Here is a 72,089-nt window from a genome sequence, read left to right as displayed (position 1 = left end):
TGATATTACTCAATCCTTGAGATTGACTTTAAAGATTGAGAATTACAAACTCATGGAATTCGATGATATCTAAACTCGAGCTTGAACGAGAAAATATTTTGATCAAACTAAAACCGATTTGTTTTCTGAAAACCTATTTTCAATGCGTTCATTACCATTGAACGTAAAATCCTAAGAATTCATCAAAATTCATTAGGTCACCTGAACCAAATCAAGTGTCAACCATAAGAACGGTGGTTGCATAGCATGGTCGAAGACAGGACCTTGTGCCAGAACGAAAAATTATAGGGTGATCTTTACTATTGCTCATACAAAGGATAGTAATTGCATCTAACATGTTTTTGGACCATGAACATCTGCATGTCATGAGACATTGCCTTAACAGTTGCTTGTTCATCGCTTTCCTTTACAACCGGACGGTAGTTTACCGAAAGGTAATATACGGGACAAGTAAACTGGACGTGTGCTTTTCTAATACAAGGTTAGCAAGTGGGTGACACAAAACCGCAAGTTTTGAGCTAAAATTTAAAACTCTGAAACCCACAAAACCCACAAAAACATTTTGCAAACACCAGTGAAAGGTTATTTCGGAAAACTTATCTAGGGTAAAAGCTAGAATGAATTTTCAAAAGATCAAATGTTTTTATAAAGATCAAATTTCCTTAAGGATCTAAATTTTCATAGTCACGTGGGACTTTAAACCGCCTTTCAAATGTGCACTTTGCTTTAAAAACCGAAAGTAAATCGGCTATTTGATTGCAAGTGTCGTTGACCTAAACCCGAGGCAACTGTGGATGGCACACCAACCTTTAACCATGGTTCTATCGTTACTATCGTTGTTTATACCGCCGTATCATAATCACTTATGTATAAAGTGTGAAGAATAAAGAAGTAATTCTAGTGTGATTTTATTTCAAGTTCTATATTGCTTGAGGACAAGCAACGCTCAAGTGTGGGGATATTTGATAGAGCTCCAAATGAACATATATTTAGGCTTAATATCCTTCCAATATGTAAAGCTTTTAGTTTCAATTGTTCTATTTTCAAGTAATAATCGTTTAAATAAATAAGTGCGAAGACAAAAGAAGAAAACGATGATTTGAAGACGCAAATGACTAAAAAGCTCAAATGTACAAGATATAATTCAAGTGGTTTAATTTATTGATGAGAAACGTCTAAAAATGACAAGAGTACAAGTCGCGAAATGCAAACTACAAGATATTAAATCGTACGAAAGGACGTTCGAAAATCCGGAACCGGGACATAAACCGAGCATCAACGCGCAAGTCAACGGAGCTAAAATTACAAGTCAACTATGCACAAGAATATAATATATATATATATATATATATATATATATATATATATATATATATATATATATATATATATATATATATATATATATATATATATATATATATATATATATATTTAATTAAAGTGTCGGGCAAACTAGAAAATAAAGCATTGTGAGCTGGATCAGGTAGCCATGCGATCACATGGCATACAGGCACAAAGCCCATGCGATCGCATGGGCATCAGAAGTTGGTCAAGTCTATAAAAGCCACAAGTTTCTGCCGAATTCAGTGCACCTCTTTACACTCTTTTCATTCCTTCTTCTGTAAACATAAATAAATTTATATTATAATTTTAATATAAGTTAATTTTAATAATAAAGTTATGGTTTAGTTGGGTTATTGTAAGAAATGTTTTACGGGTTTTAAGTCGAAACTCTGTCCTGGTAAGGCTACGCGATAAATAATCTCTGTAAGCTATGTTCTTCCTTTTTAAATTAATGTCTCGTAACTAAGTTATTATTATGCTTATTTGAGCCGAAGTAATTGTGATGTTGGGCTAAATATTAAGATGGGGTTATTGGATTTTGTACCATAATTAATGTTTGAACAAAAGACCGACACTTGTGGGCATTTGACTATGGACTATTAATAGATGGAGGGTATTGTCTAATTGAGTGAAAACTCATTGGAGTCTGTCGAACCTATCTTCAAATTAATTAACTTAATAATTAATAATGATAATTTTTGTACTATTTAGTGACATTCATACGGAATCTATTATAATCATTTAATTAATTATTCGGGTTGGGTAATTGATTATTCAAACTGATCAAGTGGGTAAATTAATATTCATATCTAATCAAAACAGGGGTGGATTACATACAGTGATAACTGGTGTAATTGTTGATAGAAGTGATAACTGCGTCACAGTTTAAATCCTTAATTAGTTGGAAAATTTGACTTCGGGTATAAGGGTAATTTGACGAGGACACTCGCACTTTATATTTATGACCGATGGACTATTATGGACAAAAATCAGATAAACGTATCAAATAAACCAGGACAAAGGACAATTAACCCAGAGTAATAAATTAAAATCAAAACGTCAAACATCATGATTACGGAAGTTTAAATAAGCATAATTGTTTTATTATATTTCTCATCGTAATTTTATTTACTGTCATTTTATTTATTGTCATTTTAATATTGTTATTTATTTTACGCACTTTAATTATTGTCATTTACCTTTACGCTTAAAATATAAAATCGACAAACCGGTCATTAAACGGTAAAACCCCCTTTTATAATAATAACACTTATATGTATGTATGTGTGTGTGTGTGTGTATATATATATATATATATATATATATATATATATATATATATATATATATATATATATATATATATATAGTTGTTAAAAATATAGTACGTAATCACGAGCTCCCTGTGGAACGAACCGGACTTACTAAAAACTACACTACTCTACGATTAGGTACACTGCCTATAGTGTTGTAGCAAGGTTTAGGTATATCTCATTCTATATAAATAAATAAAACTTGTGTAAATCGTATAATATTTCGTCGTATTTCGTAGTAAAATAATAACTATTTCGTACACCTCCGCTCACACATCAAGTTTTTGGCGCCACTGCCGGGGACCCGGCGAAACGCTATATTTTTATGCTATATTTCTTATCTCTAATTTTGTAAAAATATTTTGTATAAAAACATATAGAAAAAAAATTTTACTATATATATATATATATATATATATATATATATATATATATATATATATATATATATATATATATATATATAAGTGTTTAAATATATATATTTTTTTAAGATATATAAAATTAAAAAATATTTTTATTTTTAGAATTTTAACTATAAGTTTTCTTTATATTTTATATAAATATAAATCAAAAAATATAAAAATCAAATAAAAATAAAAAAATTAAATTTGGGCCGAAGCCTGTTAAAAACCCGGATGGACTCGGGAATCTTGGGCCATGCGATCGCATGACACCGAAGCCTAATATTCATGCGATCGTATGAGGGACACTGACAGGCCACAAACCTCGGACTCATTTATTACGCGTAGGGTTTAATTTTAATATTATTATTAATATCAATTAGGGTTTTAATTAATTATTATTATTATTTAACCTAGCTAAGTTTTTATTAATTAATATATTTAAATCTAGTTTTAATATATAATTTGTAATATTAGGTTTTAATATTATTATTAATTATATAGTTTAATATTTTTATATAATATAAATAAAAAAAAATTATAATATTTTTATATAATTTGTATTTTTATCGTTTATTCATAATTTGTATATTTATTATTCGTAATTAGTTTTAAACTTAGTTTTTGAGGTAGTTATTTTATATCTTTAGATTTTTAGGCTTTGCCGTAAAATCCCTTAAGTGCTTTTTCTTTAGAATTAAGATTTAGGCGCTTTAGAATTTTGCGACGCCGTTTATATATTTTAGTGCCTTTTAAGTTATTACCGTTTTGAATTTAGAATTCCTTTTAAGATTTAATACCATTAGGCGCAACTTTTTAGATTTAATCTTAAGACGTTTAAGTTTCGACGTTTTTTCTTTCTTATTTTTATTTTTTGACTATTTGTTTTTCGACGTTTGTTTTTCGACCTCTTATTTTTCGACGCTCTTTTTCTTTCTCATTTCTACGCTCTATGTTTTAAGACATAGATTCTTATTTTCTTTAAATTTCGACGAAAAATTATTTTAAGCGGTTAAATTGATAGACATCCAAAATTTTCTGGTTCGTAGTAATAGTTGGATTTGTTAGTGGCGAGTTGTGGGCTTCCGGTTTAAAGGGTCCTGACTACCTGCTGCATCTATTGGCTATTCAAAACGTGGGCAAAATCAGAAAAGTCTATTAATTTGATAACTTATATAATTTTTATCTTTATAACTAATAGGATATTCTGTGAATGCACCGAGCAAAACGTTCACCACCTTTCATACGTTCACCACCTGTAACTCGATCAAGACATCTAGCCAATATTGTCGTCGTTGATTTTTCTTTAGAATCATCATCTAGTCGAACAAGAACTCCAATTCAAATTTCCGATAATCCATCTTTTGAACCCGATTTCCAAATTTAGAACCTCGAGGATATTTAAAGACAATTCCAAGATCCAGAACCACTAATCATTCCTCCTGAACCACAAACTGTTAAATCAGAATCTTCTAGGGATTCGGATTCAACAATTTCAAATATAGAAATAACGGAACCTCTAAGTATGGAAGATCGAATGAGAGCTACACGCACTAGCCAAGGTCAAGCCATTACGCGACCAGACATTAATGCGCCAGATTATGAAATCAGAGGAGAAATCCTACACATGGTAACTAATCAATGCCAATATAGTGGTACGCTAAAAGAAGATCCAAACGAACATCTTCGAACCTTTAATAGGATCTCTACTCTATTTAAAATCAGAGAAATTGAGGATGAACAGATCTATCTCATGTTATTTCCCTGGACTTTAAAGGGAGAAGCCAAAGATTGGTTAGAATCGTTACCTGAAGGAGCGATTGACACATGGGATGTCTTAGTTGAAAATTTTCTTAAAAGATTTTTTCCGGCATCTAAAGCTGTGAGACTTCAAGGAGAAATTGTTACGTTCGCGTAAAAGCCAAATGAAACATTATATGAGGAATGGACAAGATTCGGAAAGTTGTTGAGAGGATGTCCTCAACTCGGTTTAGACACTTATCAAATAGTACAAATATTCTACCTAGGTGTTGACGTTGCTACACGAAAAGACATCGACACAGCAGCTGGTGGTTCCATTATGAAGAAAAGCGCAACTGAAGCTCACAAAATTATTGATAACACAGCCTCCCACTCGCATGAGTGGCACCAGGAAAAAGATATTTTTCATTTATCTAAAGCAGCTAGAGCTGATTCTAGCCATGACTTTGATTCCATTTCCGTAAAAATAGATGCTTTCGAGAGACGAATGGAAAAGATGACTAAAGATATTCACGCAATACGAATCAGTTGTGAGCAATGCGGTGGACCACACTTAACGAAAGATTGTCACATTGAGCAAACGATGGAACAATGTGAGAATGTTTCCTACATGAACCAAAGGCCGGGAAATAATTATCAAAATAATTATCAACCGCCAAGGCCAAACTTCAATCGAAATCAAAACATTCTTTACAATCCAACTGGACCCAACAATAACTCGTACAACCAACAAAGTCCGAATAACCAACCAACTCAAAACAACACTTTCAATCAACAAAGACCTAGCTTGTATAAACCACCACAACAAACCGAAGAGAAAAAGTCAAATCTGGAAGAAATGGTGCAAAAGCTAGTTGAATCTCAAACATAATTTATTGCAACTCAAACCCAAACGAACGAGAGGTTTGATCAGTCATTTAGAACTCAACAAGCTTCCATTTTGAATCTAGAAAAACACGTAGGTACTCTTGCTAGTATGATGAGTGAGAGGGAACATGGAAAGCTACCGAGTGATAATGAAGTAAATCCTCGGAATGAGAATGTTAATATGGTGTCAACAAATTCTGAAAAACCAACACCAGAAGATGGGAAGGTTTTAGATGTGAGTAACAATGAAGAAGTTACAACACCGCCACCACCCGAGTATGTAAAACCAGTGGTGACACCATACAGACTACCCATCCCGTTCCCAAGAAAAGGAGTTAAGTATGAGCAAGTGATAGGTAATAAAGTTTGTGATACCTTTGGAAAGAAGAAGAAGAATAAGAAAGTGCAAGAAACAAAAACCGTAGAAGTAAACCCGGTGAAGACAGTTCCACCAAAACCTCCACCCAGGTTGGGTGATCCGGGTGAATTTATTGTTCCTTGTCTACTTAGTGATTGTGTCATGTATGATGCACTAGCAGATTTAGGTGCGAGTATAAGTGTTATGTCTCTTTCATTATATAAGAGATTAGGTGTAGGTGAGTTAAATCCAACGGAAATGAGTGTTCGACTCTTTGATCAAACCATTAGGCATCCAGTTGGAATTGATGACAACCTACCCGTTCAAGTGGGTAATTTAACCTTTTTAGTCAAATTTATTGTCATTGACATAGAAGAGGACTCAAATATTCCTCTAATTTTAGGTCGACCATTCTTAGCGTCCACCGGGGCGTTATTTGATGTAAGAAATGGTAGAATGACACTTAGTGATGGTAACAAATCGGTCACCTTTGTGATTCGAAAGTCTAAATCTCCACCAACCAAAACCGTTGAACCAATAAAAATGATCGGTGAGAAGCTTATTGTTTTACCAACCCCAACGGTAGTGCTTAACAATAATAAAACACCTAAGTGTGGGGAAAATGAAGTAACACCTAATGATAACCTGATAACAAAGAACCTCGTTGTTGATATGAAATTAAATGACCCCGTTATTAACAGTTCAATGAAGAAACTTATTAAACGGATTCGCGATGCCAGAACCAAGGGGAACTTTAAGTTATGTAACCGGTTAGTATCCAATCAATCGCCTAAAGAAAAGGTGAAACTAGTTGAATTTGTGGAAATTACACAGGAATCCGACCAATGGCTTAAAGCAAAAGTCACAGATATGCAAGTTGATTATGGTCTAAAAGAAATTGACGATGAAGTTAATCACAATTTTGACACCACAGCTACCTAATTGTGGGGAGATTCAAATGTTCTAAAAAGAAAATGTTGTCTAGAGTTAGTTGTTCTATTCTCGTGTAGTTCTGAGAATGGAATCCGATTGATCTTTTCCACTAGCAGACACTAAAGAACTAGTTTTCTCCCCCCATTCTGAATTTTTATTTTGTAGGTTTTGTATAAAATTAATATGCATTTTTAAATTTAAGTTTTGTGTGAATTTAAAAAACAAAATTTACTTTATTTCACTAAGTTTAAAAAAATGATTTCTAAAATTCGTCGTGAGTTAAAGACTAGATCATAGAATCGAAATTGATTTACCCAAAGACGGGGCGAAAAATTTTGTTATCATTATTTTTAATATTACTGATCTAAATTATGCCAAAAAAATTAAAAAAAAAAACCCAAAAATCTTTGTTTTTAAAACAATCGCTTTAAAAAGACAATTTTTAAATTTTGTCGAGGGACGGACTAGGTAAACATACCGAAACTACCTAAAGTAAAGGAAACAAAATTTTAAAAAATTATTTACATAAATTGTTTTAATAAATAAAGGTTTTATAAAAAAAATATATTATATATATGTTTGTAGTTTATCTTATGTACAAAACAGGGTAAAACAGCGCACTTTCAAAGACTGACATTAAGTTCAACAAAAGCTATTAATTTTGATGACAAGACGTAAAATATCAAATGTGATATAAAACAATATGTTTGTAAACTCGGTAATCACCCTCATGAATTTAAATTTTTACTGATTTCTTGCAAATGAGGGCATTGCAAGATCTCAAGTGTGGGGAAGGGTTATAAATTCTCTCGGGTTTACATTTAGTTTAATTGCCAAATTTTGTGAAAATTTGAAAATTTTTCAACTAAATGAATTCAAAATCATGTTTATACATATTTATGAACGATAAAACTAGGTGTTAATGCCGGAATTATTGTTACCTCGGAGAGAACATAAATGGAGAAACAACCCAAAACGCTTGAATTCATTTAAAATGGAATAAAGGAGAATAAAAAGGCAAAGAAAAATAAAAGCTAAGTATAGAAAGAATTTACCAAGTTCTTTAAAACAGATATCACATATTTTTGTACAAGATTATTGCAGGTACTTTTGCTTTGGACTAAACTAATCAGTTTTACCCAATTTACTGTAATATATTTGAAAGAAAGATGGATCTACACGATGAATCAATTCCATCATTAAAAGGAAGTAAAGTCTTCCAAAAAAGACACGCGCTTCTTGATTTAGGTCAGGAAGTTGTCGTCCAGACCAGCTGTAGGTTGACGAAAAATCTAGAAAAGTCATCTCTAAAATCAGCAGGAAATCCACGGACCTCAGCATCAAACAGGGTCGCCATGTGGTCAGACTTATCCTATCCATGAGAGGATCTGTCTCGTAAAATGGGGAGGGCGTCGTGCAAATTAGTTTGATAAGACTAATGAATCAGACCCCCAGAAAGGATAATCTCCTTAAAAGATTAAAAATCAGTCTTTATGACTGATATTACTCAATCCTTGAGATTGACTTTAAAGATTGAGAATTATAAACTCATGGAATTCGATGATATCTAAACTCGAGCTTGAACGAGAAAATATTTTGATCAAACTAAAACTGATTTGTTTTCTAAAAACCTATTTTCAATGCGTTCATTACCATTGAACGTAAAATCCTAAGAATTCATCAAAATTCATTAGGTCACCTGAACCAAATCGGGTGTCACCGTAAGAACGGTGGTTGCATAGCATGGTCGAAGACAGGACCTTGTGCCAGACCAAAAAATTATAGGGTGATCTTTACTATTGCTCCTACAAAGGATAGTAATTGCATCCGACACGTTTTTGGACCATGAACATCTGCATGTCATGAGACATTGCCTTAACAGTTGCTTGTTCATCGCTTTCCTTTACAACCGGACGGTAGTTTACCGAAAGGTAATATACGGGACAAGTAAACTGGACGTGTGCTGTGAAGACCCGTCCTAATCCATCCGGACGAATTCCATATTGATTATAAATGATTCACAACAGTTGATTACATTGCGAGGTACTGGACCTCTATATGATACATTTTACAAACATTGCATTCGTTTTTGAAAAGACAATCTTTCATTACATCAAAAGTTGACAGGCATGCATACCATTTCATAATATATCCAACTAAAATTGACTTAATAATAATCTTGATGAATTCGACGACTCGAATGCAACGTCTTTTGAAATATGCCATGAATGACTCCAAGTAATATATATAAAATGAGCAAATGCACAGCGGAAGATTTCTTTCGTACCTAAGAATAAACATGCTTTCAAGTGTCAACCAAAAGGTTGGTGAGTTCATTAGTTTAACATAAATAATCATTTCCATCATTTTAATAGACCACAAGATTTTCATTTCTCATAAACATACGTCCCATACATAGAGACAAAAATATCATTCATATGGATTGAACACCTGGTAACCGACATTCACAATATATATATATATAAGAATATCCCCATCATTCCAGGATCCTCCATCGGACATGATATACATTTCGAAGTACTAAAGCATCCGGTACTTTGGATGGGGCTTGTTGGGCCCGATAGATCTATCTTTAGGATTCGCGTCAATTAGGGTGTCTGTTCCCTAATTCTTAGATTACCAGACTATAAAGGGGCATATTCAGTTTAATAATCCAACCATAGAATGTAGTTTCATTTACTCGTGTCTATTTTGTAAAACAGTTATAAAAGCAGCGCATGTATTCTCAGTCCCAAAAATGTAAAGAGTAAAAGGGAATCAAATAAACTAACCATACTGTATTTTGTAGTAAAAATACATATGACGATATTGAATAACTGAACAATGCAGGGTTGACCTTGGATTCACGAACCTAAATCATTCATATATGTATTAAAACATATTCTTGTAATCGAATAAATATTTATATTATTATTAGTGAAAATCTCTACATTAATAACTTATATATATTATTATATTTTCTTTTGTATATTTTAGATAGATAATATTATTCGTATATTTAGATTATGGGTGTTAACTATATTTTTATATGATAACTCTTTTTGTTTACAAATTACTGGTTATAATAACACTAAAATATTTATAATGATAGTAATGATAATTCTCATACTATTAATAATAATGATAGTGTATAAAAAATATATTTATATATATATAGATTTATGGTAATGATACCTTTAATAGTAATTATATTAATTTTAATAATAACAGTGTTCGTTAATGATAATCATATTAATGAAAATGATAGCATTAATATTAATACTTGTGTCCATATTAATACTACTAAATATTATAAAATGATACAAGTACTAATATTAATGAAAATAATAATAATTTTTATCATTCTCATGATAATAATAATATTCATAATCATATTGGTACTACTAATATTAATATTAAGGATGTTGCTAATAATAATTCAAATAATAATAATAATAATAATAATAATAATAAATAAATAAATAAATAAATAAAGAGAAAGCTACCTCCTAAGCCCTTCATAAAAAGAAATGCCCAAGCAAGGCTCGAACCCATGACTTCTCGTTTAACTGACAACAGCCTTAACCAACCATCTATCTTTGCTTTTATATTTTCAAATCGCTCCTTAATTAATTTAACCCATACAATTTGCGTCCACCATGTAACATTTTTGATATATTCAGTTCAAAATACACAAACACGGCTCAAATGAAAGGCACGGCCCAACAATCAAAGTCCAACAAAAAAAAGAAGCTCTCGGCCCAACATGCAAAACAAAACTCTCGGCCCAATAATCATTTAAAGTTTACGGCCCACATCAGTTTTTTTTAATTTTGAGCTATGGATTAAGGTGTGGGTTCGTCCGGATTGAAACAACAATAACACGTCATCATCTTCTTCCTTTCATTATCATATCATCATCGTTATCATCGTGACACCATTCTTCCATCATACACGTATCATCATCATAAAATTACTTCGATATCGTAATCCTTTTCATGGATCATCATATCACGTATCATTATCATTCTTTACGTTTGAAAACAAAACCCGACGGCAGAAGCGTAAAAGAAAAAAAAAATGATCGACAGCAATTTAAAATTAAGCTAATCATGTGGCTAGTATGCGAACCTCGTATTGTTTTATCTTCAATATTATCGTGGTCATCACTGTTCTAGTTGTAAAACAAATTATCATAGTTCATCGCATGAACCCGAAAGATTTCAGTAATCGTGGGTGTTTAGGCTCTAGTTGCAACTTGCAACCAAAAAGAAATAGTGAACCATGGTGGTTGTTATGGTGTAGTTGAAACATAAAAACAATTTTATAATCGATGGTGGCCATGGTAGTAGCCGGTGGTATGAGGTTGAGTGATTGACGGCTTTAGTGGGTTTCTTTTGAACATAATTACAAACGAAAACATGTAACCGTGAAATAGCTACCCATAAACAAGAACAAGTGGTTTTGTGGTGGTGTTCCTCTGTAGAAAGCAGAAATAAAGGAGGAAGATGAAGTTGTGGTGAGTTGTTTTGTAGGTTCTGCATTTCATAGTATATATATGCTAATGGTGATAGAAGTGGACGATGGTTGTTGTAGGGTGGTGGCGAGTTGAAGTGGAAGTGGTGGTGTTTGGATGATGGCAGCAAAGTGATCTTGATTTAGTGGTAAGGTTATGTATATATATAAAATTCAAATGCAGTGATAGATGAAATGAATTTCAAAAAGATACTAGTGGCATGAATGGGAAACAGTAAAAGGTATGCCTCTTTGTTTGTTACTCGAAGAAAGTGGAGTGAATATAATTGTGTATATGGGTAAACAAACATGTATGTATATAATATATATATATATATATATATATATATATATATATATATATATATATATATATATATATAATTCTCACATGTTAATATTTTAGAACCTTTAAATAATGTGAAAGTGATATGTAACAACCACACTACCATAGTAAGCCATCGACTTGTCCATATTCTATCTATATCCTAATATTACGGATCATGCTCCGTTGTTATCAGTGGCGGATAAAAATCCTCTGAAAAAATCCCAAAATTTTAATTTAAGTATCTTTATTTATTTAGGTCCTTATGGTATAAAGTTCGAGCATTAACTTGTTAAATAAAAATTACCTCCACTGTCCCTCTCATTTATGAGTGAAAAATAAAAAGTGTTAGAAATTTAATAACTAGGTCCTAAATATAATTTTAGTAAGCCTAAAATTTATAGAACTCATTTTCGTATCACCGTTTATTTCAAAATTACAATAGTTTGAATTTAACTTGCTTAATATCAATCGAAACCTCAAATGGGTATTACCATTGTTTAATAAATTTTTTTTATATATATACATTATTTATATATGGAGATACATTTTAAATAATAATTATTATTTTTACATAATTATTTTCTAACAATCACATCATAAATTATATTTCAAATCATATATATATTTAATTAAATATATACATACCTATTTACAAATAGTTGTTCGTGAATCGTCGGAAATAGTCAAAGGGTAATTGAATATATGAACATCGTTTCAAAATTTTCTAGACTCAACATTACAGACCTTGCTTATTGTGTCGGAAACATATAAAGATTAAGTTTAAATTTGGTCGGAAATCTCCGGGTTGTCACATGTGCTTTCCTAATACAAGGTTAGTAAGTGGGTGACACAAAACAGCAAGTTTTGAGCTAAAATTTAAAACTCTGAAACCCACAAAACCCACAAAACCCACAAAAACATTTTACAAACACCGGTGAAAGGTTATTTCGGAAAATTTATCTAGGCTAAAAGCTAGAATTAATTTTTAAAAGATCAAATGTTTTCATAAAGATCCAATTTCCTTAAGGATCTAAATTTTCATAGTCACGTGGGTGTGAAGACCCGTCCTTATCCACCTGGACGAAGTCATCAACATTTGGTCCCATTGTGAGGTACTGACCTAAATATGCCATGTACGACTCCATATAATATCTTTAACATGAGCAAATACACAGCGGAAGATTTCTTTCATACCTGAGAATAAACATGCTTAAAAGTGTCAACCAAAAGGTTGGTTAGTTCATAGGTTTATCATAACTATTATTTCAATATCTTAATAGACCACAAGATTTCATATACACAAACGTTTTAATAAAAATATTCTAAGTGGTTGAGCACTTGGTAACCATACTTAACATTTAATCAACGTCGCATATTCCCTTTATTATGAAATCTCACTACACTGTACCAAGAGTAGTCACCGAAACGAAGTACTGTGCAACCATTGAATACTGGTCGTCCAGTCCAGTTGGGGTTGTCAGGCCCGATAGATCTATCAACAGGATTCGTGTTTACAATACCGCATGTAAATGGAAGTTACCAAGCTATAGGGAAGTATGCCAGTGGTACAACTCAACGTAGAATATATTTTAAGTACTTATGTCTATTTCGTAAAGCATTCATAAAAGCAGCGCATTTATTCTCAGCCCAAAAATATATACTGCAAAAGCAATTAAAAAGGGAGCAAATGAAACTCACCATACTTTATTTTGTAGTAAAAATATATATGACGACATTGAACAAGTGTAGGGTTGGTCTCGGATTCACGAACCTATATCATTTATATATATATATTAATACACATAATTGTAATCGGTCAATTTATATATATATATATATATATATATATATATATATATATATATATATATATATATATATATATATATATATATATATATATATATATATATATATAAACCTATTAGTTATATCATTTTTATATTAATAACCTATATATTTCATATATTCATTTTATATATTTAAAATAAATAAAAATAAAAATATTGTTATGTTATATGTATTAAATATATATTTTGTATATATATACATATCGTTTGTTTTGTTAAAATTATAATAATACTAAAATAATATTAGTAATGATAATAACAATAATAATAATAATAATAATAATAATAATAATAATAATAATAATAATAATAATAATAATAATAATAATAATAATAATAATAATAATAATAATAATAATAATAATAATAATAATAATAATAATAATAATAATAATAATAATAAAAATGAGTTAATAATTAAACTACCTCAATGAAGTAGCCCTTAAAAATGCCCAAGTCCGGGTTTGAACCCGCAACGTCCCGCTAACCCCATAATATCCTTAACCATCCAAGCTAAACTATTTTTCTGATTTATTCCTATATTAATTCTTTATAACCGTATTTTCTACTTCCTTTTTCTTCTAGGCTTAAAACCCAATCATCGTCATTATCATCATCTTATTTAACTTTATCATCATCATTAACAATTCACCACCATCAAGTAATACCATTATCATTAACAAGCATACAATGTCATACCCATGATCATGAATCATAATCATAATCATAATCATAATCATAATCATAATCATAATCATAATCATAATCATAATCATAATCATAATCATAATCATAATCATAATCATAATCATAATCATAATCATAATCATAATCATAATCATAATTATAATCATAATCATAATCATAATCATCATCAAGATCATCATAACCACTTTATCTATTATTTTTGTAATGTGTCATCAAAAAAAAATATATATATATATATATAATTCATCAATCGAAGTGCAGCAGTGTTCCAACCGAGTTTCAGGTCCAATTACTCCAACAACCACGACCCAATGTAATTACGGATACACTATGGCCCAACAATCAAATAAACACAGCCCATTAATTAACCTCGGCCCAACCAGAATCCCATTAACAAGTCGATGGAATAAAAGGAATTCCAATAAAATAAAACAGCTCAAATTATTTATCAAGTGGGGTTTTGTTTGATTCAATGTGTCGGCCATAAAAAAAAATAATTGAAACAGATCATCGTTTACTCATCATCATTGTGTCCTTCATCAATCACCATCATTATTCATTCTCTTTATCTTAACCGAATAAAAAAAATATTTATCATCTTCATCGTGGTTTTAACACCATAAAAAAAACCGTAGCAGTAGCATAAAGAAACAGAAAAATAGGAGTGTTTTGCAGCGATAGTAGATGTAGTTGCAGCTGGATTACGAGGCAGGAACAACAGTAATTAATGGTGAGATGTGTGGTTGTTTGATGGCGTTTAAGTGATGTTGTAGCCGTATTAACCGTAGAAGAAAAAGAAGACGACAGTTGAAGTAACATGAATGATTAATAGGATGTGATGATGGCGGTGATTCATCAGGAGGAGAAACAGGAAACTGAAACACGCGTGATGGTGATGGTTTAAGCAGAAGCGAGATGGTGGGTGTTTGAGAGCTTAGCCGAATAACAACAACTAGCAGTTCAAAGGAATGGTGGTTGGCGATCATGATGAGTTACGGACAGAAGCATATTGGTCAAGAGCAGGAACCTTACAAGTTGTAGTGGTTTAGATGATAGGTTTATAATAAAGACGATGATGGTTTAAGTTGGTGATTTATGGTGTTCTCGGTGGTGTTGTTTTTAAAAAAAATAGTGGTTTGATGATGGATGATGGTTCTTTGTTATAATGATGAGGGTCATGGTTTGAGGGAGTTGTAGTAGAAAATCTGAAAGTTGATAGATGATTCGAGTAATTAAATGGGTTATTGAATCTATATCCTAAGTATGCATATTATATAGAATATGTATAATTAGTAAATATATTAGAAAAGCAAAGGTGGAAAGAAAAAAAAATCCATTGATTTAATATAAAGGTAGGCACATAGTGATTTGGATTAGGATAGATAACAGATGCATGTGTATGTGTGTACGTAAATGTATGCATATGCATTTGTATTGATATAGATATTTTCAATATGTAAACAAAACACAAGTGGCCACACCATTGACCCTAAACTCACTTTACCTTACTTCTAAATTTCAAAAACGTGATTTAAAGAAAGAAAGAAAAAAAATATAGCAGCCATGGTTTTATTGTTATTCTCATACCGAAACTTTTGTTTGATATTTTTATTTTCAATAAAATATAATCCTACCTACTTGAAATTGTTAAGCATTTCCAAGAGCAGAAATATCGTGAAAGAGAGTTGTGTTTGATGGTAATTTAATTTCTTTTATATATTTACGGAAATATATGTTGACACCATTCATCTGAAATTCTGGCTTCACCACTGTTAATCCTCATATTATTTTTAGTTAAAATTTTACAATTATAATTCCACCATCATATAATATATATATACTTTTTATAATAAGTTTATTTGTATCGTAAGTTATTTTACATAACAACTAAATTATATAACAGTTTATTAATGTATTTCAAGTTTTAATATATATACATTTATATACACATCTAATTACAAACAGTTGTTTGTGAATCGTCGGAAAAGATCGAAGGGTAATTGCATATATAAAAACAGTTCAAAATTTTTGACACTCAACCTATCAGACTTTTGCTTATCGTGTTGAAACATATAAAGATTAAGTTTAAATTTGGTCAAAAATTTCAGGGTCGTTATAGTACCTACCTGTTAAAGAAATTTCGTCCCGAAATTTGAGTGTGGTGGTCATGGCTAACAATAAAAATGTTTTCATGACGCATATGAGTTGATAAATAGAGTTTTATCATCATTGAGTAATATGGATAAAACAATTCGATTACACGAAGAGTATAAGTGAAGCTTATCACAAAAGATTGAGATAAGGTAATAGATATTCGTCTTTACTTTTTGACGTAGTCATGGTTGAATTCCGGAATTCAAGGGATTTAAAGAATTCTTGGAAATTTATAAGATCTGATTCTTCAGAATTTATGGAAATTAGGATCTCTTTAATTTAATGCGATGATCTGTCCCGATTACTACGTCTGATATTTCCAGTATAAATTTACCTTTTCCATTCCATTAGTTTTCACCACTTCTATACTCAATCCTAAATTCAAAAGATTGTGAAAATGCTTAATCCAGTTCTGATTCTTATCCTTATCCTTATCCTCACTATCGCAACAATCATTCTCCTTTTTCAATTACCACCTGAGGAATCTGTTTTCTTCTACTTCGCCCTTGGGGTTATAATGTTTTTAATTCTCCCGTGTCTTTATGTTGTGATAAACATTGATATACACGGTTTGTAATTCCTGTTTTTGTGATCGAATTTATATTTTCCTTTATTCTTCGGAGCTCCATGCTCTGGTTTTCTCTTCCCAACTGCAAGTCAAGCGAATAATGGTCCAGAATTCATAGATATAGAGTTTCGAATGATTATAATGTTCTAAGCAGGGTGGAACGTGATAGCACAATTTCATTTTCAAATTTATCAACATCACAGAAGATAGAACCATCAAGAATACATTTTCTTGATATGTTCAGAAGTTAAGTAGAATGAAAGATTTATGTAACATGGCACATGATGACGTTAGGATCTGTGAATCATCACGTTCCATTAGAAACTCAGTATGACTTACTGTAATATAATCACGTTGGCCGAGCGTCATTATATTATACTAACCCATGCTTCAATTCCCAACACTTCTCCACAATTCATTCGTAATTTATACTTAGATTTTACAGAAGTTTCCAATATAATGGAATACAGAAAACACGAAGAGGTAGATAATTTCGGACAAGAATATTTATGAAAATATCCTCAGAAATATCGAAGATATTTATGATGATATTTTAGAATTTCTAAGTTCGAAGGTGGATGAAGAAAGATTTTCTGCAAGATTTTAACATGACTTCGGAACAAGATATTCTCTAAAGATTTCGGCGGATCCAGAATTACCTGGATTCTTTGAATATAGGGTTTGGTCCTTGTATTTGTCCTGGGTCTCCTTCGTGGTTAGCTCAATCCATTTTTCAGTACCAAATTTTCTATCGAGCGTTCCCAACACTCCATTCTTTATCATCGAACTTTTGGTCATTAAGAACATTTACAATTTTACTGTTTCCTCTGCATTTAATGCAGTCATATCTGAATCGTCGGTTAACAATCCAAGGTGGTTTCAGGAGAATTGTGTTTTTAGATGATTAAACATTGATGATAATATGGTGGAATGTAAATGGTTCCCCGGTAACAATAAAAGAGCACACATATATATCAAAATGTTAGTAAGGTTGTTTAAAACGAAAAGTCGAAGTTGACTCGCTGGAGCTGTGGCAAAATTTGCTACTTTGAAAGGGATTACCAAATTATTTTGGATAATAATAACACTAAAGAAATTAGCACTGCTATGTGTTAAACGTTTACTCAGGTTCCGAGAGTTTTTCAGGTGCAAAACTATATGCATCAATCTTTCCTTCCGTAAATGAAGTATGGTTGGTTCTTCCTCTCGATTGAGGTGTTTTCAAGAATCATGAAAGGTTTAAACGCAGATTATAATCGTCAAAATACAAATGAGGTTTAAGATGAAATCAAGTGGCAAACTTGAAGAATTATTTAGTTTCATATGTTATAATCAGTATTTTAATTCATTTTAATTGTCCAATATTATTCTTCCACAGTTGATAGTCCATAGTTAACAGTCCAATCATTCATATATATAGCTTAATATATAATATTCGAATTAATTAATACGTATCGTGACCCGTGTACATGTCTCAGACTCGATCACAACTCAAACTATATATATTATTGTAGAATCAACCTCAACCCTGTATAGAGAACTCGATCATTACTGCATATAGAGTGTCTATGGTTATTCCAAATAATATATATATATATAGATGCGTCGATATGATATGTCAAAACCTTGTATACGTGTTCCGATATTTAAAGTGCGTAAAATAAATAACAGAAATTAAATGACGATAAATAAAGTGCGTAAAGTAAATAACAGAAATTAAATGACGATAAATAAAATTGCGAGAATATAAATTGCTATAAATAAATTGCGATAAATATAATATAATCAGTTAGCTAGGAATGGTTAGCTAGGAACAGTTAGCGTGGATTCTTATCAAAATTCTCATAGTTAATTTGTTTGTTTCTAACAATTTTTATTTTGTCCAATGTTTTCTTCATTATGCCACTTGTCGGATTCTGATAGGTCAAAATCCAAATATGAAATTGAATGAAAATGGTTATTCTGTGGTGAACGGATACGTGCATCGGTGGATGTAAATAGGATAGTAAATGACTGTTGAATCAGATTTGATAGAATGTACAGTGTAACTTATTAATGTGAAATCTAAATATTCCTCGGGTATTACCTACCCGTTAAAATATTTTCACCATTAACAGTTTGTACAAAAGAATTTTTAATTACAATCTTTATGAAAACATATATACGTATATATTTTCTTCAGATGTAATCATGGATTTAATGAGTCAATGTGATATTAAACTCATTAGATTTACGGCTAAAACTAGAGTACATAATCTCTAAAACATTAGAGATTACAAAATTGCCCTGAAGGACGAAGATAGTTTATATAGAATAATTCGTGGAACGATGATTATACTCGAGGTACAGAATGAGATGTTGAGGCGTGTGACGTTGAAACTTGGGTTGTTGGTGGTAATGGTATTGATATTAGTGGTACTGTTGGTGCCGGTGATTTTATTGAAGCTGGTACGTTTTGCACCATATTTTCCAGGGCTACAACTCGGGCGCGAAACTCGTTGATTTCTTATATTATTCCGGGATGATTGTTGGTCGGAACGAGCGAATGAATAAGGTTCAGAATGTGGGATAGTATATAATCGTGACGAGATACTCTAGCAATGAGTGAGAAAATGGTGTCTCGAACAGGTTCGCCGGTAAGTGCTTCAGGTTCATCACCAAGAGGGCAATGTGGTGGATGGAAGGGATCGCCTTCTTCTTGTCTCCAATGATTGAGTAGACTACGAATCCATCAGATGAATTGGGGATGGCTGATTGGTTGATTTATTTTGGTGACGCTGCTTTCGGAGCTTAGGTGAACATCCTTATCGGAATAGCTGTCGGAATAACTATCAGAATAGTTATCGGAATCTGAGGGACTCGAACTGGTTGCAGGAATCATCTCGTACGATCAGATGAAGGATTTTTGATAAGAAATAGATTATAGGATGTAGATTAGTACCCTGCAATACATAATTTACATATGCATATATAATACTAAAATCTCATAAGTTACGGAGAAATCTACGGAAGTTGTTAGGAAGAGTCTATAGTAACAGATACGCTAAGATATGAATTTATCTATATACTGTCTATGCAATAGAGGCAGTAAGACGTGTCTAGACTTTATGGATGATAAGCAAATAATTTTCAACACTAAATGATAAGCAAAACTTTTGACACACAGACACGGTCAAAGTCCAGACTCACTAATGCATCCTAACGACTATCAGTTAGACACACTAATGCAAGACCTGGTTCGCTAAGACCATCGCTCGGATACCACCTGTGAAGACCCGTCCTTATCCACCTGGACGAAGTCATCAACATTTGGTCCCATTGCGAGGTACTGACCTAAATATGCCATGTACGACTCCATATAATATCTTTAACATGAGCAAATGCACAGCGGAAGATTTCTTTCATATCTGAGAATAAACATGCTTAAAAGTGTCAACCAAAAGGTTGGTGAGTTCATAGGTTTATCATAACTATTATTTCAATATCTTAATAGACCACAAGATTTCATATACACAAACGTTTTAATAAAAATATTCTAAGTGGTTGAGCACTTGGTAACCATACTTAACATTTAATCAACGTCGCATATTCCCTTTATTATGAAATCTCACTACACTGTACCAAGAGTAGTCACCGAAACGAAGTACTGTGCAACCGTTGAATACTGGTCGTCCAGTCCGGTTGGGGTTATCAGGCCCGATAGATCTATCAACAGGATTCGCGTTTACAATACAGCATGTAAATGGTAGTTACTAAGCTACAGGGAAGTATGCCAGTGGTACAACTCAACGTAAAATATATTTTAAGTACTTATGTCTATTTCGTAAAGCATTCATAAAAGCAGCGCATGTATTCTCAGCCCAAAAATATATATTGCAAAAGCAATTAAAAAGGGAGCAAATGAAACTCACCATACTGTATTTTGTAGTAAAAATACATATGACGACATTGAACAAGTGTAGGGTTGGTCTCGGATTCACGAACCTATATCATTTATATATATATATATATATATATATATATATATATATATATATATATATATATATATATATATATATATATATATATATATATATATATATATATATATATATATATTAACACACATAATTGTAATCGGACAATTTATATATATATAAACCTATTAGTTATATCATTTTTATATTAATAACCTATATATTTCATATATTCATTTTATATATTTAAAATAAATAAAAATATAAATATTGTTATGTTATATGTATTAAATATATATTTTGTATATATATACATATCGTTTGTTTTGTTAAAATTATAATAATACTAAAATAATATTAGTAATGATAATAATAATAATAATAATAATAAAAATAAAAATAATAATAATAATAATAGTAATAGTAATAATAATAATAATAATAATAATAATAATAATAATAATAATAATAATAATAATAATAATAATAATAATAATAATAATAATAATAATAATAATAATAATAATAATAATAATAATAATAATAATAATAATAATAATGAGTTAATAATTAAACTACCTCAATGAAGTAGCCCTTAAAAATGCCCAAGTCCGGGTTTGAACCCGCGTCGTCCCGCTAACCCCATAATATCCTTAACCATCCAAGCTAAACCATTTTTCTGATTTATTCCTATATTAATTCTTTATAACCGTATTTTCTGCTTCCTTTTTCTTCTAGGCTTAAAACCCAATCATCGTCATTATCATCATCTTATTTAACTTTATCATCATCATTAACAATTCACCACCATCAAGTAATACCATTATCATTATTAAGCATACAATGTCATACCCATGATCATGAATCATAATCATAATCATAATCATAATCATAATCATAATCATAATCATAATCATAATCATAATCATAATCATAATCGTAATCATAATCATCATCAAGATCATCATAACCACTTTATCTATTATTTTTGTAATGTGTCATCAAAAAAAATATATATATATAATTCATCAATCGAAGTGCAGCAGTTTTCCAACCGAGTTCCAGGTCCAATTACTCCAACAACCACGGCCCAATGTAATTACGGATACACTATGGCCTAACAATCAAATAAACACAGCCCATTAATTAACCTCGGCCCAACCAGAATCCCATTAACAAGTCGATGGAATAAAAGGAATTCCAATAAAATAAAACAGCTCAAATTATTTATCAAGTGGGGTTTTGTTTGATTCAATGTGTCGGCCATAAAAAAAAATAATTGAAACAGATCATCGTTTACTCATCATCATTGTGTCCTTCATCAATCACCATCATTATTCATTCTCTTTATCTTCACCGAATAAAAAAAATATTTATCATCTTCATCGTGGTTTTAACACCATAAAAAAACCGTAGCAGTAGCATAAAGAAACAGAAAAATAGGAGTGTTTTGCAGCGATAGTAGATGTAGTTGCAGCTGGATTACGAGGCAGGAACAATAGTAATTAATGGCGAGATGTGTGGTTGTTTGATGGCGTTTAAGTGATGTTGTATCCGTATTAACCGTAGAAGAAAAAGAAGACGACAGTTGAAGTAACATGAATGATTAATAGGATGTGATGATGGTGGTGATTCATCAGGAGAAGAAACAGGAAACTGAAACACGTATGATGGTGATGGTTTAAGGAGAAGGGAGATGGTGGGTGTTTGAGAGCTTAGCCGAATAACAACAACTAGCAGTTCAAAGGAATGGTGGTTGGCGATCATGATGAGTTACGGACAGAAGCATATTGGTCAAGAGCAGGAACCTTACAAGTTGTAGTGGTTTAGATGATAGGTTTATAATAGAGATGATGATGGTTTAAGTTGGTGATTTATGGTGTTCTCGGTGGTGTTGTTTTAAAAAAAAAAATAGTGGTTTGATGATGGATGATGGTTCTTTGTTATAATGATGAGGGTCATGGTTTGAGGGAGTTGTAGTAGAAAATTCGAAAGTTGATAGATGATTCGAGTAATTAAATGGGTTGTTTAATCTATATCCTAAGTATGCATATTATATAAAATATGTATAATTAGTAAATATATTAGAAAAGCAAAGGTGGAAAGAAAAAAAAATCCATTGATTTAATATAAAGGTAGGCACATAGTGATTTGGATTAGGACAGATAACAGATGCATGTGTATGTGTGTACGTAAATGTATGCATATGCATTTGTATTTATATAGATATTTTCAATATGTAAACAAAACACAAGTGGCCACACCATTGACCCTAAACTCACTTTACCTTACTTCCAAATTTCAAAAACGTGATTTAAAGATAGAAAGAAAAAAAAATATAGCAGCCATGGTTTTATTGTTATTCTCATACCGACACTTTTGTTTGATATTTTTATTTTCAATAAAATATAATCCTACCTACTTGAAATTGTTAAGCATTTCCAAGTGCAGAAATATCGTGAAAGAGAGTTGTGTTTGATGGTAATTTAATTTCTTTTATATATTTACGAAAATATATGTTGACACCATTCATCTGAAATTCTGGCTTCACCACTGTTAATCCTCATATTATTTTTAGTTAAAATTTTACAATTATAATTCCACCATCATGTAATATATATACTTTTTATAATAAGTTTATTTGTATCGTAAGTTATTTTACATAACAACTAAATTATATAATAGTTTATTAAGGTATTTCAAGTTTTAATATATATACATTTATATACACATCTAATTACAAACAGTTGTTCGTGAATCGTCGGAAAAGATCGAAGGGTAATTGCATATATAAAAACAGTTCAAAATTTTTGACACTCAACCTATTAGACTTTTGCTTATCGTGTTGAAACATATAAAGATTAAGTTTAAATTTGGTCAAAAATTTTCGGGTCGTCACAGTGGGACTTTAAACCGCCTTTCAAATGTGCACTTTGCTTTGGAAACCGAAAGTAAATCGGCTATTTGATTGCAAGTGTCGTTGACCTAAACCCGAGGCAACTGTGGATGGCACACCCACCTTTAACCATGGTTCTATCGTTACTATCATTGTTTATACCGCCGTATCATAATCACTTATGTATAAAGTGTGAAGAATAAAGAAGTAATTCTAGTGTGATTTTATTTCAAGTTCTATATTGCTTGAGGATAAGCAACGCTCAAGTGTGGGGATATTTGATAGAACTCCAAATGAACATATATTTAGGCTCAATATCCTTCTAATATGTAAAACTTTTAGTTGCAATTGTTCTATTTTCAAGTAATAGTCGTTTAAATAAATAAGTGCGAAGACAAAAGAAGAAAACGACGATTTGAAAACACAAATGACCAAAAAGCTCAAATGTACAAGATATAATTCAAGTGGTTCAATTTATTGATGAGAAACGTCCAAAAATGACAAGAGTACAAGTCGCGAAACGCAATGTACAAGATATTAAATCGTACGAAAGGACGTTCGAAAATCCGGAACCGGGACATAAACCGAGCATCAACGCGCAAGTCAACGGAGCTAAAATTACAAGTCAACTATGCACAAGAATATAATATAATATATATAAAATTATATTATATATATATATATATATATATATATATATATATATATATATATATATATATATATATATATATATATATATATATAAATAAAGTGTCGGCAAACTAGAAAACAAAGCATTGTGAGCTGGATCAGGTAGCCATGCGATCGTATGGCATATAGGCACAAAGCCCATGTGATGGCATAGGCATCAGAAGTTGGCCAAGTCTATAAAAGCCACAAGTTTCTGCCGAATTCAGTGCACCTCTTCACACTCTTTTCATTCCTTCTTCTGTAAACATAAATACATTTATATTATAATTTTAATATAAGTTAATTTTAATAATAAAGTTATGGCTTAGTTGGGTTATTGTAAGAAATGTTTTACGGGTTTTAAGTCGAAACTCTGTCCGGGTAACGATACGCGATAAATAATCACTGTAAGCTATGTTCTTCCTTTTTAAATTAATGTCTCGTAACTAAGTTATTATTATGCTTATTTGAGCTGAAGTAATTGTGATGTTGGGCTAAATATTAAGATGGGGTTATTGGATTTTGTACCATAATTAATGTTTGAACAAAAGACCGACACTTGTGGGCATTTGACTATGGACTATTAATAGATGGGGGGTATTGTCTAATTGAGTGACAACTCATTGGAGTCTGTCGAACCTATCTTCAAATTAATTAACTTAATAATTAATAATGATTATGATTGTCCTATTTAGTGACATTCATACGGAATCTATTATAATCATTTAATTAATTATTCGGGTTGGGTAATTGATTATTCAAACTGATCAAGTGGGTAAATTAATATTCATATCTAATCAAAACAGGGGTGGATTACATACAGTGATAACTGGTGTAATTGTTGACAGAAGTGATAACTGCGTCATAGTTTAAATCCTTAATTAGTTGGAATATTTGACTTCGGGTATAAGGGTAATTTGACGAGGACACTCGCACTTTATATTTATGACCGATGGACTATTATGGACAAAAATCAGATAGACGTATCAAATAAACCAGGACAAAGGACAATTAACCTAGAGTAATAAATTAAAATCAAAACGTCAAACATCATGATTACGGAAGTTTAAATAAGCATAATTGTTTTATTATATTTCTCATCGTAATTTTATTTACTGTCATTTTATTTATTGTCATTTTAATATTGTTATTTATTTTACGCACTTTAATTATTGTCATTTACCTTTACGCTTAAAATATAAAATCGACAAACTGGTCATTAAACGGTAAAGCCCCTCTTTTATAATAATAACACTTATATGTGTGTGTGTGTGTATGTGTGTGTGTGTATATATATATATATATATATATATATATATATATATATATATATATATATATATATATATATATATATATATATATATATATAGTTGTTAAAAATATTGTACGTAATCACTAGCTCCCTGTGGAACGAACCGGACTCTTACTAAAAACTACACTACTCTACGATTATGTACACTGCCTATAGTGTTGTAGCAAGGTTTAGGTATATCCCATTCTATATAAATAAATAAAACATGTGTAAATCGTATAATATTTCGTCGTATTTCGTAGTAAAATAATAACTATTTCGTACGCCTCCGCTCGCACATCAATAACGCCGTAAACGGCTCACCACCGACAAGATCAATCTTACCATCCAACCAATCCTTCGCCCTACCCCGCAACAAGCTAGTAGCGAGTCTTGTCATCTTCTCGGGAGGGCAATCAATAGTACGAAAACACCCTTCGACATACGAGATCCATGTTGTACTTACCAAAGGATCCGGTTTACTGTGACGATCGCTCCAAATCCATATGGACGAACACGTCATTCATCGATTTCATTGCGAGGTATTTGACCTCTATATGATACGTTTTATAAACATTGCATTCTTTTGAAAAGGCACACCATAAATGAATATTTAAATCAAAGGTTTTCGGCATCTGATGATTTCTGCATATAGACAATCACCGTAAATAATAGTTTACAATAGTAATTCCGTTGACAATGCAGTCAAAATAAGATACATGATGATGATTTGGTGAATGCAACGTTTCCTTGATAAATATGCCATGTAAGACTCCATGCATATAGCTTGTCTAACATATAAGCAAATAGCGGAAGACTTCTAGGGAACCTGAGAATAAACATGCTAACAAGTGTCAACACAAAGGTTAGTGAGTTCATAGTTTTAGTGTTTCGCATAATCTGTATATAAAGGTGGATCACAAGATTTCAGTTGTTTCATCCGAAACGTTTATCAAAATATTCTACGAAATTGAGTGAAATGTCCCGTTCTTATTGATTAAAAACGTTCCATATTAATTGATTTCGTTGCGAGGTTTTGACCTCTATATGAGACGTTTTTCAAAGACTGCATTCATTTTAAAACAAACCATAACCTTTATTTCATCAATAAAGGTTTAAAAAGCTTTACGTAGATTATCAAATAATGATAATCTAAAATATCCTGTTTACACACGACCATTACATAATGGTTTACAATACAAATATGTTACAACAAAATAAGTTTCTTGAATGCAGTTTTTACACAATATCATACAAGCATGGACTCCAAATCTCGTCCTTATTTAAGTATGCGACAGCGGAAGCTCTTAATAATCACCTGAGAATAAACATGCTTAAAACGTCAACAAAAATGTTGGTGAGTTATAGGTTTAACCTATATATATCAAATCATAATAATAGACCACAAGATTTCATATTTCAATACACATCCCATACATAGAGATAAAAGTCATTCATATGGTGAACACCTGGTAACCGACATTAACAAGATGCATATATAAGAATATCCCCATCATTCCGGGACACCCTTCGGATATGATATAAATTTCGAAGTACTAAAGCATCCGGTACTTTGGATGGGGTTTGTTAGGCCCAATAGATCTATCTTTAGGATTCGCGTCAATTAGGGTGTCTGTTCCCTAATTCTTAGATTACCAGACTTAATAAAAAGGGCATATTCGATTTCGATAATTCAACCATAGAATGTAGTTTCACGTACTTGTGTCTATTTTGTAAATCATTTATAAAAGCTGCATGTATTCTCATCCCAAAAATATTAGATTTTAAAAGTGGGACTATAACTCACTTTCACAGATTTTTACTTCGTCGGGAAGTAAGACTTGGCCACTGGTTGATTCACGAACCTATAACAATATATACATATATATCAAAGTATGTTCAAAATATATTTACAACACTTTTAATATATTTTGATGTTTTAAGTTTATTAAGTCAGCTGTCCTCGTTAGTAACCTACAACTAGTTGTCCACAGTTAGATGTACAGAAATAAATCGATAAATATTATCTTGAATCAATCCACGACCCAGTGTATACGTATCTCAGTATTGATCACAACTCAAACTATATATATTTTGGAATCAACCTCAACCCTGTATAGCTAACTCCAACATTCACATATAGAGTGTCTATGGTTGTTCCGAAATATATATAGATGTGTCGACATGATAGGTCGAAACATTGTATACGTGTCTATGGTATCTCAAGATTACATAATATACAATACAAGTTGATTAAGTTATAGTTGGAATAGATTTGTTACCAATTTTCACGTAGCTAAAATGAGAAAAATTATCCAATCTTGTTTTACCCATAACTTCTTCATTTTAAATCCGTTTTGAGTGAATCAAATTGCTATGGTTTCATATTGAACTCTATTTTATGAATCTAAATAGAAAAAGTATAGGTTTATAGTCAGAAAAATAAGTTACAAGTTGTTTTTGTAAAGGTAGTCATTTCAGTCGAAAGAACGACGTCTAGATGACCATTTTAGAAAACATACTTCCACTTTGAGTTTAACCATAATTTTTGGATATAGTTTCATGTTCATAATAAAAATCATTTTCTCAGAATAACAACTTTTAAATCAAAGTTTATCATAGTTTTTAATTAACTAACCCAAAACAGCCCGCGGTGTTACTACGACGGCGTAAATCCGGTTTTACGGTGTTTTTCGTGTTTCCAGGTTTTAAATCATTAAGTTAGCATATTATGTAGATATAGAACATGTTTTTAGTTGATTTTAAAAGTCAAGTTAGAAGGATTAACTTTTGTTTGCGAACAAGTTTAGAATTAACTAAACTATGTTCTAGTGATTACAAGTTTAAACCTTCGAATAAGATAGCTTTATATGTATGAATCGAATGATGTTATGAACATCATTACTACCTTAAGTTCCTTGGATAAACCTACTGGAAAAGAGAAAAATGGATCTAGCTTCAACGGATCCTTGGATGGCTCGAAGTTCTTGAAGCAGAATCATGACACGAAAACAAGTTCAAGTAAGATCATCACTTGAAATAAGATTGTTATAGTTATAGAAATTGAACCAAAGTTTGAATATGATTATTACCTTGTATTAGAATGATAACCTACTGTAAGAAACAAAGATTTCTTGAGGTTGGATGATCACCTTACAAGATTGGAAGTGAGCTAGCAAACTTGAAAGTATTCTTGATTTTATGTAACTAGAACTTGTAGAATTTATGAAGAACACTTAGAACTTGAAGATAGAACTTGAGAGAGATCAATTAGATGAAGAAAATTGAAGAATGAAAGTGTTTGTAGGTGTTTTTGGTCGTTGGTGTATGGATTAGATATAAAGGATATGTAATTTTGTTTTCATGTAAATAAGTCATGAATGATTACTCATATTTTTGTAATTTTATGAGATATTTCATGCTAGTTGCCAAATGATGGTTCCCACATATGTTAGGTGACTCACATGGGCTGCTAAGAGCTGATCATTGGAGTGTATATACCAATAGTACATACATCTAAAAGCTGTGTATTGTACGAGTACGAATACGGGTGCATACGAGTAGAATTGTTGATGAAACTGAACGAGGATGTAATTGTAAGCATTTTTGTTAAGTAGAAGTATTTTGATAAGTGTATTGAAGTCTTTCAAAAGTGTATAAATACATATTAAAACACTACATGTATATACATTTTAACTGAGTCGTTAAGTCATCGTTAGTCGTTACATGTAAGTGTTGTTTTGAAACCTTTAGGTTAACGATCTTGTTAAATGTTGTTAACCCAATGTTTATAATATCAAATGAGATTTTAAATTATTATATTATCATGATATTATCATGTATGAATATCTCTTAATATGATATATATATATATACATTAAATGTCTTTACAACGATAATCGTTACATATATGTCTCGTTTAAAAAAATCATTAAGTTAGTAGTCTTGTTTTTACATATGTAGTTCATTGTTAATATACTTAATGATATGTTTACTTATCATAGTATCATGTTAACTATATATATATCCATATATATGTCATCATATAGTTTTTACAAGTTTTAACGTTCGTGAATCACCTGTCAACTTGGGTGGTCAATTGTCTATATGAAACATATTTCAATTAATCAAGTCTTAACAAATTTGATTACTTAACATGTTAGAAACATTTAATCATGTAAATATCAATCTCAATTAATATATATAAACATGGAAAAGTTCGGGTCACTACATTGAGCACCCTGGTAACTAAACTTAATGTATATATAATTTATACCCTTTGTATAATCATCTTAATAATACACGCAAACCAACGTGTACGCTTCTCAAATAGCATACGTCCGTTAAAAGGCTAGTGCTCTAGCTCAGACGGGGATATCAAGCCCTATGGATCCATATACAACTACTCGCGCCCACCAGTTCTTATAACCGGCAGTTACTAGTTACCAAAGCTAAGGGATTTTCGATTCAAACTCAGTGTAGAATTTAGTATGTACTTGTATCCATTGCGTTTAAAATAAAGTGCATGTATTCTTAGCCCAAAAATATATATTGCAAAAGCATTTAAAAAGGGAGCAATGAAACTCACACATATAAATATTGTACATCAGTTAATAAAGCATTTGCATGTATTCTCAGCCCAAAAATGTAAAGAGTAAAAGGGATCATATGAAACTCACCTTAGCAGCACATAAGGTCATTCATCAAAAAGTGACCGTAACTCGGAATGCAAGATTAACCGTAGATCTCAACCTAGAGAACATATCTTGGTCAATACATGTCTAATAAACTAGGTTGGGTTATAGTGTATCACAATCCTAATGCTCGAGATCGACATACAAAAGTTATCAAAACTCATTTCAAAAAGTCAATTTTGACAATTGTTCAACAAAACGAGGCGTGCCTTATATAAGGATTTATTTACTTGGCTAGTAGTATTTTATCAATCTCATAAACAGGTTGTTTAAATATTAATTGCAGATTCAAAAGCAATTCCAATTAACGTCAATTATAATTCAGTTGACCATATCTTTTGATTCGTTCATCGAATTTACGCGATTTCTAAATGAAAAGTTATTGATTTTTCGCCAGCTTTCCCAAAATATGTATATCATATACCTTTTATCAGTAATATATCTATTTAATTCGTGATTCATTATAAACTGTTTAACGACGAAATTTATCATACAAGCATGTATAAATATATACTCGAGCACTAGACATGTATACACTATTAATATATAAAAGATAAGATATGAATGCTCACGTATCAATATTGAGATTCAATATTGCAGGAAAGTACGTAGACGCAACAGAGATGATAAATACTAGGTTTGACTTGCGAACAATACCCATAACCTCCATAGCTATAACCCATAATTTCCTTAGTTCTATTCCGTTTGAAGCGTGTTTTGAAAGTGACACGCTCATGACCTCGTCGTAATATTTTATGTATAATATTACTAAAAATATTAAGATTAATAATAATAATAATCTTAATAATATAATTATAATAATAATAATAATAATAATAATAATAATAATAATAATAATAATAATAATAATAATAATAATAATAATAATAATAATAATAATAATAATAATAATAATAATGAATAAATACTTAGGAGTAATATGTGTAAAAAAACATGCGCAAGAAACCTGGTATTTATAGCCATAATTCCTGATTCTGATGCCCATGCGATCGCATGGGTTTTATGCCTATTTCTCATGCGATCGCATGGCGGTCAGATCCAGCTCACATATTTTTTGTTTTCTTGTTTGTCGACATAATTAAATATAATATATATAATATATATAATATATATAATTTAAATAATTAATTATATATTATATTAAATTCATGTGCATAGTTGACTTGAAATTTTCGTTCCGATGACTCGTACGTTGTCACTCGACTTATGTCCCGGTTCCAGTTTCTCGAACGCATTTTCGTACGCTTAGAAAACTCGCAATTTACGTTTTGTGACTCGTACTTTTGTCAAAATATAGTCTTAAATTATCAATAAATTATATCATTCAAAGTGTATCTTAAACTTTCGAGTGTTTTAGTCATTTACTTCTATAAATCATTGTCTCACTATTTGTTAATATATATATATATATATATATAATAACAAATCGTTTTATGACCAAGTTAATATATATTTTCAACATTCATAAACACATTTTAAATATACGTCGTAAGTTATTCATACAATTAATATTCCAACTTATCATAAATATATTCAAATAAATATTAAAACCAATAAGTTTAATGTACGGTATCAACAAAATTAATACATTGTTACGTTTTCAAGTTATAGTATATATATATATATATATATATATATATATATATATATATATATATATATATATATATATATATATATATATATATATATATATGTATCTATATACATATAATTGTTCGTGAATCGTCGAGAACAACCGAAAGGTATTTGAATATATGAAAGTAGTTCAAAAATTTTGAGATTCAGTTTTACAGACTTTGTTTATCATGTCGAAAATGTTACTCATACAAAGATTAAGTTTAAATTTGGTGAGAAATTTCTGGGTCATCACAGTACCTACCCGTTAAAGAAATTTCGTCCCGAAATTTGAGTGAGGTCGTCATGACTAACAATAAAAATGTTTTCATGCCGTATGTGTGTTGATAAATAGAGTTTTATCACCGTTGAATAATATGGATAAAATAATCCGATTATTCGAAGCGTATGAGAGAAGTTATTGTAAAAGAGTGAAATGGAGAATAGAGATTCGTCTTAACTCTTGACGTATTAACGATTGATTTCCGTAATTTAAGGAATAGAAAATCTTCATAATCTAAATAAGATTTGATTTTTCGGAATTTAAGGAAATTAAGATTTCTTTTGATTAAATGCATAATTTGCCTCGATTGCTATGTTTGATATTTCGCTATAAATTGACCTCTTCAGTTTCATTATTTTCATCACTCTTACATCTTCTTCCTCATTTCCTATTTTCAAAAGATTGTAAAAATGCTTCATCCAGTTCTGATTCTTGATATACTCCTAACTTTTAAATCTGTCATTCTTCTTTTTCATCTACCACCGGAGGAAGTTATTTTCTTCTACCATTACCTTGGGGTTATAGTGTTTTTCATTCTCCCGTGTCTTTATATTGCTATACGCATTGATATACACGGTTTGTAATTTCTGGGTGGTTGTTGGGTTTTATATCTTCCCTTATATTTCGATGTCTCTGCTTCTGTCTTTCCATAATCATTGACATCCACAGTTAATACTCTCTTCAATTTACTGTGATTTATATATACTCCCATTGATATTTTGAAGCTTCATGCTTTTGTTTTATCTTCCCGACTTTAAATCAAGCGAATAATGGTCCAGAATTCGTAGGTATGAATTTCAGAATGAACATAATTAATGTTCTAAAAAAACGATAATAGCACAATCTGACTTGTCAAATTACCAGAATACCTCGCAAAAGACCAAATCATTAAGAAAATATTTTCTTGATAGTTTAGAGGTTAAATAGAATGAAAGAGTTATGTAACATGGTTTATAATGAGGGTATGATCTATGAAACTTTATCACGTTCCATTAGAAACTCAGCATGACTTACTATAATATAATCACGTTGATCAAGTGTCATTATATTATACTAACTCATGCTTCAGTTCCCAACACCACTTCAAAATATTCATATTTTAAACTCGAAGGTTTCAGAATTTAGAAACTAAAATAGTTTCTTTTATGATGTTACACAGATATCGCAAGGAGAAAATTGATTTTCGATGAGAATGATTATGGAATTATCTCCAGAAATATGTAGGATATTTATAATGAAAGATACGATGATATCTTAGAATTTCTAATATCAGATAATGATGAAGAATATTGTTTGCAAATGTTTAGATTCAGAAGCAAGGTATTAGTTAATGGCTTCAGCAGATACTGAATAATTTAGATTCTTTGAAGGCAGGTTTAGTCTTTGTGATTTATCCACAACCTCCTTCATACTTTGCTCAATCCGTTTTCCTGTTTCAAACCTTCTCTTTTTCTGAGCCTTGCCAACACACTATTCTTTATCATCAAACTTTTGACTGTTAAGGTCGTTTACAGTTTTTGCTGCTTCATCAGCATTCAAAGTTATCATAACCGAATCGTTGGTTATCAATCCGAGGTGTTTTTAAAAGTTTGAAGGGTTTGCATGAAGATTGAATTTGTCAAGATACATATGATGTTCTAGAATTTTGAGCGATACAAATTTTTTTTTTCTTTTTTTTTCTGGGTTTATGAATAGAAGTGATGTTCTAGCACAGTTTTGAAGTCAAAGTATAGCATTTGAAAGATGTAAGAATCTAAGAGTGATGTTTTCTGTTAAATCTTGGCTTGGATTCTGATTTTTCAAAATCAGAATATGTAATTGAATTTGTATGGAAACGATTGTATATCGCTGTGAGCATAGTTAATAATTTTTGAATCAAAGTTGAAGAATGTACAGTATAACATATTAATTGTGAACTTATATATTTCCCGAGTATTACCTACCCGTTAAAGATTTCACAATTAATACTTTGTACAAAAGAATTTTTTTATTACCGTATTTATGAAAATATATGTATGTATATTTTCTTCAGATGTAATACAGATTTGATGAGTTAATATCATATTAAGCTCATTTGATTTTTGAATTGAATGAATAATCTCTAAAACATTAAGGATTACATAATCTTCGCGGAGTATTTCACTAATGAAATCAATACTTCATTATTTATTCTTATTCCTCGGTGAAGGATGTTGATGCTCGTGGAATTCTTATGAACTTAATAAGATATAAATGATGTTTTCTAGAAAGTTTGGAGTACAACGAAGATAAAAATGTAAAATCAAACATGTAATTGATTAATACACTAAGTTCATTATGAAATGGAATTCATTGAGTTGAAACAGATATTTGTAGTTAACGATGGTTAAGTTGTTAACAAAGGATGTACATCATAGCATATTAGTAATATGAATTAACCGAGTAGTATCTACCCCTTAAAATTCACACGTAATAGCTTAGTACGAAAAGATTCATGATAGTTTTAAAATTTATATATATAAGATATACATATAAATTCTTTAGATGAATTGAGTTATTACTTCATAACTCATTGATACAATATACTCGTTGTTGACTCGTAATGATGTCCACGGTGCTTTCTTGAACTGACGGAGCTTGTGATGTTAGAGGTGCTACTGATTCTGACGATGTTGACAGCACTGACTGTGCTGGTGAGGCTAAGGGTACTGTTGATGCTGTTGGTAAAACAAGTCAAGCTTGTATCTTACACCATTCGGATAAGGGTTTCTACTCTATCTGATTTAGGGTTAAGGCTAGAATAGATAATCTCTAAACTTTAGAAATTACATAATCACCGTAGAATGCTTCTCCGATGAAGTTATGAATCCATACTTCATCGTTTGTCGTTGCTGGTACTTCTTGGTACCTATGGTGCGTATGATGTTGATATCCGAGGTACAAATTGTGATGTTGAGGCGTGTGATGCGGATGTGGTTGTTGGCGGTGGTAATGATCCTGTTGGTGTGGATGATGGTGGTACCGGTTATGCTGCGGGTGCTGCTGCTGGTGTTCGTAACCCTTGCACCATATTCTCCAAAGCCACTACCCGAGCACGAAGCTCGTTGACTTCTTCTATTATACCGGGATGATCGGTGGTTCGGACGTTCGGATAAATAAGATTTATAATATGGGATAGTATATAATCATGATGAGATACTCTGGAAATGAGAGAGAAAATAGTATTACGAATAGGTTCGCCGGTAAGTGCTTCAGGTTCTTCGCCAAGAGGTGAATGTGGTGGATGGAAGGGATCACCTTCTTCTTGTCTCTAATGATTAAGTAGGCTACGAACTCATCCCCAATTCATCCAGAATAGGTGATGGCTGATTGGTTGATCCATTCCGGTTACACTTTCTTCAGAGTTCAGGTGAATATCCATATCGGAATAGCGGTCGGAATTTAAGGAATTTGAACTAGATACGGGATCTATCTTGTATAATTAGAGAGATAATTTTTGATATGAAATAGATTATAGAATTTGATTGGTACTCTTCAATACATAATTTACATATGTATATACAATACCAAAATCTCATAAATTACGGAGAAATTTTCGGAAGATGGCAGTCAAAGTTTACTGTAATAGATATGACAAGATATGAATTTTCTCTATACACTATCTATGCAATCAATGCAATAAGACGCGTTTAGACTTAAGATGATAGACAGGTAATTTCTGACAAGAAATGATAAGCAAAACTTTTGACATGCAGACACAGTCAAAGTCCAGACTTACTAATGCATCCTAACAACTATCAGTTAGACACACTTATGCAAGACCTTGTTCACTAGGACCAACGCTCTGATACCAACTGTGACGATCGTTCCAAATCCATATGGACGAACACGTCATTCATCGATTTCATTGCGAGGTATTTGACCTCTATATGATACGTTTTGTAAACATTGCATTCTTTTGAAAAAGCACACCATAAATGAATATTTAAATCAAAGGTTTTCGACATCTGATGATTTCTGCATATAGACAATCACCGTAAATAATAGTTTACAATAGTAATTAAATTGACAATGCAGTCAAAATAAGATACATGATGATGATTTGGTGAATGCAACGTTTCCTTGATAAATATGCCATGTAAGACTCCATGCACATAGCTTGTCTAACATATAAGCAAACAGCGGAAGACTTCTAGGGAACCTGAGAATAAACATGCTAACAAGTGTCAACACAAAGGTTGGTGAGTTCATAGTTTTAGTGTTTCACATAATCTGTATATAAAGGTGGATCACAAGATTTCAGTTGTTTCATCCGAAACGTTTATCAAAATATTCTACGAAATTGAGTACCCTGATAACTAAACTTAACGTATATATAATTTATACCCTTTGTATAATCATCTTAATAATACACGCAAACCAACGTGTACGCTTCTCAAATAGCATACGTCCGTTAAAAGGCTAGTGCTCTAGCTCAGACGGGGATATCAAGCCCTATGGATCCATATACAACTACTCGCGCCCACCAGTTCTTATAACCGGCAGTTACTAGTTACCAAAGCTAAGGGATTTTTGGTTCAAACTCAGTGTAGAATTTAGTATGTACTTGTATCCATTGCGTTTAAAATAAAGTGCATGTATTCTTAGCCCAAAAATATATATTGCAAAAGCATTTAAAAAGGGAGCAATGAAACTCACACATATAAATATTGTACATCAGTTAATAAAGCATTTGCATGTATTCTCAGCCCAAAAATGTAAAGAGTAAAAGGGATCATATGAAACTCACCTTAGCAGCACATAAGGTCATTCATCAAAAAGTGACCGTAACTCGGAATGCAAGATTAACCGTAGATCTCAACCTAGAGAACATATCTTGGTCAATACATGTCTAATAAACTAGGTTGGGTTATAGTGTATCACAATCCTAATGCTCGAGATCGACATACAAAAGTTATCAAAACTCATTTCAAAAAGTCAATTTTGACAATTGTTCAACAAAACGAGGCGTGCCTTATATAACGTCAATTATAATTCAGTTGACCATATCTTTTGATTCGTTCATCGAATTTAAGCGATTTCTAAATGAAAAGTTATTGATTTTTCGCCAGCTTTCCAAAAACATGTATATCATATACCTTTTACCAGTAATATATGTATTTAATTCGTGATTCATTATAAACTATTTAACGACGAAATTTATCATACAAGCATGTATAAATATATACTCGAGCACTAGACATGTATACACTATTAATATATAAAAGATAAGATATGAATGCTCACGTATCAATATTGATATTCAATATTGCAGGAAAGTACGTAGACGCAACAGAGATGATAAATACTAGGTTTGACTTGCGAACAATACCCATGAACATTACCCATAATCTCCATAGCTATAACCCATAATTTCCTTAGTTCTATCCCGTTTGAAGCTTGTTTTGAAAGTGACACGCTCATGACCTCGTCGTAATATTTTATGTATAATATTACTAAAAATATTAAGATTAATAATAATAATAATCTTAATAATATAATAATAATAATAATAATAAATAAATAAATAAATAAATACTTAGGAGTAATATGTGTAAAAAATCATGCGCAAGAAACCTGGTATTTATAGCCATAATTCCTGATTCTGATGCCCATGCGATCGCATGGGTTTTATGCCTATTTCTCATGCGATCGCATGGCCGTCAGATCCAGCTCACATATTTTTTGTTTTCTTGTTTGTCAACATAATTAAATATAATATATATAATATATATAATTTAAATAATTAATTATATATTATATTAAATTCATGTGCATAGTTGACTTGAAATTTTCGTTCCGATGACTCGTACGTTGTCACTCGACTTATGTCCCGGTTCCGGTTTCTTGAACGCATTTTCGTACGCTTAGAAAACTCGCAATTTACATTTTGTGACTCGTACTTTTGTCAAAATATAGTCTTAAATTATCAATAAACTATATCATTCAAAGTGTATCTTAAACTTTCGAGTGTTTTGGTCATTTACTTCTATAAATCATTGTCTCGCTATTTGTTAATATATATATATATATATATATAATAACAAATCATTTTATGACCAAGTTAATATATATTTTCAACATTCATAAACACGTTTTAAATATACGTCGTAAGTTATTCATACAATTAATATTCCAACTTATCATATAAATTCAAATAAATATTTAAACCAATAAGTTTAATGTACGGTATCAACAAAATTAATACATTGTTACGTTTTCAAGTTATAGTATATATATATATATATATATATATATATATATATATATATATATATATATAATTGTTCGCGAATCGTCGAGAACAACCGAAAGGTATTTGAATATATGAAAATAGTTCAAAAATTTTGAGATTCAGTTTTACAGACTTTGTTTATCATGTCGAAAATGTTACTCATACAAAGATTAAGTTTAAATTTGGTCAGAAATTTCCGGGTCATCACATTTACCGTCATACATCGGGGGTTTAGTCCTCATGAAGCTCTTATGACAACGCTCCATTTCACCCCTACTTTGAATTTCGGAATACTTCATATCCATTTCTTCTCGAAACGCTCCCATTTGCTCCGCAACGACAGCCGCAACTCTAGCGTTAAACTCATCGTCATTCATCTCGATCTCGTTTCACGTCGTCATTCTAAAGAATGAAAACGATTAGTCCACGAACGTATAAACCACACACACAACACCGCCCCATCTTGCTAAACACTCGTCGTACATCACTTGTTAGACACGATTTGCACCCGTAATAAGGTTTGCAAGTCCTTATTACGCACACACACCGTATCAACTCGTTAGTACAACGACCGCCTCGCTTGATGATATAAACCAACAAAAACCAAAAATTCTACGCGTTATAAACACACGCAAGAATTACATCACAACACAAGCCAAAATCCTAGTTAGTTCACCTACACGCTAAGGCACTAACCAAGTTTCCATTCCGACCCGTACTCCTACAAGTCCTGCAACAAATAAGCACACACAAAAGTCTAAGTCTAGGCACCTATCTCAAGTCACCTAAATCTCTTAGACCATACTCTGATACCACTTGTAACGACCCAACCCGTATTTAAACCGGCCATTTTTTCTTTATAATACATTAATATCGTTAACATTTAGGTCCCAATTATGTTTCCAAAAAAATCTTTAATACAATAGTAGTTTAATAAACTTTAAAACATTTAATACATAAGTTGAAACACATGCGGGCACACAACCCGAGACCCGTTTGACATCACCAAAAGATACTAATAAGTTTTCCAACAAAAGACCGAGCATGGTGATTGGGAACGCTACCAATCCTAATCAAAAGTCTAGAGCACAATCTTCTAAAACAACCCGCAAGCACTAGTCCCCACGCTTACCCAAGCTGTCACCTCGCGAACCTATAAAAATGTAAACAACAAGAGGGTAAGCTAACGCTTAGTGAGTGAAAGTATACTACATACATATATATGCATAAAATGGACACACCACACGATAATAAACAAATAGCACAACCGGAGCGTCCAAGCATAAAGGCAAGCTAATCTAAGCATATCGTACGATCACTAGACAACAAGCTAATGACATCAACAATATAAGTACACCAACGACGACGTGTACAACGCCAATAAGCTACACCCGGAGGGTTAGCTACATCACAACAACACAACAATATATCCATATATATAACAAAGTGTAAACCGCCCAAGGTCAACCCCTTAACCCAATACCGAAAGTCAATTACAAAAATGAAGATTGGCCGAACTACACGAGCCTTAGTAAATCCGCATCCACACGAGACTACTATCTTCAATACCACAACAACATCAAGGTGGGCCGAACTACACGAGCCTTAGTGAATCCGCATCCACACGAGATCACTACCTCAATAAGATGACTGAACTACACGCATCTTCGTGAATCCGCATCCACACGTGATTCACTTCCCAAATTAAAACCCACATCATTGGGGTTACTCAACCGCAACTCAATTCCAACCCTTCGCCATTGGGGTTATATAATCCACATCACAAGCTCGTATGATAACGTACACACAAGGTGTGCACCTCGCCAAAGGTGGTCAACCAAAACGCACAACCGTGTCAATTGGACTTATACACAAGTCCATCAAATCCACCTATATGTGAAGTGAGCTCTATAGCCGAGGATCACTTCACCCAACCCGCACCCATCCTATACATACATATGCACATAGTATATTAACACTCACCTTGAAGTCTTGATGGATGCCAAACCAAAATCCGCAAAAGCCAATGGAAAGTACCTATTCCATTCATCACATAACGAGTAACACAATTAGGGTGGATATACAAATCAACCCAAATCGACAACTAGTGCAATTTCGACCCAATTGCACTTCTAAGCACAAATCGTGCCCAAAGTAACCAATAATCACTGACACTAGTGATAATGGTCCTAATATGCCAATTAAACCCAAACACAAGTGTTAAATACTTATCATTCTCAAAATCGCCCATAAACCCTAATTTGACCCATAAGAAGTCAACACCTCACCATTAACAAGTTTCGACACCAAAACATATTTAACTCGGGTTTATACTTCAACTTAATTCATTTTAAGTTTATAAACCTTATTAAATCGACAATCGGGTCACAATCATCACCAAAACCCTAATTTTGACTCTATTCAAAATTAGTCAACCTATCGAACCCAAAAGGCTTCCAACAACTCAATAATCACTAAATACTAGAGATTACACCCACTTGCAAGTCTTACAAGCTTACACTTGCTCACCAAACCCAAAACCCGCCAACATCAATAATAAACCCGAATCTTGGTGTTAATCTTTAATTAATAACTAATGAGGTTTCATTTATAAACATACAATCAAAAGCCCCAAATTTAGATGACGAACACGAAAACGAAATTCGGAGTTAGAGCTTAACGCTAGTATCACTTTGTAGCTAAGAACGAGGAGAACAAAGTTGCCTCTTACGCTTTCGATCAAAACCCGCTTTTTCCTTTCCAAAAATCCCTTTGAATCTGTCATAACCCGACCTTAACCATAAGGACGAATACAATAACATATGATTTCATCGCGAGGTATTGACCTCTATATGCGACATTTTTCAAAAACTGCATTCGTTTTTACAATACAAACCATAGCTTTTATTACAAATACGAGGTTTAAACAACTTAATAATGATTATCGTTTAGCGATAATCTTAGACTTACAAACTTTACATGTGATAATAACAATACGACCTCCAACATATTTTACATTACAAATCCTCCGATATGCAGTTTTATTTTTGACACAAATATGCATACTCAAGATCTTGCTTAAATTCAACATGTTGCAGCGGAAGCTTTTAGTTATCACCTGAGAATAAACATGCTTAAAACGTCAACATAAAGTTGGTGAGATATAGGTTTAATGCTGGCAGCGTTATAAATATAGACCACAAGATTTCATATATAAACGTTTTGATAAAAATATTCTAAGTTGTTGAGCACTTGATTACCATACTTAACATTTAATCAACGTCGCATATTCCCTTTATTATGAAATCTTACTACACCGTACCAAGTGTAGTTACCGAAACGAAGTACTGTGCAACCGTTGAATACTGGTCGTCCAGTCCGGTTGGGGTTTTCAGGCCCGATAGATCTATCAACAGGATTCGCGTTTACAATACCTCATGTAAATAATAGTTACCAAGTTACAGGGAAGTATGCCAGTGGTACAACTCAACGTAGAATATATATTTTAATCACTTGTGTCCATAACGTAAATCATAAAATGCATGTATTCTCATCCCGAAATATTTAGAGTTTAAAAGTGGGACTATATACTCACCTTTTCCTTGAAGGTATTTAACTCGACTTGGTCTCCGATAGATATCACGAACCTAACCATATATATAATATATCAACATATTTTCTTTTCAAGTAATCGTTACATATATATATATATATATATATATATATATATATATATATATATATATATATATATATATATATATATATATATATATATATATATATATATATATATATATACTTATAATACTTTTAATATTTTCTTAGTCCGTAGTTAGCAGTCTGTTGTTAATGGTCCATAATTAGTTGCTCAATAAAATAAATAAAGACCCCATCGTATTCGTATTGATCAGAATTAATCTCGACCCATGGTACCATGTTGTCAAATGACGTGTTGCGTACATAAAGTACCGTGTTGTCAGATGACGTGTTGCGTACAATCATGAGGTCTTATGATTAATCTTCTCGTGTTGTTTACGGGTGGTCCTGGAATATATAAAATCAAATCATAAGTAAATATATATTAAATATTATGTTAATTAGCCAAGATATGATTAATCCGATTTTGTCATAATATGATATATTACAGGTTTTGAAGTGTTTTAAAAATCAAATTAGAAGGATCTATTTAGTTTGCGAACAGGTTTGAAATCATTCAAACTATGTTCTTGTTGTTAAAAATTTTATAACACAAAATAAGATAGCTATATAAATATGAATCGAATAAGATTATGAATATGGTTACTACCTCAAGTTACTTGGATAAAGCTACTGGAAAAGATAGAAAATAATCTTGATCAAACTTTCTTATGATGATTATAGGTTGTTCATGAAGCTAGTTCTTCATGAGTATTTGCTGAGATTGTGAAGAACACTTAGAGTTCCTAAGAGTGTGTTTTTTTTTGTTAGAGAAAGATGGTTGTAAGAATGAAATGAAAAACCAAGGTGATGGTGATACTTATAGGACAGTCTGGTTGTTGAGGGAACAAGGACAAATTATTGTGTTGAATTTTTGAGTAATAATGTATGCTAGCTTACAAATAAGATTCCCTCTTATCTAGGGCAGATCTAAAGCTGATAAGGATATTGATTTGATGTGTATTTATCAATAGTAAATACGTATGGATGATGGGTATGATACGGTAAAAGAAGCTCAAAATTGGGCTTTTATTTTGGGTCCAACCGGGCCAAAAATAAAATTTTAAGACATTTTTAATAAAGCAATGTTAGCCCAAAAAAAAAATTTCAAGCTGACCTGGAAGCTCGACCCCAGCCAGGGGCTCTGCCCCTTGGACCCCGCCAGGGGCTGCCACCCCTTGGACCCCGCTTATCGGGGGCGCTGCCCCCGAACCCCCGTCATAATCAAGATAAGGTCAAACAAGTGTGCACTCCACACTTCCCCAAACTTGTTCAATATTTATCAAGATTATTTTGGTTACAAATTAATCCCATTACACTTAAATCATATTGGTGACATAAATCACAACACATTATAGATTGTAAGTATATATGTCAAAGAACGTTACATATAGTTATCGTTTTGAAAACTTAAGTTAGTGGTCTCAAAGTATACTTATAACTCATTATTGTTAGTTCACAATGAAATGTTAAACCATCCTTAAATCATGTTAAATATGTATAGATATGTACATATACATAATCGTATAATTATCGTGTGTTATATAGTTCGTGATATCATCGGTCAAATTGAACGGTCAAACGTTGTGTAAAACTCTTTTCAAAAATATAAGTCTCAACAGTTTGGATTGCTTATCATGTTGGTAAGGTTTAATTTATGTAAATATTAATCTCATAAGTATAGAACGATCGGAAAATTCCGGGTCGTTACAGAATCAATTGGGGTTTGAAGTTTTGAGAGAAAAATGAGAAAGAAAAGGAAAAAGAAATGAAAGAAATGAAATGGGTGGATGGGATTTAAGATCCCAAATCTGGCACATACGCGAAATGACCAAAATGCCCTTAAACGCCCTTAAAATTACAAAATCCGGTACCAACTCGCTAGCTATGTCGCGTCGCGACCATCATTCCTCGCACCGCTAGATTATTCTCGGTCTGGGATCCATTTTACAAGCCATCTAATCCTGGTTTTAGTTGAATGCCGCGCCGCGGCTCCCCAGGTAGCGCCGCGACCTAATACAGGTTTCTGCCCATTTCTCGCGTACTTGAACTCCAACACACGAACACGTCTCAACCCTTCGTACACTAGTCGTACATACTCGATACACCTATATATATATATATATATATATATATATATATATATATATATACGGGGAAAACGGAGTATTACACATTAATAATGATAGTAATAATAGTAATAATAATAATGTTACTCTTAGTACAAATGATAGTTTTAATAAAAATGATACTTTGATAATTTTTGTTATAATGATACTTTTAATAGAAGTGATAATAATACGAATAATTCTAATATTATCAATAATGATAATTTACTTTAATAATATAATGGTAATAATAATAACAGTGTTAATAATAATAATCAGATTTATCATAAACTTCGTGTTAAATTTCTAGGCTTATAACTGCAGTTCCTATATCTTAAATTCATAATCATATTCATAATTGTACAGATATTCTTAAAATTATAACCATTTTCCATAATTTTACTATATCAACTTTTATTGTTAAATTCAAAATATCAATGTTATTAACATGTTCATATTCATAATAATAATAATAATAATAACAATAATGATAATACTAATAATTTTTAATGATAATACTAGTAATAATAATGATAATAATATAAGTTTTTATTAACAATAATAATAATTATGTTATCATTATTAGTAATAACATTAGTTAACATCATAATATCAATAATTAATAATACTAGGAATAATAACAATAATAATAATAATGATAATAATAATACTAATAAAAAAATATTAGAAAGGCTACCTTGATGTATAGCCCTTAAAAAAAATAAACGCCCATGCCCCAGCTCGAACCCACAACCTCCCGCTCACCCGTCACACCCGTCACCAATGCTCCATCTCTGTTTTTCTGTTATCTCCTAACTTTATATATAGACATCCCGTATTTATCTGTTTCCATCTCTTTTGGCCCAATAGCAAATTCATAAGCCCACATAACAATTTAACAAGCCCTATTAAGTTTTCGTGGGCTGTTGGGTTTCCATCTAAAACTCGACTGGGAAAAAAATATGCAGCCTCTATTTAATATCCAATATTCATTATCAATATCGACTAACATCACGATCCTTATCACCACCAGTTCATCGTCTTCTTCGTCATTTTTCACAGTAGATTGAAACAAGAACAAATGTGGCGATTTAGGGACGGATTCACATAAAATTACAACCTCGTAATAGTATCATGTATCATTATCATTATTGTAATGGAAACAAAAGAGAGTAGTTGTGATGGTGGTCTTCGGATAGTAGCAGCAAACTGAAGTGGTTTTGTGCTTGTGTTTCGATATGGGTGTGGTTATAGTGGTTTACAATCCGGAACAGGAACAGAAGGAAACAGAAACATGATTTATGCAGTAGCAGGAATTCTGTAATGGTGATGGTTTGTGCGAGTTTTTGATTAGAATAGTAATCATAAAATATTGCAGCAGCAACAGTGGTGACTGCATTGGTGCACTCACGAGAACAGTAGCTACAAACGACAGGCTCAAGTGATGGTTGTGATGGTCGGTTGTGATGAAGTTTGGGTCGACAACAAAACAAAATGAAAAATAAAGATGTCGATTAGAAATAGGAAACAAGTAGAAACAGAAATAAGAAATATGAGATGGTGGCTTCGTGCAGGTGGTTAACAAGGATGGTTTGATATGAGGTGGGTTTTGTGGTTTGGTGTTCCATCTAGTAGGAAGGTAGTAATCTTAGGAGTTTGGTGTTCAACAAATATGAGGATGGTTGTGAGGTTGGTTCGATGGTGGTTGAAAAATGGTTCTATGGTTGCAGCCATGAAAAGGAACAAGATGGGTGGTGGTGATAGTCGTTCATTGAACCAAAACAGAAAAAGAAGAAAACGTATATGAATGGCAGTGGGTTTAGTGGGTTTAGTGGCTTAATGAAGGTGGTTTGGCTACTGCTGAAGTGGAAATAGAAACATCAATAAAGCTCTATCATGGCAGCGGGTTTAATGGTTTGAAAGGTGATGCAGGGTAGTGGTGCAAAAGTTATGGTGGTGGTTTGCTCGGTGGCTCATGGTGGTGATGTTAGATGATTGTAGAAGATGAGCAGAAATGATTCGGTTATTTGTGGAGGTTATTTGTGGAGATGGTTATCATGTCCTCTATCTATCTATATATAATATACTTATATTATATTATATTGAAATCAACACAGTAATATAACTGAATATGATAAATACTAAATATATGTCATGTGTGTCCCGGATTAAAAAGCATGCATTAACAATAGTAAACTTTAAATTCATTCAATCATTTATGAATAGCATAGCAGCCATAAATTTGGCATTCATCTGCCGACAATTTTCTCGGACTGCTAAATCGTACTCCGTTGCTAAATCAGTGGCGGATAAAAAGGTCTCAGAAAAATTCCAAATTTTTAAATTAAATTCCTTTATTTATTTCGGTCATTATGATATAAAATTCGATCTTTAATTTATTAAATAAAAATTACATCAACTGTCCCGCTCGATTCTGGGAAAAATATAAAAAGTGTTAAAATTTAATAACTAGATCCAAAATACATTTTTAGTAAGCCTAAAATTTATAGAACTCATTTTCGGATCATCGTTTATTTTAAAATTATATAAGTTCGTTTTTAACTTGATTAATAACTATCAAGATGACAAACGAGTGCTACGAGCGTTTATTAAATAAATTCTAAATCATACATACATATATATATATATATATATATATATATATATATATATATATATATATATATATATATATATATATATATATTCAATATACTTTTCATATATATATATATATATATATATATATATATATATATATATATATATATATATATATATTGAATATATATATATATATATATTCAATATACTTTTCATATATATATATATTGAATATATATATATATATATATATATATATATATATATATATATATATATATTCAATATACTTTTCATATATATATATAGATTTATAGTAATATCATATATTATTTTATTTATACAAATGAATTAAATCATATAAATTTCTATTTCAAATTAATATATATATTTAAATATATATGTATTTATTTACAGATAGTGGTTCGTGAATCGTCGGGAATAGTCGAAGGTCAAATGAATATATGAGACAGTTCAAAATTTTTGAGACTCAACCTAACAGACATTTCTTATCGTGTCAAAAATATAATATCGTATCGAGAGTTTGATTTAAAATTAATCAAAATTTTCCGGGTCGTCACAGCAGACCCACAAGTAACTTAAAGTGCGGTGGTTAAAGAGAAGATGTGATTAAGAAAAAGTTGTCATTTGGTACAGTGGCTTGCTTAATCTTAAATTCCATTATGCTACTACAAGAGTGGAACTACATCATCACATTGGTATTTCATTTCGATCTTCGATTATTTTTTAGTTGTTGTTGTTGTTGTTGGTTCTACTACTTATAAAGGGATTGACATTTTGCTGTTAATATTAATTTGTTCCAGAATTTGAAACTCAATGTAAATACTTAATATTAGCTAACAAAACAGATGTTTAAAGTCTCTGGTTTTTTTTTTATTTATATTTGGATTTGGATTAGTATCTATTTGGTTTGCATTAATGGAATTTTGAGCTTGAAAATTATGTTATTTTCGCTAATCGTTATTGGAAACATTCGACCACCCAACTTTTGAAAGTCTGCTGTCCTTAGGGTTAGGGTTCTTATAATTTTGAGTTTTTTAACGTTTTCTTAGTTGCTGAAGATTATGTTTTGAACCGAAAAAAGCTGTGTGACATGTGTGATAGGATGTTGTATTGCGTAGGTACACGAATATTAGATGTCTGTATAAGGGCTTCGAAAAATAATGAATAACCTGATCAATCGCCTTTTAAGATTCAGGTGTCTTTTATTTGGTATACCTCCCTTTTTTTTTAAAAAAAAAAAAGAAGAAAAACTAAATACTAATGTGTGCTAACAGAAATATCATATCGAATGTATGCAGGGAACAATATCTTGACAGGGTATTCACATAATCTAGCACAATTCAAGAAGATGCAAAGAAAGTTATTTATAATTGTATCCAAAGTAAATGAAAAAGTTGTCGAGTTTAGTAGTCAAATTCTGTTAATTAAGAAAACAAAGTCCCATCCTCTCAATAATTGATTGAATTTTTAAATCTCTTTTTGTCTTTTGGTATTATTTTAGATGAATTTCACTGTGGATATATAACTTCCATGCATTGATGCCTATACATGGCAATTGAAACCACTACTCGCAAATTTGGGTCAAATGGATCAAGCTTTCTGGTCAATTGGGTATTGAACAAAATTAAGCCTGACAATGTAAACCAAAACTTAAAAAAAAAGGTCCAATGAGGTTTTCTCCAACCCATCGAGTCTTATACAAAATATATAATAACAGGTCAAATGGGTATAAAGTCTTAAAGTTCAATAAATAGAGACATGTCTAATGGGTCTTGTGAATGGGGCAAATTGTTCGAGCATATAAAAATTTGTCCATCAATCATCATTCTTAACTATAATAAGAAAACACTTTTGATGTAATCTAGGATTAAAAATAAGATTTATACTTACTGTCACTTATTGTGCATTCATTTTCTTCATTTATGTATGATATATGTATTTATCCCGCGGTCATCTCATGGTAAGTAAAGAATTTGTGTTTCGAGTCTGTATTACTACATTCAGTCTGGTTAGAAGCTGGCAAATAAGTTTCAACAGCGTGCTAATGACATTGTGCAGATTGAAACTCTCACATCCAGGGTCAAGTATTATTTGTTTATAATTTGATGTGAACTTCAATTCATACAGCAGCTACTTTTAGTTTTGACTAACCATGTTTTGCAGTGTAGCAAGTACTTCATATATGAGGTATGTTAAAATTGTGTGGAATCTATATTCCCATATCTGCCATTAAACTCACCACTGCAATAATGACTAGGTTGATATTATTGTATTGACTAAAATACATGTTAAATTTCTTTTCTTGATCTCTCATATGTTTGGCAATTACTAGGTTTCAATGTGTAACCTTGAGGATCCTGGTTCAATGGGTGATCCAAAATTGGTGACTCCTTAGAACGATGCTGCAAAACGCAAGAGCGAATAGTCACTTGATGTTATCGATGTGGAAAATTCATGATATTCCTCAAAGACAGTCCATGGACTTGCATCTTTCAAAATTCCTAAAATTGAAGATGTATGAAGTTATGTTTATTTACCACAACAAGCGTCTTATGTAGGTGTGTTTTAATTATAGGGTGCCGTTCTTTTAGACATGTCTTCTCTTTATTTCGTTTCAAACTGTTTGCAAGTTTAGGAGTTCTAGCTTATGTTATTTTGAATGCAAAACAGTGTTGTGTTCGTTATTCGGTTACTTTCGTCTTATGTTTGTGTGTTGGTTTAGTTGATTGGTGTGTTTCATGTTTAGGAGTTCTATAGTTTTGTAGTAAAGATTTTTATCTCTATAAATTTGGTAAAAAAGTTTCTAACATATAGATGTTTGGCAAATTAATACAATTATGAGATTGCAGTTCATTTTCATGGTCTTGAATTTTGTAAAAGATTTCCTGCGTGTGATGACGTTTCACTATTTGGTTGAAATTTATACTATATATATATATATATATATATATATATATATATATATATATATATATATATATATATATATATATATATATATATATATATACTATGTTCAAATGGATTTTTCTTCAATTTTATTTAAACCAATTGTTGTTCTATAAAGTAAACAATAAGTTAAATTGAAGATTATTTTTGTATAAGTCCCGCGAAACCGCGGGTTATAAACTAGTAGAAAGAAATTACAATGAAAGGTTGTGATTTAAAATCTTTCTAATGTATGACTTATTTTTGATTTTTTTAATATATTAGAATAGAAAGAAGAAGAGAAGATTAAAGTTAATCAATTGATAATTAATAACTAATTAATTAGAATAATTTTAAAAGTTCTGTGAAATCAACATATCTTATTGGCTAATGATTTCAACACCAAAGATTTTTTTTTATATCGAGAAGAGTTTACATTTATAATTATGAATTCGTATAAAAGGTGTATTTGATGAAACTAGATAAAGCTAGAACTTAAAATTAGAGCGGAACCGATAGCTATAACCTAAATTTTTGTAAAGTGTTTATCAAAGTAGTTGGAGCTAAAAGATTATAGCTATAAATTGAAAAAAAATAGTAAAATTTATGGTATGTAATTACATATGAAGGGTAATTATGTAAGTTATTTATTCCACATGTTTTTTCCGCTTAATATTAAAATTAGAAAACCTTCATCAATAAATGAAGGAACTTTTACACCGATACAACCAAACCAATCAAAACGGCTCGCTAAAAGTAACATGCTAGATATAAAACAGAACTAGACCTAGTTAACTATAACTGAGTCACAACGTAAGTACAACCCAAACCAATAAGAAAAACTAAAGACACATAATCAAACAACAACGACGATAATGAAACAAGTAAATACCCACATCTAACAAACAACCTTATTTATTTCACATGTTAGAACCTTATTTTATAAGCCAGTTTAACTGACTTCTTTTTTGCTTATTTTTTTTCCATAGACTAGATGTTTTGTAAACCAAACTAACCAACATATTTTAACTATAAAATATAAACTTAAACTCTCATGCTCTACCATATGTTTTTCTGTCTTTTTATTTACATGCTAACCGAAAGCTAATTTGTATTTGAAATCCAAGAACATAACATAAAAAGGCTACATTTATTAATTGGGTTGATATAAATGAAATACTGAAGTGTTTGCTGCATTTCAATTGGATTTGTTAGGATTTTCGTTTGGAGTTCTGCAAAAAATCAAAGTGAAAAACAGTTCTAACTTTTAAGATTTGGAAACTATTGTTAAGTGCGTTCTCGCTCACATCACATCTCGACTTTGATAAAATTAGATATCTCGTAAAAAAATTGGAGTCACATTGCGATAAGAGTCAAAATTTATGGTTTTGATTGGTTTGTACTTGTGCAATTAATTAAAATTTGTGTTGGTCACAATAGATGGTTGATTTGAATTGTTGTATGTCATCATTTTTCCGAGACAAGTCGGAAAAGATTCAAAAACTCACTATGAGATGAATTGGAGGTGAGCGCTTGGATGGTGGAACACATAGACTTCTTTGATGAACCAACCCGAGACATATAAGCCGGAAAAGATTCAAAAACTCACCTTGGGACTAACCTGAGGTAAGTGTAGTAGTCACTCTCAAAAATTATCTTGAAAGATGAAGAAACACCTAGACATATAAGTCATCACACAATTTCATGTTTAAAAGATGTGAGATCGTAACATTGTATTGGAAATGATATGTATATTCATAGTTTTACCAAGTCATTTGTGGTTTTAATAAAATGATTAAATGCTTGTAATTTGAATTTTGAAAGACTAAGTTATGAATATAATATTATTCTAAATGACAATAATGTATTTGATTATCATTCTAAATAACACCTTGTTAGTTATATTTTGGTTAGAAGGAAAAATGGAGTTTTGTCCCACATTGGTAGAAGAGTGAAGTTGGAGGTGAACTCCTTGACTATAAAAGGAGGCCATGAGATTACTTTCAAATTGCACCAATCAATACACTTTAAGTATTTGATTATTTCTTTCTTTCTTACCCTTGTTTGAGAGTTGTATTAGTTAAATATTTTAGAGAGTGTAGTTGGCTTAAGAGAGTCGTCTATATCATTGTAACAATTTGTGATATAGTGTATTTCTCTCTTTGGAGGCCGGTGATTTTTCTCCTGTTTTAGAGTTTCCACATTAAATCTTGTGTTGTGTATTGTTCTTATTTCTTTACTATTATTGTTGGGCTGGGTGGTGGGAATTAGTGAGACCGTAATTTCCCAACAACTGGTATCAGAGCGTCAGGTTTGACGGGGGTCTCGGTTATAGGAGTCGGAGTATGCTCTGTGGTTGCCACGGGAGTGGATCGTCCACATCAGAAATGAGTTCTATTGATCGCATAGGGTATCTGGTTAGACAATATTTTTTCTGATTCGTAGTAATAGTTGGATTTGTTAGTGGCGAGTTGTGGATTTTCGATTTAAAGGGTCCTGGCTACCTGCTACATCTTTTGGCTATTCGAAACGTGAGCAAAATCAGAGAAAGTGTTGTTTATAGGATACGGATACGATGTCGAAGTTCAGTCCAATGAGGTTTGATGTAGAGAAATTTGATGGGATGATCAATTTTGGCTTATTGCAGGTTCAAGTCAAGGATGTGTTGATTCAGTCCGGGTTACACAAGGCATTGAAAGGTAAACCCACCTTTGTTCCCGGCAGTGATTCTAGCAGTAAGTTCGATGAAGAAGAATGGGATGATATGGATTTGAGGGCAGCAAGTGCGATTCGTTTGTGTCTTGCAAAGAACGTGCTTGCAAATGTGCACGGGTTATCAACGACAAAGGAGCTTTGGGTTAAACTAGAGCAGTTGTACCAGGGCAAGGGCATCTCAAATCGATTGTGTCTTAAAGAACAATTTCATACTCTGCGTATGGATGGGGGTTCAAAGATTTCAGATCATCTAAGTATTCTTAACGGTATTGTTTCAGAACTGGAGGCTATTGGAGTTAAAACGGATGATGAAGATAAAGCTTTGAGGTTGATATTATCTTTATCATCGTCTTATGAACACATGAAACCGATTTTGATGTATGGGAAGAAAACTCTGAAGTTTGAAGACGTTACTAGCAAGCTCCTATCCGAGGAGAAAAGACTGGAAGGTAACGGGGTCTCGTCATCAGGAGATACGATATTGTTGTGTTCGGATAGGCGAAAGAGAAACTCTGGGAAGAATCTGGTATGCTAGAGGTGCGGGAAGACTGGGCATGTAAGGGTTAATTGTCCAGGTGGAGCTAATCCGGAAAATGGCTCCAAATACGCGAACATTGTGTCCGTTGTTACGGAGAGTGACGAATTCCTCTGAAGTCACACCATCCTCATGGTGTGTCCGCGCCACCATGGAAAGGGATGTTCGTTAGCGGTTCCACAATTGCACATGGGCATTGGTTTGGCATTGATGCAGGTTGTGTGGTGAAAACTGATGTTGTAGCTGATGAAACTTCCAGGGAAAGCCAAACAGGAAGTTGCACCATAAAGTTTCAGCTGGTTGTTCAACAACATGTGCTGAGGTGAAATGCTTGGAATGTGATATTCTAAGTGCTATACTCTTAATGGTGGAGTATGATAATTCTTGTTAAGATTTATGATTGTCTGTGATGACAATGATTGTCGGTTTAGACAATGTTCGGTAAAGATGCAAGTTTTGTCTCTTGGGAGATAATGTCAACGGCATGAAGATGAGGATCTTGAAGTTGTCGTCGAGGAAGCGTCTACATCGGTTATCTTTGCAATGTGGAAGCATGATTATTTTCTTCTATCCAAAAGGTGGAGATTTGTTAGTTATATTTTGGTTAAAAGGAAAAATGGAGTTTTGTCCCACATTGGTAGAAAAGTGAAGTTGGAGGTGAACTCCTTGACTATAAAATGAGGCCATGGGATTACTTCCAAATTACACCAATCAATACACTTTAAGTATTTGATTATTTCTTTCTTTCTTACCCTTGTTTGAGAGTTGTATTAGTTAAATATTTTGGATAATGTAGTTGGCTTAAGAGAGTCGTCTATATCATTGTAATAATTTGTGATATAGTGTATTTCTCTCTTTGGGGGCCGGTGGTTTTTCTCCTGTTTTGGAGTTTCCACGTTAAATCTTGTGTTGTGTATTGTTCTTATTTCTTTACTATTATTGTTGGGCTGGGTGGTGGGAATTAGTGAGACCGTAATTTCCCAACACACCTAAATGATGTAAAGTTATGGCATTAATTTTTAGATGAATAAATAATGTAGTAATGTAATTGTTTTATTTGTTTGATAAGTAAACGGATATAGTTTAATGCGAGTATCAAAAGAAAATTGAGATGCTTCGATGGTTAAGAGATAATTTTAAAAAATTGTGATCTTTAAATAGTTAAAAGATCATTTTAACATTAAATGGTTCATAACGTATTTTTGTTTCATTCGGAATTACATGCAATTTATAGGTTCTGTAATCTGTATACTTAACGATTCAGTATTCTATCGTTGAATAGTTTCATTAAAATGCAATCAAACACTACCTTAATTATATTTTCTTTTGTTAACATGCACTGACTTTGTGTACCAATTATCTATTTTGGTTAATTATTTGTTAGGTCGAAACATATGTTTTCAAAGATGAAAACATTGATCATTTTAGATAGTTTCGTCTATTAAGTTAAGTTTTCTAACATTTGTTTTCTTCTATCCGTATATTTTAATAGCATTTCTGGAATATGTTGTTTGAATGCTAGCATATATATACATACACATTTACGTACACATATACTTCGTAGGTGATGGTGATATAACATAATTTTTGTGGATCTAATTAATAAGGAATTAAATTAAATTAAATTAAATTAAATGTATCCATGTCTTTATCATGTAACATATTTTGATTATAACTACAAAAAGTTAGTTTCTTCACACCATGTTTGTTTAAGCAACTAAATCAAGTTGAAACAAAATCATTAGAGTAGAACTAAGCTGATCATCAGGGGATATGATTCTGTCATTTACAAATTCTTGATAGATAAACTTATGTATGGCTATGATATGTTTTAACATAGACTTCAAAAGTTAAAAAGTTGAGTGAAATCAAATACAAACCAAGTATATCCAAAGTAAACCCTCCAAACTTGTATATGAACTACAAAGAGGTAAACGAATAAGATTTTTAAGTTTAGACTGTTATAAAAAATAAAGTATTTTTTATTCAGATTTACGACCAAAAACAGATTATTCTAACCCTTCTTCCTTCCAACTTTTATTTGGATGTCTATAAATAACACCAATAACCTTCATCATGCAAGTATCTTCATATAAACATGACAATCTCCAATCTAGCCCTTCTCCTATTCTTCATATCCACAAATTCATTTGCATATCAAGAGATCATCAACAACTTCATAGACTGTCTAAACAACCGGTCGGACCCTAATTTTCCGATCACCGCGACCCTCTACACTTACGACAACTCTTCATTCTCTTCCGTATACAATGCATACATCAGAAACCCTCGTTTAAAAGACATACGAACCACCAAACCCTCATTAATCATCACTCCATTACACTTTTCACACATTCAAACCGCTATAATTTGCGCAAGAAAACACAACCTTGAAATGAGAACAAGAAGTGGTGGACATGATTACGAAGGCCTTTCGTACCTATCTTTAACCGATCCGAAACCCTTTTTCATTCTTGACACGTTTAATCTGAACCAAGTTGATGTTAATATTGAAGACGAAACAGTTTGGGTCCAAACGGGTGCCACACTTGGTGAAGTTTATTACCATATTGCTAACAAAAGTAATGTTCATGGTCTTCCTGGTGGAGTTTGTCCTACGGTTGCAGTTGGTGGTCATTGTAGTGGTGCTGGTTATGGTAATATGATTCGAAAATACGGTCTAACGATTGATAATATTATTGATGCTCAACTTATAGATGTAAACGGTGTGTTCTTGGATAGAAATTCAATGGGGGAAGATTTATTTTGGGCTATTAATGGTGGTGGTGGAGCAAGTTTTGGTGTGGTTTATGCATATCACTTTAAACTAGTTCGTGTTCCACCTATCGTAACAATTTTTAAACCTGAAACCACATCGGAAACAAAGATTTTAAACGTTTCGAATAAATGGTTACATGTTGCCGATAAATTGGACAATGATCTCTACATTCGAATGAGATTTCAAACGTTAAAGAACGAAAAGGGAAAGCAGATTATACATGCTACATTTCCTAGTTTGTTTCTTGGAAACAAAACAAGACTTATTAGTCTTATGAACAAAAATTTCCCTGAATTAGGGTTACAAGATTCAGATTGTGTTGAAATGAGTTGGGTCGAGTCTACACTGGTTTATGCAGGCTTTCCTGTGGGGACACCCATAGAAAGCCTACTTTCGCGAAGCCAACAAGATAAAAGACAAAGACCATTCAAGATCAAATCTGATTTTGTACAAAGACCTATTTCAAAACTTGGAACGGAAACTATATTCTTGAAAATGAAAGAACTCCAAAACCAAATGATTACATTTAATCCGTTAGGTGGACGATTAAACGAGGTGTCAGAGTTTGCAACACCGTATGCACATCGAACAGGGAACATTGCATTGATAGAATATGAAACGTATTGGAGTGAGCCAGGGGAGGAAGCGACTAACCGAAATTTAGGGTCTGCGAGGAAAATGCATGAGCATATGAGTCCGTTTGTGTCAAAGAATCCTAGGCAAGCATTTTTTAATTATAGGGACTTGGACATTGGTATAAACCATCATGGGAAGGATAGTTCTTCGGAAGGGCTAATTTATGGAGTTAAGTATTTTAAAGAAGCTAATTATAAGAGGCTTGTGATGGTGAAGACCAAAGTTGATCCTGATAATTTCTTTAGAAATGAACAAAGTATTCCACCTATGCAATCTTGACTTTTAAGTAATGTAAACTGTAAGTCGTGTATGATCTGATTCAATAAAACTTTGGAATAAGCAAGGGTTTTTCTGGTATTTAAAATCTTGGTATACTATTTGCAAAATTTATTTCCCAATGTGGTTACCCTGCCATTTCATAGGGATGGCGCTCGCGGGTAATGGGCGCGGATCTTATATATCCGCGACCCGCCCATCGGGTTGTTTTTTTTCTCGTTGAGACCTGTTACCCGCCCGCGGGTAAAAATATTTCGCCCATGTCCGTGACCCGCGGAAACCCGTGACCCGCGGGTAATAAAAATATACAACTTAGTAAAAAATTAAAAAAAAAAACTATAGATTTAATTATAAACCATATATGTACAAGCTACACGTAAAATGACTTAAAAATTATTATTTTTTACTTATATGTCTTATAATTATTATATTATAACTAAAATCACTTTTAAATTTAATAATTATATGTATAAACTCGCGGGTAAATTAAAAAAATGCACGGATTTGTGGATCGGGTTTTACCCATGACAGGTAGTATATACCCATGACCCGCTCGCGACCCGTCAGCGGGTATAATTTTTTACCCGTACCCGTGCCCGCGGGTAAGAATTTATGATGTTACCCGCCCGTCGCAGATCGGATACCCGCGGGTTACGGATTTTTTCTCGCCCGTTGTCATCCCTAATTTCATGGGCCTCGGTGGTTTCGGACGTTTATACGTTTGAGCCTCACCCGGGTGAGTTTTATCACACGCGATGCGCATATGTATTCGTCATGGAAGTTTCCTCCTGAAGGGCGTTAGGACTGTATATGGTTCCACCATGGAAATGATCGGAGGGTGGGTTCCGATATCGCGTTTGTACTCCGTCAGTGACTCCTACTCGTCGTTGATAAAAAAAAAATGACATTCTCTACTCTATGTGTGTATATATATATATATATATATATATATATATATAAACCAAAAATTTTTGGTTGATTATGGTTGCAAGTTATATATATATATATATATATATATATATATATATATATATATATATATATATATATATATATATATATATATATATATATATATATATATATATATATATTGATCATGCATATATTTTCCATAGGGTCTATATGCCTGTTCAATACGTAAAAAATGGGGGGTTTAAGAATCTTAGAACAAGGCTCTCCGGTCCGGCTACCGTGAATAACCCTGGCCGACATGATGATGTCGGCGGGGTGGGCAAGTGATTAAGTCCACCTTCGATAACGGTCGTTGATCAGAAGGCCCCTAGCAAGGTTGTAGGTGCTAGCTAATAAGAAACTAACCTGTTAACCTTGAGAAGATGAATGATGATAGCTTGCTACGTAGGATGTGTAGTAGGTGGTGGTTACGTAATGTTCGTTATCCCTAGAATGATAATTAGGGTTTATATATATAGGCAAACCCTAAGTCTAGAACCATCCAAGATAATGATAATCTCGTCCATAACTAACTCCCCCGAATCACGGATATAATTATGGAAAAGATATTGACTTGATGACCAAGTAACCGCCGTACCGGGAACCAAGGCATTGGATACATCACCGCATGCCGCATACTGCATACAAGGTACACGCATACGCATGCTAGCGAGTGCCCACATACGGATGGAATGCGCATACGGGTTGCGGTATCATTATGTCCCCCCAGTTTGATGTTATATGACGCAAGACATATGATATCAAACTATTAAGCGAAAAAGAAAAAAACAAGAAAACGGCTAGCATTAAATTTTCCGCTTGCGTCTCGAGGTCATTAAATGCCTGTCACTGTCGCAGAAGCCCATTCGGCTGACAAGACGTAAAGTGACAGTTGGCAGGCGCGTGTTAGCCACGCGCTCAACATTGGGCACATCAAACTGACATCCACGCGCGTGCAAAGAATGTCGATCGTTGATTGCGTTACACGTGTACAGCCACAATGAAACCGTTTCACCCCATGACTCCCAATCTCCACTATAAATAGACCCAATTCAGCCTCATTTCTACTTTTCTGCCTCAAGCTTCTTCGATACGCTGCGAAATCAATTCCAATCAAATCCCAAATATTCAGGCCAACTTCAAAAGGTTAGTTACTCTTCGATCACTCAAAGAAAATGACTAAAGCCAATGAGACTTATGTAGATAGTGTAGAGTCGATAATTGAGCAAAAACACATAGATTCTTTAGTGAAACAATACCCACCGTTAGCACAGTACAATCCGGTGCCTCCCCAATCTAATCAACGTGTCCACAAACCGCCGGAGAATAAGGTAGCCATATATGAGCATGCGTTTAAGCATGGCAATTTTACGGTGCCACCTTCCGACTTCTTTTTAGGCGTTCTAGATCATTTCGGCGTAGGACTAGGGCAATTACACCCTTACGCCATAGGGAACAAGTTTAGAATTAACTAAACTATGTTCTAGTGATTACAAGTTTAAACCTTCGAATAAGATAGCTTTATATGTATGAATCGAATGATGTTATGAACATCATTACTACCTCAAGTTCCTTGGATAAACCTACTGGAAATTATAAAAATAGATCTAGCTTCAAAGGATCCTTGGATGGCTTGAAAGTTCTTGAAGCAGAATCATGACACGAAAACAATTTCAAGTAAGATTTCCACTCGAAATAAGATTGTTATAGTTATAGAAATTGAATTAAAGTTTGAATATGATTATTACCTTGTATTAGAAAGATAACCTACTGTAAGTAACAAAGGTTTCTTGATCTTGGATGATTACTTGGAATGGATTTAGAAAACTTGGAAGTAAACTTGCAATCTTGGAAGTATTCTTGATTTTATGAAACTAGAACTTGTAGAATTTATGAAGAACACTTAGAACTTGAAGATAGAACTTGAGAGAGATCAATTAGATGAAGAAAATTGAAGAATGAAAGTGTTTGTAGGTGTTTTTGGTCGTTGGTGTATGGATTAGATATAAAGGATATGTAATTTTGTTTTCATGTAAATAAGTCATGAATGATTACTCATATTTTTGTAATTTTATGAGATATTTCATGCTAGTTGCCAAATGATGGTTCCCAAATGTGTTAGGTGACTCACATGGGCTGCTAAGAGCTGATCATTGGAGTGTATATACCAATAGTACATACATCTAAAAGCTGTGTATTGTACGAGTACGAATACGGGTGCATACGAGTAGAATTGTTGATGAAACTGAACGAGGATGTAATTGTAAGCATTTTTGTTAAGTAGAAGTATTTTGATAAGTGTATTGAAGTCTTTCAAAAGTGTATAAATACATATTAAAACACTACATGTATATACATTTTAACTGAGTCGTTAAGTCATCGTTAGTCGTTACATGTAATTGTTGTTTTGAAACCTTTAGGTTAACGTTCTTGTTAAATGTTGTTAACCCAATGTTTATAATATCAAATGAGATTTTAAATTATTATATTATCATGATATTATCATGTATGAATATCTCTTAATATGATATATATACATTAAATGTCTTTACAACGATAATCGTTACATATATGCCTCGTTTAAAAATCATTAAGTTAGTAGTCTTGTTTTTACATATGTAGTTCATTGTTAATATACTTAATGATATGTTTACTTATCATAGTATCATGTTAACTATATATATATATCCATATATATGTCATCATATAGTTTTTACAAGTTTTAACGTTCGTGAATCACCGGTCAACTTGGGTGGTCAATTGTCTATATGAAACATATTTCAATTAATCAAGTCTTAACAAGTTTGATTGCTTAACATGTTGGAAACATTTAATCATGTAAATATCAATCTCAATTAATATATATAAACGTGGAAAAGTTCGGGTCACTACAGTACCTACCCGTTAAATAAATTTCGTCCCGAAATTTTAAGCTGTTGAAGGTGTTGACGAATCTTCTGGAAATAGATGCGGGTATTTCTTCTTCATCTGATCTTCATGCTCCCAGGTGAACTCAGGTCCTCTACGAGCATTCCATCGAACCTTAACAATTGGTATCTTGTTTTGCTTAAGTCTTTTAACCTCACGATCCATTATTTCGACGAGTTCTTCGATGAATTGGAGTTTTTCGTTGATTTGGATTTCATCTAACGGAATAGTGAGATCTTCTTTAGGAAAACATTTCTTCAAATTCGAGACGTGGAAAGTGTTATGTACAGCCGCGAGTTGTTGAGGTAACTCAAGTCGGTAAGCTACTGGTCCGACACGATCAATAATCTTGAATGGTCCAATATACCTTGGATTTAATTTCCCTCGTTTACCAAATCGAACAACGCCTTTCCAAGGTGCAACTTTAAGCATGACCATCTCTCCAATTTCAAATTCTATATCTTTTCTTTTAATGTCAGCGTAGCTCTTTTGTCGACTTTGGGCAGTTTTCAACCGTTGTTGAATTTGGATGATCTTCTCGGTAGTTTCTTATATAATCTCCGGACCCGTAATCTGTCTATCCCCCACTTCACTCCAACAATTCGGAGACCTGCACTTTCTACCATAAAGTGCTTCAAACGGCGCCATCTCAATGCTTGAATGGTAGCTGTTGTTGTAGGAAAATTCTGCTAACGGTAGATGTCGATCCCAACTGTTTTCGAAATCAATAACACATGCTCGTAGCATGTCTTCAAGCGTTTGTATCGTCCTTTCACTCTGCCCATCAGTTTGTGGATGATAGGCAGTACTCATGTCTAGACGAGTTCCTAATGCTTGCTGTAATGTCTGCCAGAATCTTGAAATAAATCTGCCATCCCTATCAGAGATAATAGAGATTGGTATTCCATGTCTGGAGACAAATTCCTTCAAATACAGTCGTGCTAACTTCTCCATCTTGTCATCTTCTCTTATTGGCAGGAAGTGTGCTGATTTGGTGAGACGATCAACTATTACCCAAATAGTATCAAAACCACTTGCAGTCCTTGGCAATTTAGTAATGAAATCCATGGTAATGTTTTCCCATTTCTATTCCGGGATTTCAGGTTGTTGTAGTAGACCTGATGGTTTCTGATATTCAGCTTTGACCTTAGAACACGTCAAACATTCTCCTACATATTTAGCAATATCGGCTTTCATACCTGGCCACCAAAAATGTTTCTTAAGATCCTTGTACATCTTCCCCGTTCTAGGATGTATTGAGTATCTGGTTTTATGAGCTTCTCTAAGTACCATTTCTCTCATATCTCCAAATTTTGGTACCCAAATTCTTTCAGCCCTATACCTGGTTCCGTCTTCCCGAATATTAAGATGCTTCTCCGATCCTTTGGGTATTTCATCCTTTAAATTTCCCTCTTTTAAAACTCCTTGTTGCGCCTCCTTTATTTGAGTAGTAAGGTTAGTGTGAATCATTATATTCATAGATTTTACTCGAATGGGTTCTCTGTCCTTTCTGCTCAAGGCGTCGGCTACCACATTTGCCTTCCCCGGGTGGTAACGAATCTCAAAGTCGTAATCATTCAACAATTCAATCCACCTACGTTGCCTCATATTCAGTTTTTTCTGATTAAATATGTGTTGAAGACTTTTGTGGTCGGTATATATAATACTTTTGACCCCATATAAGTAGTGCCTCCAAGTCTTTAATGCAAAAACAACCGCGCCTAATTCCAAATCATGCGTCGTATAATTTTGCTCGTGAATCTTCAATTGTCTAGACGCATAAGCAATCACCTTCGTCCATTATATTAATACACAACCGAGACCTTGCTTTGATGCGTCACAATAAATCACAAAATCATCATTCCCTTCAGGCAATGACAATATAGGTGCCGTAGTTAGCTTTTTATTCAATAATTGAAACGCCTTCTCTTGTTCATCCTTCCATTCAAATTTCTTCCCTTTATGCGTTAATGCAGTCAAGGGTTTTGCTATTTTGGAGAAATCTTGGATGAATCTTCTGTAGTAACCAGCCAATCCTAAAAATTGACGTATATGCTTCGGAGTTTTTGGGGTTTCCCACTTTTCAACGGTTTCGATCTTTGCCGGGTCCACCTGGATACCTTCTTTGTTCACTATGTGACCGAGGAATTGAACTTCTTCCAACCAAAATGCACACTTTGAAAACTTAGCGTACAGTTTTTCTTTCCTCAATACTTCTAGCACTTTTCTCAAATGTTCTTCGTGCTCTTGATCATTCTTTGAGTAAATAAGTATGTCATCGATGAAAACAATGACAAACTTGTCAAGATATAGCCCACACACTCGGTTCATAAGGTCCATGAACACAGCTGGTGCGTTAGTCAATCCAAACGGCATAACCATAAACTCGTAATGACCATAACGCGTCCTAAAAGCAGTTTTTGGAATATCAACCTCCTTTACTCGCATTTGATGATATCCAGAACGTAAATCGATCTTTGAATAAACCTACGAGCCTTGTAGTTGATCAAATAAGTCGTCAATTCTCGGCAGTGGATAATGGTTTTTGATGGTAAGTTTGTTCAACTCTCTGTAGTCAATACACAACCTAAATGTACCATCCTTCTTCTTGACAAACAAAACAGGAGCTCCCCATGGTGATGTGCTTGGTCGAATGAAACCACGTTCTAATAGTTCTTGCAGTTGGCTTTGCAGTTCTTTCATCTTGCTGGGTGCGAGTCTATAAGGAGCACGAGCTATTGGTGCAGCTCCTGGTACAAGATCTATTTGAAATTCAACAGATCGATGTGGAGGTAGTCCCGGTAATTCTTTCGGAAATACATCGGGAAATTCTTTTGCGACGGGAACATCATTGATGCTCTTTTCTTCAGTTTGTACTTTCTCGACGTGTGCTAGAACAGCATAGAAACCTTTTCTTATTAGTTTTTGTGCCTTCAAATTACTAATAAGATGTAGCTTCATGTTGCCCTTTCCTCCGTACACCATTAAGGGTTCTCCTTCTTCTCGTATAATCGAATTGCATTTTTATAACATACGATCTCTGCTTTCACCTTCTTCAGCCAGTCTATGCCAACTATTACATCAAAACTCCCTAACTCTACTGGTATCAAATCAATCTTAAATATTTCGCTACCCAGTTTAATTTCTCGATTCCGGCATATATTATCTGCTGAAATTAATTTACCGTTTGCTAATTCGAGTAAAAATTTACTATCCAACGGCGTCAATGGACAACTTAATTTAGCACAAAAATCTCTACTCATATAGCTTCTATCCGCACCCGAATCAAATAAAACGTAAGCAGATTTATTGTCAATAAGAAACGTACCCGTAACAAGCTCCGGGTATTCCTGTGCCTCTGCCGCATTAATATTGAAAACTCTTCCGCGGCCTTGTCCATTCGTGTCCTCCTGGTTCGGGCAATTTCTAATAATGTGGCCCGATTTTCCACATTTATAACAAACTACATTGGCATAACTTGCTCCGACACTACTTGCTCCGCCATTACTCGTTTCGACACCATTTGTTCCTTTCGTTCTATTAACCCCTGGTCTGTAGACCTCACACTTTGTCGCGCTATGACCATTTCTTTTACACTTGTTGCAAAATTTGGTGCAGAACCCCGAGTGATACTTTTCACACCTTTGGCATAGCTGCTTCTGATTGTTGTTGTTGTTGTTGTTGTTGCGGTTGTTATTATTGTTGGGATGATTGTTGTAGTTGCTATTGTTGTTGTTGTTGTTGTTGTTGTTGTTGTTGTTGGGCCGTTTGTTGTAGTTGCGATTGATGTTGCGATTGTTGGGATAATTGTTGCGATTATTATTGTAATTGCTGTTGTTATTGTATTGGTGATTCTTATCACCGTTTTCCTCCCATTTTCTTTTGACTTGCTTCACATTGGCCTCTTCAGCCGTATGTTCTTTAATTCTTTCCTCAATCTGGTTCACTAGTTTGTGAGCCATTCTACATGCCTGTTGTATGGAGGTGGGCTCGCGTGAACTTATATCTTCTTGGATTCTTTCCGGTAATCCTTTCACAAACGCGTCGATCTTCTCTTCCTCATCTTCGAACGCTCCCGGACACAATAGGCACAATTCTGTGAATTGTCTTTCGTACGTGGTAATATCAAATCCTTGGGTTCGTAACCCTCTAAGTTCTGTCTTGAGCTTATTGACCTCGGTTCTGGGACGGTACTTCTCGTTCATCAAATGCTTGAATGCTGACCACGGTAGTGCGTACGCATCATCTTGTCCCACTTGCTTTAGATAGGTATTCCACCATGTTAACGCAGAACCTGTAAAGGTATGCGTATCGTACTTCACTTTGTCCTCTTCAGTACACTTACTTATGGCAAAAACCGATTCGACCTTCTCGGTCCACCGTTTCAATCTGATCGGTCCTTCTGTTCCATCAAATTCCAAAGGTTTGCAGGCAGTAAATTCTTTGTAGGTGCATCCTACACGATTTCCTGTACTGCTAGATCCAAGGTTATTGTTGGTATGTAGCGCAGCCTGTACTGCGGCTATGTTTGAAGCTAGAAAAGTACGGAATTCCTCTTCATTCATATTCACGGTGTGTCGAGTAGTCGGTGCCATTTCCTTCAAAATAGTCAAATGGAACAAGTTAATCATACAGAATATTAAGAGTAGTTAATAGTATTTCGTAGCATAATATGAACTCATTTATAAAAGCTTTTTCTTCATATTAGCGTTTTATAAGTTTAAATTCGGGTAGTACCTACCCGTTAAGTTCATACTTAGTAGCTAATATACAATTCAACTACTACAATTCTATATGAAAAACTGATTATAATAATATTTCGCGTTCAAACTTTTATACAATATTTTACAAACTTACAATACTGCTTATTTTACATAAAGCATGAAATATAGCACACAATAACTTTGATGCAAGATAGTTGTGAAGATAATTCTAGCTAGTACACAAGTCGTTCAGCAAAGGCAATAAAGACACGTAATTCATACGTCCAGAAACAAGTCATGCATTCTGGTTTTACTAGGACTACTTCCCATCCTTGTTCTTGTGGAACATAACCGTTATGGCCGTTGATAATACAGCGTGTTGTAACGTCGTCAAAGGGACGAGGGTTACGTAATGACCAACAGTCTCGTAATAACCTAAAAACCTCATTTCTTACCCCAATTACCGACTCTGTCACTTGTGAGAACGTTTTGTTTAATAGTTGTAGCCCGATGTTCTTTTTCTCACTTTGGTGAGAAGCCAACATTACTAACCCGTAAGCATAGCATGCTTCTTTATGTTGCATGTTAGCCTCTTTTTCTAAATCATGAAGTCCTATATTCGGATACATTGAGTCAAAATAATTTCTTAACCGTTGCGTATAATAGCATTTGGGTTCCCCGCAATATATGCATCAAAGTAAACACATCGTAACTTATGGGTTTCCCAATGTGATATCCCCCATCTTTCAAACGAAAGTCTCTTATAAACCAAGACATTCTTGGAACGTTCTTCGAATGTCTTACAAACTGATTTCGCCGTAAATAGTTGTGCCGAAGAATTCTGACCGACTCTAGACAAGATTTCATCAATCATGTCTCCGGGTAGGTCTCTTAAAATATTGGGTTGTCTATCCATTTTGTATTTTTATACTGTAAAATAGACAAGAGTTAGATTCATAAAAAAAAATACTTATTAATACAAGCAATTTTTACATATATCATAAAGCATAAGCACACTATATTACATATATTACACCACACGAATACAACTATCTTATTCCGACTCGCTCTTTTCTTCTTCTTCGATTTTGGTTCGTTTTGCCAAGTTTATAGGGATATATGATGTTCCCCTAATACGAGCTGTCGTTTTCCACAACGGTTTAGAAAAACCTGGTGGTTTAGAGGTTCCCGGGTCATTGTTACAACTTAAGGGCTTCGGGGGTTGACGATACATATAAAGTTCATCGGGGTTGGAATTAGATTTCTCTATTTTTATGCCCTTTCCCTTATTATTTTCTTTTGCCTTTTTAAATTCAGTTGGGGTAATTTCTATAACATCATCGGAATTCTCGTCGGAATCCGATTCATCGGAGAATTGGTAATCCTCCCAATATTTTGCTTCCTTGGCGGAAACACCATTGACCATAATTAACCTTGGTCGGTTGGTTGAGGATTTTCTTTTACTTAACCGTTTTATTATTTCCCCCACCGGTTCTATTTCCTCCTCCGGTTCCTCCTCTTCCGGTTCTGATTCTTCTTCCGGTTCTGATTCTTCTTCCGGTTCTTCTTCGGGAACTTGTGAATCAGTCCAATATATATTCGACTCTTCGTTATTATTAGGTGAGTCAATGAGATTTGTGCTAGAGGTAGACATCTATCACACAATATCAAACATGTTAAGAGATTAATATATCATATAATATATACATGTTAATAATATATAGTTTCCAACAAAAATGTTAAGCAATCATTTTTAAAGAAAACACGGTCGAAGTCCAGACTCACTAATGCATCCTAACAAACTCGATAAGACACACTAATGCAAATTTTCTGGTTCTCTAAGACCAACGCTCGGATACCAACTGAAATGTCCCGTTCTTATTGATTAAAAACGTTCCATATTAATTGATTTCGTTGCGAGGTTTTGACCTCTATATGAGACGTTTTTCAAAGACTGCATTCATTTTAAAACAAACCATAACCTTTATTTCATCAATAAAGGTTTAAAAAGCTTTACGTAGATTATCAAATAATGATAATCTAAAATATCCTGTTTACACACGACCATTACATAATGGTTTACAATACAAATATGTTACAACAAAATAAGTTTCTTGAATGCAGTTTTTACACAATATCATACAAGCATGGACTCCAAATCTCATCCTTATTTAAGTATGCGACAGCGGAAGCTCTTAATAATCACCTGAGAATAAACATGCTTAAAACGTCAACAAAAATGTTGGTGAGTTATAGGTTTAACCTATATATATCAAATCATAATAATAGACCACAAGATTTCATATTTCAATACACATCCCATACATAGAGATAAAAATCATTCATATGGTGAACACCTGGTAACCGACATTAACAAGATGCATATATAAGAATATCCCCATCATTCCGGGACACCCTTCGGATATGATATAAATTTCGAAGTACTAAAGCATCCGGTACTTTGGATGGGGTTTGTTAGGCCCAATAGATCTATCTTTAGGATTCGCGTCAATTAGGGTGTCTGTTCCCTAATTCTTAGATTACCAGACTTAATAAAAAGGGGCATATTCGATTTCGATAATTCAACCATAGAATGTAGTTTCACGTACTTGTGTCTATTTTGTAAATCATTTATAAAACCTGCATGTATTCTCATCCCAAAAATATTAGATTTTAAAAGTGGGACTATAACTCACTTTCACATATTTTTACTTCGTCGGGAAGTAAGACTTGGCCACTGGTTGATTCACGAACCTACTTTTGGATATAATTTTTACTTGGCCACAGATTTTTACTTAGAAAACATACTTCCACTTTGAGTTTAACCATAATTTTTGGATATAGTTTCATGTTCATAATAAAAATCATTTTCCCAGAATAACAACTTTTAAATCAAAGTTTATCATAGTTTTTAATTAACTAACCCAAAACAGCCCGCGGTGTTACTACGACGGCGTAAATCTGATTTTACGGTGTTTTTCGTGTTTCTAGGTTTTAAATCATTAAGTTAGTGTTTGTAGTTGTTTTTGATCGTTGGTGTATGGATTAGATATAAAGGATATGTAATTTTGTTTTCATGTAAATAAGTCATGAATGATTACTCATATTTTTGTAATTTTATGAGATATTTCATGCTAGTTGCCAAATGATGGTTCCCACATGTGTTAGGTGACTCACATGGGCTGCTAAGAACTGATCATTGGAGTGTATATACCAATAGTACATACATCTAAAAGCTGTGTATTGTACGAGTACGAATACGGGTGCATACGAGTAGAATTGTTGATGAAACTGAACGAGGATGTAATTGTAAGCATTTTTGTTAAGTAGAAGTATTTTGATAAGTGTATTGAAGTCTTTCAAAAGTGTATAAATACATATTAAAACACTACATGTATATACATTTTAACTGAGTCGTTAAGTCATCGTTAGTCGTTACATGTAAGTGTTGTTTTGAAACCTTTAGCTTAACGATCTTGTTAAATGTTGTTAACCCAATGTTTATAATATCAAATGAGATTTTAAATTATTATATTAACATGATATTATCATGTATGAATATCTCTTAATATGATATATATATACATTAAATGTCTTTACAACGATAATCGTTACATATATGTCTCGTTTAAAAATCATTAAGTTAGTAGTCTTGTTTTTACATATGTAGTTCATTGTTAATATACTTAACGATATGTTTACTTATCATAGTATCATGTTAACTATATATATATATATATATATATATCCATATATATGTCATCATATAGTTTTTACAAGTTTTAACGTTCGTGAATCACCGGTCAACTTGGGTGGTCAATTGTCTATATGAAACATATTTCAATTAATCAAGTCTTAACAAGTTTGATTGCTTAACATGTTGGAAACATTTAATCATGTAAATATCAATCTCAATTAATATATATAAACATGGAAAAGTTCGGGTCACTACAGCAGGCTGGTGTCGACCAAGTAAAGAAAGACAAGCATGACGCGGAAGAGGCGCGTAAGGCTGCGGAGGCGACTGCGGCGGAGATAAAAACCGCGCTGATTGAGGAAAGGAAGAAGAACCGCGAGCTGGTGGGGGCGGTTGACCAAGCGAAAGGGGAGGCAGAGCGTCTGCGGTTGGAACTTGAAAGAATTCGCAGGGAAATGGACGACGCGGTGACTGGCCGTGAGCTGGCAGAGGTAGACTTGTTAAAGCTTCGCACCTCTCTTCCTATCATTACGCAAAAGGTAATGGACTCGGGGCCCGTCACCGGAAATTTCAACGCCTACATCGATGCAGTGAAAGAGCATGATCGCAACAAGGTGATGCTTGAGGTGATCAAAGGCTGCGACCTCACGCTACCGTACCCTGAAGTTGTGCGGAAAAATTTGAAAGAGGGTACAGCTGAGGCACTCCTAGAAGCTGCGCAGGTCATCCAGTCCATCCCGATCCCCTTAATAGACGCTTTCGCTGCGGATCCCAATATGCCAATTGATGGATTTCTTAAGGAAGATTTTTAATTTGAACACTTTAACGTTATGCACCGTAAGTCCTATGCTTAGGCATGCATTTGGTAATTATAATTTTTGAGCCCGAAGTCCCGTGTTGGGCAGGCATTTGAAACAATTGTTACCTGTAATAACTTAGTTGTATTATATATTTTTGTGTTATGCATGCGTTATGTATTAATTGTTTATATATCGCGAATCAAAACAAAGGACGAACCGCATGCCCATGCGCATAATTAACCAAAACTCATGCGCATACGCAGGTATCGCGTAAAATAAACCAATACTTTAGCAATTTTACCTTTAACAGTTTAGACTCAAAAGCTACTGCGTTATCGCTTTGTCATATGCTAGAGGTGCACTTTAGCTGTATGGTAAGTAACGCAACTTAAAACAAACCAATGCTTTTATACTTAAGAGTTCCTCATGCAAACCAATGCGAGAGTAATTATGCACAAGCAAACCAATGCTTGTATATTTTAAGTTGACTTGGCAGCCATCTAGTCTGCGTGGCGCTTGGTTAGGGGAAAGCCAATTCCCTTCACCTGCCATTAATGTCTAGCCTTGTAACCAAACAGGCTTCTGCCGCACGGGGGCTAGAGGACACCCCTTAAGTAGGCAGGAACCGCATACAAAAAAGAAAGATATATGCAACAAAAGTATGCGCGAGTAAATATTTTAATTGCCATTAATCATGATTACAACTGCGACACGTCCAAACGGACGTAAATTACACAAGGAAAAAATAATGTGCTAAAATATTTGGAGTGATTAGGTCCAACCAGCTACATGTAACATTTTTTCAACAACGTCGCGTGCCAAGTGCGTTTCACAGGTTTTCCATCTAATGTCGCGAGATGGTATGCCCCGGTGCTGCTTGCTCCCACTACCTTGTATGAACCTTCCCAACGGGGGCCCAATTTTCCAGTATCTTCCGCATGACTTGCGTCAGTCTGACGCCAAACTAGGTCCCCGCACTTATAAGAGCGCGAACGCACACGCTGATTGTAGTACTTTGCAATTTTCTGCTTATTGTTGGCTTCGTTTATCGCCGCAGAAATTCTGCGTTCTTCCAACAAATTAAGATTTTCCTATAAAGCTTCTGAGTTATTCAAAATTCTGTATGCGGAACGTTGGTACCCCAATCTCTACGAGTACAACAGCTTCTGACCCGTAAACCAAACTGAACGGAGTCTCACCAGTGCTTGTTTTGGGTGTTGTTCTATGTGCCCATAAAACCTTTGGTAGTTCGTCCACCCAACCAATGCGACCATGACCCAATCTAGCTTTGATTTCAGCTACTATATCCTGGTTGGTGACTTCGCACTAGCCATTCGCCTGCGGATGCGCAACGGAAGTAAAAGTTTGCTTAATATTAAGCTCCGCGTGAAATGTCCCGTTCATATTGATTATAAACGTTCCATATTAATTGATTTCGTCGCGAAGTTTTGACCTCTATATGAGACGTTTTTCAAAGACTGCATTCATTTTTAAAACAACCATAACCTTTATTTTATCGATAAAGGTTTAAAAAGCATTACGTAGATTATCAAATAATGATAATCTAAAATATACCGTTTACACACGACCATTACATAATGGTGTACAATAAGAATATATTACATCAAAAATAAATTTCTTGAATGCAGTTTTTACATAATATAATACAAGCATGGACTCCAAATCTTGTCCTTATTTTAGTTTGCAACAGCGGAAGCTCTTAATAATCACCTGAGAATAAACATGCTTAAAACGTCAACAAAAATGTTGGTGAGTTATAGGTTTAACCTATAAATTATCAATTCATAATAATGGACCACAAGATTTCATATTTCAATATACATCCCATACATAGAGATAAAATTCATTCATATGGTGAACACCTGGCAACCGACATTAACAAGATGC

The 72,089-nt window shown here is 32.9% G+C and overlaps 1 protein-coding gene across 1 annotated transcript; it reads left to right on the top strand.

Moving 5' to 3' along the window:
• The first annotated feature begins 55,506 nt into the window (after positions 1 to 55,506).
• On the top strand, positions 55,507 to 57,102 carry LOC139840635 (berberine bridge enzyme-like 8). The gene has a single exon (XM_071830891.1). The coding sequence runs from the start codon at positions 55,507 to 55,509 to the stop codon at positions 57,100 to 57,102; it is 1,596 nt and encodes a 531-aa protein (XP_071686992.1).
• Positions 57,103 to 72,089: the final 14,987 nt, after the last annotated feature.

This window comes from Rutidosis leptorrhynchoides, chromosome 4 (assembly GCF_046630445.1).
Source record: "Rutidosis leptorrhynchoides isolate AG116_Rl617_1_P2 chromosome 4, CSIRO_AGI_Rlap_v1, whole genome shotgun sequence".
Classification (NCBI taxonomy): domain Eukaryota; kingdom Viridiplantae; phylum Streptophyta; class Magnoliopsida; order Asterales; family Asteraceae; genus Rutidosis; species Rutidosis leptorrhynchoides.
This window is presented reverse-complemented; position numbering and strand designations above follow the sequence as displayed.

What these genes read in the sequence shown, in the direction of transcription:
- LOC139840635 (XM_071830891.1), top strand. Translation starts at nt 55,507, where the DNA reads ATGACAATCTCCAATCTAGCCCTTCTCCTATTCTTCATATCCACAAAT.